General features: G+C 36.1%; 5 protein-coding genes across 5 annotated transcripts; 3 read left to right on the forward strand and 2 right to left on the reverse strand.

Moving 5' to 3' along the window:
- Window positions 1-7250: 7250 nt before the first annotated feature.
- On the forward strand, window positions 7251-13123 carry LOC141391469 (U-scoloptoxin(16)-Ssd1a-like). Its single transcript, XM_073964346.1, has 3 exons — window positions 7251-7409; window positions 7463-7586; window positions 7648-13123. Exons 1-3 carry the CDS (start codon window positions 7325-7327, stop codon window positions 7754-7756), a joined length of 318 nt encoding a protein of 105 aa, XP_073820447.1. The 5' UTR covers window positions 7251-7324; the 3' UTR covers window positions 7757-13123.
- Window positions 13124-15682: 2559 nt separating this feature from the next.
- On the forward strand, window positions 15683-16365 carry LOC141391470 (uncharacterized). The gene is made up of 3 exons (XM_073964347.1): window positions 15683-15861; window positions 15963-16080; window positions 16150-16365. Exons 1-3 carry the CDS (start codon window positions 15777-15779, stop codon window positions 16250-16252), a joined length of 306 nt encoding a protein of 101 aa, XP_073820448.1. The 5' UTR covers window positions 15683-15776; the 3' UTR covers window positions 16253-16365.
- Window positions 16366-33509: 17144 nt separating this feature from the next.
- Window positions 33510-34101, forward strand: LOC141391472 (uncharacterized). Its single transcript, XM_073964348.1, has 3 exons — window positions 33510-33654; window positions 33736-33856; window positions 33917-34101. The coding sequence occupies exons 1-3, from the start codon at window positions 33570-33572 to the stop codon at window positions 34017-34019; spliced, it is 309 nt and encodes a 102-aa protein (XP_073820449.1). The 5' UTR covers window positions 33510-33569; the 3' UTR covers window positions 34020-34101.
- Window positions 34102-41202: 7101 nt separating this feature from the next.
- LOC141391473 (uncharacterized) lies at window positions 41203-41831 on the reverse strand. Its single transcript, XM_073964349.1, has 3 exons — window positions 41698-41831; window positions 41520-41637; window positions 41203-41459 (listed from the first exon to the last, which is right to left on the reverse strand). The coding sequence occupies exons 1-3, from the start codon at window positions 41807-41809 to the stop codon at window positions 41315-41317; spliced, it is 375 nt and encodes a 124-aa protein (XP_073820450.1). The 5' UTR covers window positions 41810-41831; the 3' UTR covers window positions 41203-41314.
- Window positions 41832-62077: 20246 nt separating this feature from the next.
- On the reverse strand, window positions 62078-62623 carry LOC141391475 (uncharacterized). The gene is made up of 3 exons (XM_073964353.1): window positions 62506-62623; window positions 62328-62445; window positions 62078-62268 (listed from the first exon to the last, which is right to left on the reverse strand). Exons 1-3 carry the CDS (start codon window positions 62570-62572, stop codon window positions 62124-62126), a joined length of 330 nt encoding a protein of 109 aa, XP_073820454.1. The 5' UTR covers window positions 62573-62623; the 3' UTR covers window positions 62078-62123.
- Window positions 62624-72089: the final 9466 nt, after the last annotated feature.

Genomic DNA, 72089 nt, shown 5'->3' on the forward strand with positions numbered 1-72089 from the left:
ATCGAAAAATCATGCATTAGAACCATGTTTCCCAAGGGGTATTTATTAATTGATTCTTTGAGCACAGGTCTGCATGTGGCGTGGTTTGGCTAGAAATCAAGAAAGAACACAAAAAAACTTGTTTACTTCAACACATGCTTCCACGTAAATTATTCTTTGGTCTATATTATGAGATCGTGGCTAAAACCCTTCAATCAACAGAAATATATTCATATTTTATTAAATATATTTACAGGTCGCGATTTATTAAATGGTAAAAATCAACTTCAACGATTGTAAAACTTTTTTGAATATTACCATATGTATATAGTCTCAATAATCCGGACACTCGTAAATTCGGACAACGCGACAATAGTCCATCGATCTGTTGCCGAAACTCGCAAAAAAACGAAGGTCGTGAGGAAAAAATTAAGCCGTGCGTGAACGGACAATGCAAGATCATGTTATATACCGTGAGATAGAGGCATCCTTGGGCATTTCTTCCATCAACTAAGATTTGATATTGCATGAACACCTGGCCGCAAAAAGGGGTTTTCTCGCTAAATCCAGCAAAATTGGTTAATCGCTCAAATAAAGGCTCTTTGGATGTGTGCAAAGGAAATATGAAAAAAAGACAATCCCGGTGCTTAAACCGACATATAAAAGATCATTAACGACGATGAGCCCCAAACAAATTAGGAATCCGGGACCGTTTTGGATCTTCGAAAATGAGCAAATCCAACGAAAGTTGTTCATGGAAGAAGAACTTCGAAGCAAATGATCGCCGGTTTTTTCGCCAAAACTGACCGTGTTGCGACTATACTGATTGAAAAATGCAGGACAGTTAATTCTGAGTGTTACACTTCAATTTGTTTGCCTGAATTCTCCTGAAGAATTCGAAACACGAACAAGAGAAGACGAATCGTTCGGCATAATGACAATGCGAGTTCTCACACATCGATTCAAACCAGTGTCTGTTCTACTGGACAAAACGTGGAATTGATGGGTCATGCGCCGTACAGCCCTGACTGGAGATCCAATGACTTCATTTGATTGCAGCACATCAACAAAAAAAGGCGTGGTCAACGATTTTCGTCGGCAGAAGATGCTGCAAAAGCGTTCAAAACCATGTTTTGGAGGTGTCTCAATGAAAGCAAGCCAATACATAGTCAATATGTCAAATTGTCCTGAGTACGCTTAGGCAACAAACTGTCAAACTTTCCAAAAAAATGTCAAATGATGCCTTGTGTCACTGCCTGTTGCCTTGACCAGTAGATTTTCTAGTGCCTCTCGTATTTCGAAAACTAAAGTTTGGGCTATTAGATAGTTATTCTATTTTTATACCCTCAGCATTTATGTATGCTAACGAGGGTATATGAGGAAAAGTCAAAATTTTTTAGTTTCCATGATGCCAAGGTTTGCACTATTATAATACGCGAACTATTGTAGTTTGCCAGTAACTATGACTATTGCTGGATTAATTTAGATGTTTTTGTACAAAGCTCAAAAATTTAGCAAAAAAATTTAATTTACGTGGTAGTTACGACCGCGTAAAAGAAAAACCATAGGTAAAAACACGTTGAATCTAAACAGGTTTTTTACATTGCTATTCGATTTCTGATTAAACCATTCAAATGACGGACATCTGTCCAAAGTAAAAGTTGGAGAATACAAAATGAAGATTACACTTCTAATGTATCACTTTCCAAAAATTCCACTGCATCCACCTTTTATGGATGCTGACATTTTGAAGCCGGATTTCAGGTGTTTTTTGTATTTTTTATGTAACTGGGACGCGCATTCGGATATTTCGAAAAACCAATTATAGGACTAAAGAACTCGCGATTTCGCATAATCTGATATGTATATTAAGTATGTAGCCCACACAGCAGCAGAGTAATCTACTGCCAAATGCCAAAATTTAGTGCGATATTTTTTCTAAAAAACCTATTTTTTGGGTACAGTATTTACAATATCGTTTTGAGTGTGCTGGTACCCCGCGATATTTTACTTTTTCGACGATCCGGATCATATGAATCACAGATCGTAAAAATCCATCTACTAGAACGGCGGAAATGGCTACTGCAAAAATTGAAAAATTTGCGAAAAAGGTTTTTCAAAATATCGCTTACTAATTCGCGTTTTATGTGGATCGTTTCCATTTCAATGAAGAAAGTGAATCATCACTAGCGTTTGTGCGAAAACAGCGGTTTGAAAAATTTAGTGGCATGGGAGCTGTATCCGATTTATCCCAAAAATAGTGTGTGATGCTACATCCATGGTTCTTGATGGATTTTATTGAAATATGTTTAGATCGATGTATTTTTTCACGGTTGATAGTGAAATCGGATGCGCATAAAAAGTGTATGCACTTTGTGCAAAATATAAGCGTAATATAGTTTGTTGCACACTAAACTGCAGACGATGCTACATCTTAGCGGCCAAAGTAAATCCTGGCAAATGTGTACAAATTAAAAGAGAAGAATTCGCTGTATTGGTAAACCGCATGCGCATCAAGTGTTTTTGAGGATTTCGCGATTTCCACGCATTTCAAAATGAACATTACCCGATACAATTTTATTTCAAGATTATACCCCATTTAAAGAAACCCAACATTTATTTGAAAGATATCCATATCTTCTGCTAGATGTTAGCGTGTTATCGAGAAGTGATTAGAATAAAAAATGTGATTTATTGCGTGGAATTTAACTAAAATAGAAGAAAAACTCCGACCTATTTTTCTTACATTTTGTTCAACTAACTCACAAAATAAATTTTAATAAATATTTTCTCTTACAAAAATTTTATAAATTTCCTCAATATATTTTTTGTTTTTTGCTATAATATGCAAACCGCTAAACGGATTTGTATAGTTTTGGTTTCATTTGAATCTTCGCGATGTTTAGATTACGTACATATTTTTTATATATTTTTCAGATGCATAAACAGCTTGAATTTTATTAGAACAAGTTGTAAACTACCAATTGTTTTGAATGCTTTCCTAATCTCCGCGAAAATTTACAACTTTTTCACTAAAGTTATGGGACATCAGTAACCATATAGTATGTAGGGAGCCCCTAATTAAGAGAGTTTCTCAATATAATGATTAGAGTCTTTTAAAGATTTTTTCTTTTTATCAGAATTGAAACCGCCATAACTTTTGCGCGCAACAACCAAAATTAGTATCTCGAACAGATTTAAGAATGGGCTTTTTTTTCCCAATGTATGTACCAAAAATCATTCATGTAGCTTAAAAAAAATTTTTTAATTTTTTTTATGGAAAACTAAAAAATTTTGTCTTTTCTTCATATACACTTTCATACGGGCAAAATGTGCCTCGTCGAAATAATGGATTTAGACCCCAAGTATGTTTGGACGAAATGTGTTTCAGAGAATTTGGAGTCGATTGGGCAATGTCCGTCCGTCCGTCTGTCTGTCTGTCTGGCTGGCTGGAGCGCACGATAACTTTCGAATGGATCAACCGATTCGGTCCAAAATTGGGCTTTCGTAATATTTTGCCTAAACTTAGTTTAAGTTCGAAGGTGGGCTATATCGGTCCACTCCTTCCGGTACCTCTCCCACAAAAGTTCGATTCGAAGTTCGAAATTTGTGCGCACGATAACTCTTGAAGGAAGTACAAAGTACACCCAAATGTGGACCTACATCCATTAAATTTATTTTTCTCCCTTTTGGGCTAGTTATAAAACTATGTTTAAAATTTCGAGGCGTTAACTCGTTTAGAACTATTTTTGGCACTCCTTTCCATACAAGTGGGACCACTGTGTACTGGTACCTTTCACACAAAATTTCGGATAAGTTCATTTGAAGACCTGCTCTCTAATCACTTTAATTTTTGTTGAAGCTATTTGCATTCGCTACCTCCATTACGACGGTAAAAGTTTTTTCAGGCGTCTACATTCAAGTCTACATTTCTTGGGAAATTAGGCCGAAAGGTATAAAAAAACCCTATGTCACCATATGTGGCGGTCGGAGAGCACGATAACTCTGGAACTGTTCAACCGATTTGGTCCAACATTTGGTCTTCGTCATATTATATCCAAACTTAGTTTCATGGGGCACAACCGGTCCACAAATTCTGATACTTCTCCACAATATGTAAAAAATTTCACTATAATACTAGGACGATATCACCTGAATGGGGCAACCAAACTTTGGGTCTCCTAATATGTTGTCAAAATTTAGTTTAACTTCTAAAATGGCCCTTCTAAAATCGGTCCTCTCTAAGGGTACCTCCCCCACAAAAGTTCAACATTTGTGTCTTAGTGCAGTTAATTCCTAATCCACATTTTTGTCGGCAAGTTCAAATGTCCAAATAGGGCCACAAAATTCTGAAGAGACCTTAAATATATTCGATCTGTCCGTAGGTGAAAGTTTCACTTCACATTGGCTGAGGGTATATATCTGTCGGCAAAGCCGACTGACACTTTTTTTACTTGTTATTTTAGTCGTTAATAGGCAGAAGTTCATTAACTACGGCTACAGGAAATCATTTTTTTTTTTAGAAACAAATGTCAAAAATTCATAACCCTAATGTACATAATTTGGTTCGCAAATGATTATTTCGACGAGGTACTCCTCCATATTTCGATTGGAATGATTCTCACGGTAGCAAGTACTGCCAGGGGCACATGTCATTGTGTTGCAGAACTGGAAGAATCATCGACTCCTCATACATATGGCCCACTGATGGCATTGGGAAGCACCCTGTTGCAGTTCTCAGGCGGCATTTTGACGATCTAACTCATTTCATGTGGCCAACAAGGTTTCTTTTCTGCTCTCCATAAGCTGCGGGTAGGGACTTCAGGGCCTTATTTCTACATCTCAGATTGTAGCTGATATGTAACTGTGGCATGCATGGACAACGTGAACATACTGTCGAATATTACCTCAAGAACCTTGGGGTAGTTAGTGGTCGAAATTGTATTGTGGTTTCAAACTTGGCCTGGGGTAGTATGCCTGATGTCTTCAAACAGTGTAGAGTGCATGACAGAATCAGAGGCTTTAGGTAAGTGCCAAGACTGTCCTATCGCATGGCTTATTCCTATTGAGTCCTCGGCTAATATTTGTCGATATGTCGTGTAGCGCTGTTGTAGTGATGTGCTGCGTACGAAACCATGATGATGATCGGCGATTGGATAGCTGGGGAGTTGTATAGACGACAAGCTGGAAGTCAGTCTGTACGATTCACTTTGCGGCATCCTTTCCTGGCATCAGTAGCAGGACCATCTTCCAGCGACGGATTGAGAACTTTAGTAAGGAACTCAACTCCCGCCTCATCAAGTTTTTTTTCAATATTGCATCATCATCCATTGTAAATTCTCTTGGCTCCACATCGACAGGAATATATCTAATGCGACTTAGATAGACAAATTGTCGCGTTTATTTGCTTTGTTCGCTGCCTCTGCTGGGAAATTGGTCTCAGTCCGGTTATTCGATCAGCAGGTATAGAAGGAGCGGTTGCAGCTGTGATGACATCCCGGAACATCCTTTATGCTGTCCGAACATCAGAAGAGTTGGATAGTTTTTTGAAGCGGTGATTGGTGGACTCTCTGAAACTAGATCAATTAGCCTTCCCATGATTGATGAAAGTACGACGTTCACAGGCGATGAAGACGGGCGATCTTCACCCAGAGAAAAATATGATTCAACTAACAATATTTGAAGAGTAAAATATGTCTTGTAAAGATATTGTTAGATTCCGTATGTAGTATTGCGACTCCAACAATAGGTTTTGTTAAATACAACATTTTTTGTCATATCCAACAATAGTTTTTGTCTTCTGGTATTCGATGCCGTGTTGAAAAAACAATTTTGGTGAGTTTTGTTTTTATGAGTTCCTCTTATCTTTGTTTTTATTTTATCTCTGTCCATTTTTTTGTATGTACACCATTATATTCTTGGGTTTGTTTGTTTCTTCTTTCCCATTCTTCTTTGTGTTTTAATAGTTGAGTTATTTGTGTTTTGTTTTCATATTTGTTATGGTTTTATGGTATTCCTTCCCAGCAAAATTTGAAGGAAGGGGTTCCATGCGATGACGTGATTTCATGGCATCTTTTGCATTGGTTCAAACGAAGTCGTGAAAGATCCGATCTTTTCATCAGCATTTGAACCCATGCAAAGGAAGTCGTGAAAGATCCGATCTTTTCATCAGCATTTGAACCCTTTCCATCGATCCAAAAAAAGATGAATTTTGTGTTTTTATTTATACACACTTTTTTAAATATATAAGATTAATTATTTACAATAGGCTTGATGTTGTCGGAGAGTCGAAACCACTACCAACGTTGTTAAAACTCTCGTCGTAATGATAATGTCATTGCAGAGGGTTGTAATGTCATTGATAATGTCATTGCAGAGGGTTGGTGAAAATGACATGCCAACGCATTGGTGGAAATGACATGTCAAAGCATTAGTGAAAATGACATGTCAAAGCATTGGTGTAAATGACATGCCTTGGATCCAAAAATGGATAGCATCTTTTGTGGACCCCAATTCTCATATAAAATTCATCGATGAAGATGCTAAAAAGATGACATGCCAGATCACTTGCACGCATGATTGAATGACATCTTTGGCATCGAAAATTTTGCTGGGTTATGGGGTAGGTGCTTGGAGGATGAGCGCAATGGAGTTATGTTTCGTCATTCATTTTGTTGTCTTTTTTGTTAATCCTGGTCAAACAAAGTCATGTGTTGTGTTGGTCAATACTCATAATATTATACGAGACATTTATACCAAAGTTATGAGAATTATATACCACCAAATCAGTAACAGGTTTTCTGGGCTGACTATAGTTTTTGAAAAAATGCTAGATTATGATAGTTCCTACCATAGGTATTGTCAATGAGTTCTACAATGTTGAGGAATTTCGCAAGATGTTTTTGTTTGCAGCAAAAGATGGTATTTTTGGATTTGCAATTACAATGGTTGAACAAAACAAATGAAATGTTGGATCAAAAATAGATATTGTTGTTCCAACAATAGCGAAAAATATTTTTTCTCTGCGTGCACAGCAACATTGCAGCACAGGGCATAAAAATCAACTAAAATACTTATTGTCGCAAAATCTTTTTTTATTTTGTTCATCCCATTAAATGTCATTCCAGCCTAATTTTGACTAAGTAGATTAATTAAAAATAAATAGCATCTGTACTTCTATTCTCCGTCTGTAAATGTTCTGTAGTAGCAATTCTAGTTTGACCCCAAAAGTCACGTTGACCGATTAATCGTTTATTTTTGTAGATAAGACTACTAAACATAGTTTGAACAGAAGCTGTGGCATAAACATAAATAGTTCGAATTAATCCACTTACTGTGTAACAGCATGAAATATTTGCTTATAATTTTATTATTTGCTCTTGTTGGAGCAACATTGGCTGCTGAAATTTCGGGATATTTTTATGATCCAGGTAATACATGTGGCAATGTAAGTGTTGAATTACAAAGCATCATCTATATCTAGACTATCCCGGAACATGTGTTTATGATGATTTAATGGTATGGCCTGATGATATGGGACATCCAAATAATGGCAAATGTGAACGTATCTATTGTCTGAATGAGGAAGGCTATGGCAGATTATTGAGGTTTGTTGATGCGTTAAGTGTTTATTATAAAATTTTAATTACAATGTTGCATTTATTTCAGTTGTGGTATTCAAAAAATTCCCACTGGTTGCAAATTGGGTGATGTGATTAAACCAGATGCAACATATCCTGACTGTTGTAAGAGAGAAGTTATTTGTCACTCAAATTAAAAATTAAAAAAAAAACAAGTAAGAAAAGGCTATAGTCGGACGGGGCCGACCATGTGATGCCCTACACCTTTACTCTTGGGAATTAGCTTTCCACATATTAAAATTTCTTTATGGAACAAATAAACTAAAATAAAATAAAGAAGTAACTTTGTGGAATCTGGTACCGCATCACACCAAGCTTAAATAATATAATAGTTGTTTCACAAACATCCAAGAAGGAACAAGGAGACTTCTCTCGTATCAATGAGTGAGTGTACCCCGATTCAAAAACGTAAGGACACCATGTAATTTGCAATAGTGCAAAAACTGGGAATGGGCAAATCTTGTTTTCTACACAAAACCCATTATTTATTAAGCAGTAGGCCCGTTACCTAGCAGACATGTTATTGCAATTTGCATCACTATTTCCATATGTAGTCTACTCTGCCGGTATATGTCCTCAAGGAAATAAAACATAGACAATTTTTTTTGGATTTTTCATACAAAAGTAATGGTCCATTTTACCCGCTAAATATTATCAGAGCATCATACAAAATTGTAAGCATCTGCTTCGACCTAAAGTCTTACCTCTTGCAAAATTTCGTGATTATTGAGCTATATTTGCGACCTTTAGCGTGTTTATGATTACACTACAATGAAATAACAGGGTATATTAGGCTGTAACTCTGCTATCTTATCATGTACACCAAAACAATTGACATCAATAGAAAGGTCGTATTTGAAAGGTACAAGGCCGATATTACTGCCATACAGGAAATGGGAAAGGCGTCACAACAACACCTAAAGGTGGCGCACTGTTGCCATGGCGTAAAACATGAGTTTGGTTGCAGATTCGTAGTTAGTCGGAGGCTAAAACATCTGGTATCAAGCTTCACCCCAGTGAATGAAATACTTGCTGCAATTCGAATAAAAGTTAAAGTCTTCAACATCAGCTTTATTTGCGCTCATGCTCCCACTGAAGAAAAGGACGAACAGACCGAAGATATATTTTACGAGCGCTTAGGAGAAACATATGATCGTTGCCCTGCCCATGACATTAAAATTGGAAAGGAGAATATCTTTGTCCCAACAGTCGGGAAATTCAATCTCCACAGTGAAACATCTGACAATGGTATGAGGCTGATAGACTTTGCAGCTGCAAAAACATGGTAGTTAGCAGTACCAGATTTAATCATCTCGATATTCATAAGGGCACCTGGCTGTCTCCAGATCAGATCAAGAAATCAAATTGATCATGTTGTGATAGATGGACGACATTCATCGAGCGTGTTGGATGTACGATCGTTCCGAGGCGCAAACATTGATTCGGACCACTACCTTGTTGCAGCAAAGGTACGCACCCGCTTAAACGTAGCAAACAAAGTACAAATAGACACAACACGAAAGTTAGACATCGGTAAGCTGCAGTCACAACAGGTACCACAGCATATTCCACTCAATTAGCCCAATTGCTTAATCAAAGCACACCTCATCCCGATAACATATCAGCGCAATGGCAAATCATTGCCCACTCCATGCAAACAGCCGCAAAATCCATACTTGGATACCAGAGACCTCCACCAAGGAATCCATGGTATGATCAGGAGTGTCGTGCTGCCTCCGAAGAGAAAAATGCGGCATATAGGGCTACCTTACAATCCGTACCAACGCGTAGCGCACGAGAGAGATACAGGGAGAAAAGGAGAGAAGAGAAACGTCTTTTCCGCAGAAAAAAGAGAGAGATGGAAAAGCGGGTGAAAAAATCGAGATGTACAGGAGTCAGAATGAAGTCCAAAAATTCTACCAAAGAGTCAAGCATCAAACTGATGGCTTTGGTACAGGCACATCCTCCTGTAGAGACCAGCAAGGTAATTTAGTAACTGATACAGATAGTGTACTCAGGATATGGAAAGAACATTTTTCAAAACTGTTGGTATCCAATAGCAGCGAAGACGACGAAGATACCACAGTCCCAATCCCAGAAGATGGTATTGAATGTATACCGCCCAGCCAAGATGAGGTAAAGACAGCAATAAATCGGCTGAAGAATAATAAGGCAGCACGAGCCGATGGCTTACCAGCCGAGTTGTTCAAAACCGAAGGCGACACGTTGATAAGGTGTATTCATCAGCTAGTTAGCACCATCTGGGAGGAAGAACGAGTACCCGACGATTGGAACCTGAGTATCCTGTGCCCCGTCCACAAGAAGGGAGATAAGACTGTATGCTCTAACTCCCTATTGCAGACAAGATCGTGTCAGGGATATTGTGCGAACGACTAAAGCCTATGGTCAACGAGATAATTGGACCATACCAATGCGGCTTTAGACCTGGCAAGTCCACCATTGACCAGATATTACCCTGCGGCAAATCCTGGAGAAGACCCAAGAGATGCAGATCGACACCTACCACCTTTTTGTCGATTATAAAGCAGCCTTCGACAGCCCGCTGCGTTCAAAGGTATTCCAAGCCATGTCTGAATTTGGTATCCCCGCAAAGCTCATCCGGTTTTGTAAAATGACTTTAACTGACACGAGGTCCTCAGTTAAAATAGGAAAGAACCTCTCCGAAGAGTTTGGTACCAAAAGAGGTTTCAGACAAGGAGACAGCCTTTCGTTTGATCTCTTCAACATCCTGCTGGAAAAGGTTATACGAGAGGAAAACGTTAAAATAAGTGGCACAATCTACACAAATAGCCACATGTTACTTGCTTATGCTGATGATATAGACATCATGGGCCGATAAGTAAAAGAAGTAACTGATACCTTTATGAAGGTCGAAGGAGAATCTGCTAAAGTGAGTCTGGCGGTAAACGGTGAGAAGACCAAGTTGATGGTGTCGACGCGTAATGTGTCCATTGAGCTCGGACCGACTGTGGAAGTTGTTTCCTATAATATTGAGGTAGTAAAAGACTTCGTCTACGTCGGCACCTCCTTAAATACAACAAACGACATCAGTTGTGAAATAAAAAGAATAATTGTATTGGCCAACAGATGCTACTTTGGTTTAAGTAAGCAGTTTAAAACAAAGCCACATCTTGTCAAACAAAAATAACGCTTTACAAAACACTGATACTACCCGTACTGATGTATGGCTCCGAAGCCTGGGTACTTGCGCAAGCAGACATGGCAGTGCTTGGTGTGTTTGAGAGAAAAATTCTTCGAAAGATCTACGGACCAATCTGCGTTGACGGTGAATGTCGACGTCGCATGAACCTCGAGCTGTATCTGCTATATAACGACATCAATATTGTTAAACGTATCGAGATGGGTACCACCGTGGTGCAATGGTATGCACACCCGCCTTGCACGTTGGAGGTCGTGGGTTCGATTCCCCGGCCAAGCAACATCAAACAATTTTCAACGGTCGCAAAATGCCCCTCAGTAATGTTGGCGACATTTCCTGAGTATTTCAGCCATGTAAAACTTCTCTACAAGTGGTGTCTTAAGACACGCCGTTCGGACTCGGCGATAAACTGTAGGTCCCATATCATTGAGCTAATATGAATCGGGGTGCACTCATTGATATGAGAGAAGTCTCCCTTGTCCCATCGGGGATGTTTGTGGAACAATTATATCGAGATGCAGCGATTGCGTTGGCTAGGCCATACTATAAGAATGAACGATGATGAACCCGCTAAAAAGACTTATAAACGCGGACCGCTTGGCGGTGCACGCAGAATTGGCAGGCCAAGGAATAGATGGCGCAACCAAGTGGATGATAAGATGAAAAGGCGCGGTATTCCAGAGTGCGAAGCAACAAATAGAGAGAATCTTTTCTTTGTTCGGCCTATGGAACAAATGTTCTGTAATGGGCCAGCTAAGTAAGGAAGTATGTTGTCCTTGCGGCTCCCTTTACGACGGTATAAACTTTTTCTTGCGCGAGTTCATACTTCTTCAGATATTGGCCTAAAAGCTCCAAGAAATCCTGACAGCACCAACCAAAATGGCAAATCTGTAAAATAATTCTCGCAGGGAATTTCTGACTATATTTTTGCACATTCTGGAAAAATTAAGTTTATGAGCTCCACTCGCATCGTTTTGATAATTTTTATTAGTAGGTTGTTCTGGCGGCCTCATTTTCAACGGTACAATTTTTTTCCGGAGTAAGTCAATACTTCCTGAGATAATGGCCCAAAAGCTCCAAAACCCTGCCGGCACGTACTAAAGTGGATATTGTGCAAGATAACTTTAAAACAAACCAAACTTAGTAAATAATTAAATATTTCGAGTCTTTTATGAAAAAGCATGGTTACTAAAAATGTTTCATATATGTCAATGATTTGGTATACGGTACGTACAGGTTTTAAAGCAAACTTGTGATACAAAATTAGTATATTTTATATACGGCATAATTACCTGTGTTAGTCGTTTTTTGTGTCAGTGGCTGAGGGTATTTCTCCGTCAGCACCGCTGACTGATACTTTCTTACTTGTTTCTTTTTAACCTTTTGATACTAAACTGTATGGAGAAGTTCTTTCTTGTTTTATCTGAGGGCCGGGTATCGGTTGAGCCTTATAGGAATACAAAATTGAAACATCGATTTGAATATCTTTGAACGTTTAAGTATAAGTCCGGCTGATACGTATAAAATATCAAAATCTTCCTGGTCACATTACAACAACAAACGCATAAACTTCTAGATTAGCTAAAATCGTTAAAACCTAGCAAGGCTAACCGGTCGCAGGTCCATTGGTACCCAGCAAAATTTTATGGAAGTGGTTTCATGCGATGTCATGAGTTTACTTGATCTTTTGGATTGGTTCAAATGAAGTCGTAAAACATCCCACTTTTCTTCAACATTGGAAACAATTACATGCATGCTAAGTGCAATTTATGAAGCATCGAAAATGTTCTTCCAATTTTTATTCCATATTTTAGTGTAAAAATTAAACGTTTGTTTCCAATTTGGGTTCTTCCTGTTCATTAAGATGACATGCCAAAGGGTTAGTGCAAATAGTATCCTAGGTAGTTAGTTGGGAGTTGGTTGCCAATGGGTTGGTAAATATGTCATTCCACGGGGTTAGTGAAAGTGCAATGCTAAGAATCTGAGAATGAATGGAAAGAATGGGTGAAGAAGCTAAAAAGATGGCATTGCTAATCACTTGCACTCATGCTTGGGATAGGATCTTTGGCATCAAACATTTTACTGCGTGACCATGCACAGCGCCAACATATTCCACACAACGACTAATTCCGCAGTTGCGGAAACAAATAAGGGAGGAAACGGTTGAACACCTTATCTGTTCCTGCCTTGGACGAATACAAAGAAGATTGAAAATTTTGAAACGGCCGTTCCTACACGGTCTTGCTGAGATAACCGAACTAGATCTGGAAGGCCTTTAAAGGTTTCTTAATTCATCAGGCTGGATATAATAACAATAACTAAGGTAAGTGTCGATTTTTATTTCTTGGGTATTTTCTAGATTTTCCGTAGGGTAAATGTCTTGAGAATTGTGGATATCCCACGTCTAAAGCCATTTTGATATGATTCAATTATTTAATTGACCATAGGCTTTAGTCATTGAAGAAATGCCATAAACACGACTTTTTTGCGGACGGGATGTAGGATGTTCACATTACAATTACAAGATACACGATCATCCTACCAGATGGTACTAACTATAGATGCATACACCTTTTACTCCTCCAGTCTGGAATACCTCGACTGGCAAACCATCGGCTCCTGCGGCCTTATAATTTTTCAGTCGGTTTTTTTGCTGCTTTTATCTCATCTTGGCCGGGCTGTACACATTCAATACCATCTTCTTGGATTAGATCTGTGGCATATTCGTCGTCTTCATTATAGGATACCAACAGTTGGGAGAAATACTCTTTAGCCTGAGTACACTATATGAATCTGTTAACAGATTACATTGGCCTGTAAGTTTGATGTTTGACACTTTGTTAGAAATTTCTGACTTCATTCTATCTCCCGTACATCACGATTTTTGCATACTCCCTCCTTTCCATTTCTCTTTTTACCGGGTAAAAACACGTTTCTCCTTTCTCCCGATACCCTCTCGTGTGCTACTCGTAATTACTAATCGGTTCTTGGCGGATGTCTCTGGTTTCCACGATTGGTTTTTGCGGCTGGTTGCATGGAGTTGACAATACCTTCTCAATGTGCTGATATAGTATCGGAATAAGGAGTGCTTTCGTGAAGTAGTTGAGTGAAAAATGTGCCTTACGAATGTCGATATGCTTAAATCTGGTGCTGCTAGCTACAGTATTATTTGCCGCTGTGAAGCTTCAGAATCATTCCATTGTCAGATGTTTCACTGTGGAGATTGAATTTCCCAACAATTGGACCAAGGATAGACGTTTGAGTTTCCCAGTGGTCACAAAACATTTTGGTATAGCCCCCATATGAAGGTATCTGCCGATTTTAGGTGTTTTAAGGAGTTTAGCTGCATTTGTTGACCGAACTATCTGTAATTTGACATTTGAAGTTCTCACTTTGAAAATATTCTATATCGGCCTACGTTTTGGTATAGCCCCCACATACCGATACCTCCCGATTTTTGGTACTTTGAAAATTTTGATCTACATTTGAGATTTCCAGTGGTTACAAAACTTCTCCTCCAAAAATTTTCAACATAGTTTCCCACTATGATATAGCCCCACGGTGTGCCTTAACCAAATTTAAATGGAAGGTGCTTACACCTGGGAAGTTTTTGCAGATTCTGAAACTACAATGCTCATAGATGAGAAATATCAAGAAACAAAAAAATCACCGGAGGGATTTTCAAATAAATCGCGATTTAAGTTCACATGTTTAGGGGTTCTTTAGGCTTTCACGATTTTGCTTGGAAACCGCGATTCCTATATAAATGGGCCTAAAGAAAATGTTGTAGCTGTTAAAATTCTCCACAAGATTGACTTTTATTATGTTTTCTTAGGTTTTACCGTTTTTGAGCTATAGAAGTTCAAATTGAGACAATGCACTGACTGTATCGCCCCCTAAAATGTGAACTTAAATCGCGATTTATTTGAAAATCCCTCGGGCGATTTGATTGTTTCTTGATATTTCTCATCTATGAGCATTGTAGTTTCAAAATCTGCAAAAACTTCCCAGGTGTAAGCACTTTCCATTTAAAATTAGTTAAGGCGCACCGTGGAACCCATATCAAGGTGCCGACCGAATGAAGACATGTTTAGATGTATTTTCTGACCTGTTTTAGGCATTTGGGGAATCCGTGGTCACAAAATAATTATCCCATTTTAGTTCAGGCCGAACTTAAAGCGTTTTTTGGTATCGTTCTTATGGATAAGCGCCCGGGACATGTTAGCTTAATACCTTTAAAGGCAGTTTCACAGGTGACCTCACGAGGACTGTGTTGAAACGGACCATAATAAGTCCACGTCTATGTCGTGCTAAAACCGGTGAGGACCGTTTCGTACCCCCGGTAACTGTGATCAATTGACTATGTATAATAGACTAGTTTTAACTCAAAGGGAATACATCGATGTCGGATTTTTTAATGCGGCACCCCCTAATGTTTTAAGTTTTGTTAGATTTTAAGATTGACAACGTTTGAGTACAATCGGAAAATTTACTAGTTCATTTCTGCGGCTAAGCAAGTAACCCTACAACAAATTTTGATAATCTGATCAGATTTTATCCGATTATACTCAAACGTTGTCAATGTTAAAATCTAACAAAACTAAACACTTTAGGGGGGTGCCGAAAAAAATCCGACATGGATTTTTAAAACCATCCTAATGTATAATTGTATTCATTTCAGCATTGTAAACAAATTATAAGTCCTACAAGATTTAGAATGTCGAAGTGTTTACAACATGACAAAACTTTCACTACAAAAATGCAATGTTGCACTTTGACAGTAGTTTATTTTCAAGATAAGGATCACATTTGTTTAAAATTGAACTATTGAATACTGAAAATTAGCAAACAAAACACAACATTTATAGAAATCTTAAATTGAAATTAAAATCAGTTTTTCACTAGATTGAGCAATATAAACGTGATATACCGGACAATTCTGTTTCAGTACTATTCTGATATTTAGCACATAAAACATGCAATTTTTCACTTTCGTTCTATTTGTAACACTATTGGCTGTTGGGCATTGTTCTCCAGCCCGTGGAGTTTTTTCAGATCCAGGTGAAGTAAAAAAATTAGACTGTTCATTCGTCCACATTTTTTTTTTTTTTGCTTTTTCAATTGATATTGGCATTTAAATTTTTATGAAAACTAAATTTTAGCCCATCCTGACAAGTGTGATTTTAAGGACTTCGTATTGTTTCCTGGTGAAAAGCAACAACCAAAAGGTCGATGTGTTCAGTACTTTTGTAAAGATTCAAGTGGTTTCGGTATGAATGCGTACGTCTAGTGAAGTACATAGATAATATTAGACGTTTGACCAAACCTTGTATTTGTTATTTGTTTTAGTTGCGTCGTAAGAGAAGTCATGGAACCATGTAAATATGGAGATTATATTGATCCTGAAGGCCCCTATCCAAATTGCTGTGAAAGGAAGGTTGTGTGCCCGTAAATTGTTCAATTGTTGAATCTAAATATTTAAAACGGAAAAAACGCAAAATACATTCTGAAATTGTCAAAGTATTTTATAGATCCAACAATAAAATGTAATATATTTGTAATATATTTCATAGTTATGGTTTTAATATTTTGACGTTCCTCGATCACATCCGTCCGTCCGTTTGCTGTAATCACTGTAGCATCCATAAAAATGCAATGATGATGCATCTTTTGTTTGCAGGTTGTTCAAATTCGATGATGGGCTATATCGGTCCACGTTCTGGTATAGCCCCCATATAACAGTACCGCCCGATTTCAAGTATTTTGACGTTTTTAGTCACATTTTCAGACCGAATAAGCTATAGTTTCGCATTTAGAGTGACCAAAAAGCTTATCTTCCACAAAATATAGGCATAGGTCCATGTTTGGTATAACCCACATATAACGGCTCCGCCCGATTTCATGTATTTTGAATTTAACGTCACACTTTCAGAGTGAATTAGCTATACTTTGGTATTTAGGGTTCCTAGTGGTTACACAATGTATATTCTGTAAATTGTACACATAGGTCCAGGTATTGGTATAGCTCCCATATAACGGAATTAGCTATGATGTGACATTTAGGGTTCCCATTACCCAAGAAACTAATCTTCCATAAATTATGGATATGGGTGCCACCGTGGTGCAATGGTATGCACGCCCGCCTTGCACGTAGAAGGTCGTGGATTCGATACCCAGGCCAGGCAACATCAAACATTTTCAACGGTGGAAAAATACCCCTCGAGTATTTCAGCCGTGTAAAATTTCTGTCTTAGAACACGCCGTTCGGACCCGGCGATAATCTGTAGGTCCCATATCATTGAGCTAATATGAATCGGGGTGCACTCATTGATATGAGAGAAGTCTTCCTTGTCGCGCCTGGGATGTTTGCGGAACAATTATAATTATTATTATATCCACATTTATAGACTGAATTTTGAATTTGCTATATCTTGGATTTTGGGTTTCTATTAGTCATGCAACTTATCTACCAACAATTGTTGGTTAAAGTCCATGTTTGGGTGTAGCCCCATATAACGGTACCGTCAGATTTCAAGCAATTTGGCGTTTTTATCCACATTTCCAAACCGAATTATGTATAATTTGCCTTTTTGGGTTACTGGTGGTCACAACATGTACATATCTACCAAATATTGTGGATATATGACCTGTTATTGGATAGCCTCCATATAACGTTACCGTCCAATTTAGGTAATTTGACGTTTTCACCTACATTTTCAGACCGATTTTATCTACATTTTCAGACCGAAGTAGCTATAATTTGGCACTTAAAATAGTCCCGTATGACCACCGACTTCAAGTTGTTTATTAAGTTTTTATCTACAGTTTCGGCAAAGATTGGATGTAATTTGTATTTGTAGTTCCAAGTGGTTAAAATTTGTCCAACAACAATTTTAGACATACAGTGTCGGCCAGTTATTAAGGGACAATAAATTCAGTTTAATAGATAACTCGATTTCATTCAAAAATGTGATGATTTTTATAAAACAAATTTTGTATCCGATCCCCCATATGTGGGGGAAGGACATCCCACTTTTTTAAAAATGGTCCATTTTAGTCTGGCCAGCTAATTAGGGATATTAGTAGTAAAATAAATTTTAATGCTAATTGGAACACACTTTTATACCAGAATAGTTTGTATTTAGTTAGTTAATAGTGTATTGAGATGATTAGGAAATAGTTCAGATTTTGTACCGATTTCGGAACGAATGTCGGAAAGAAATTTCCTTTCCGAATTTCCCAAGGATTTTCTTCAGGTTTCGTTACGAAATCGGACCGAAATCGATCCGATGTCGCTAAGACATTTCGTTCCGAAATTATGTCAACCACTTCATACAACTTTCGTTAAGATATCGTTACGATTTCGGATCAGATATCGGACGTATCGTCCGAATTTTGTTCCGATTTCGTTACGATGTCGGTACGATTGGTTTTCCGAACAATTTCAATTACAGCTCCATACTGGGTGTACATTTATCCTTAAATTACTTATTAACCAGTTTGGATGAGTTACTATGGTGAAAATCATATTTTAAGGATGAGGCTCTTTTAAATCAAAAAAATATGGTAATCTGATCATTAGCATGCTACTTATTTCAACAACTGGAGTTTTTCGACATGGAGGAAAGTTTATGTGTGCCATTTTAAAACTACACAATTAAAACAACTTTTTGTTTATCGGCACCGGATAATTTTTCCAGCAATATAAACATCATTTCCCTCAAAAATGAGTAGCATCGATTGGTTTCGATGTGAAAATGTACTTTGTTCCATACAGAAGCTAACACAAGGATGCCTGGGGCTTCCATCAATGTTGGGTGTTTTTCATCCTTTGTAAAATTTGTGCATGTAAATGATCCCTCATCCAAATTTAGGTAAATTTTATAGGTAGGCATGCTTATGACCAGATAACCATATTTTGTTGCCTTAAAAATGCCTCATAACTCATCCTTAAAATTGGATTTTCAGCCTAATGACTCATCCAAACTGGTTAATAAGTAATTTAAGGAGAAATCTACACCCAGTATGGAGCGGTAATTGCAGTGTATGGCTCGGAATGTAGTCTGGCATTACTAAAAATATAATTTGTTATTAAGAACCAAATAAATATAATTTTTCTGAATTAACCGATAATAAGACCTAAAGCACATTATTGGGGATTATAGTAATACTTCGGCCCCTTAAAGGACTTACGGTGGCAAGCATGAAATCACCCAGCAAACCAATCGTACCGACATCTTAACGAAATCGGAACAAAATTCGGACGATACGTCCGATATCTGATCCGAAATCGTTACGATATCTTAACGAAAGATGTATGAAGTGGTTGACATAAATTCGGAACGAAATGTCGGAGCGACATCGTATCGATTTCGATCCGATTTCGTAACGAAATCTGAAGAAAATCCTTGGGAAATTCGGAAAGGAAATTTCTTTCCGACATTCGTTCCGAAATCGGAACGAAATCGGTACAAAATCTGAACTATTTCCGCTGCGAACAATCGTTTAGAAATCGGAACGAAATCTGAACGACGTTGCTTCCGAAATTGTTCAGACGTGTCGGACATCCGACATTTGGTTTGCTTGGCAGTTAAATACACTATTAACTAACTAATACATGCAATTTTTGTACAAAAATGTGCATCAGTCAACATTAAAATTGATTTTACTTCCCCCACATATGGTGAAATCTCAGTACGTTTTGAAATCACTCGATAGTGCTTCTAGCAATACCTTATATGGAAAATTTATTTAATTGAAATCTTCACATTTTTTAATGAAATCGAGTAATCTATTAAACTGAATTTATTGTCCCTAATTAGGTGGCCGCAACTGTAGGTCTTCCTACCCTCGATTTCACGTATTTTCATGTTTTTAGAATACCGAATTAGCTAAAAGAAGTAAGAGAGGGTTATAGTCGGACAGGACGGCCATGTGATACCCTACTCCACTACACCTGGACACTATTTTCCAAAGAATTTATTTAATTGCAACATATTTTAGCCTTCCGGTCATACATACATACATAATTTGATATACATGGTTACATACCAGGGAACCATACCATACCATTACTGGAATCGTATTTTATAATAACCAATCGAGGCTTTTTCGCTACATATTATTAAAACAAGTTAGAACGTATCAGTCAGCTGTGCCGACGGAGATATACCATCAGCCTCGAACAGAAAGAAAATAAGTAAACCTAATATTTATAACGTCTCTATGTTTTTTTTTTTAATGTTGGCCAATTTCAAAAGAAGAATGGACTTTGACCCACAAAAAATTGTACCGTCGTAACAAGGGCCGCAAAGACAAAAAAATTCAAAAAAATTGAAACAATCCGTGGCGAATCTCTGAACGGCACTGTTTCCAAAATTTGTGTGGGGTGCACACGAAGGCGTGTTCCGTCTTCCAAGTCACTAAGAAATAATACCATGTACAAAATTAAGACCAAACCGGTTTCTCCCTTCTAGGGTTATCTTAGGCACTAGCCAGTTTAGTTGGCGTCGTCTCATAAAGTATGGACTTGCCCCAAAAAAAAAGTTGCACCGTCGTAAAAGGGGCGGCAAGGCGAACAACTTTCACACAAATTCAAAACGGTTCGAGAAGAGCTGTTAAACTATACTTTTCCCAAAGGAGTGGGCCAATATAGTCCATATCCGAATTTGATAAATATGTACATGGAAGTAATATTTCCTAGTTTGGAACCATACGGTTAATTCTTTCTGGAACTATCGTGTGAATAATCTTAGGGAAAATTTTTTGACCGATATGGCCCATCTTCGTACTTAAAGTAAGTTTGGACAAACTTAGAACCAAATAGGTTGATTCTTCGATAGTTATCGTGCGTAACAGTCTGGCTGGCTGACATAATGGACGGACATGGGTCGACTCCAAATTGTCTGAAATGGATTTCGTCCAACCATACTTGGCGTCTAAAAATCATTATTTCGATAATCTCGTTGGCCTAAATGCTGAGGGTATAAACAAATATTAAAATAATTTTAGAAAATATAAATAGTTTTCGGTGAGTACGTACCTCAACATAATTGTCATCTATGGAAAGTTCAAGAGATCGTTTTTCAAAACATAACATACGCGGTGGCAACCGTAAAATTGGAAGCAACCTTATTTAAAATTTCCCTGATCGGACTATGATTGCGACCTACAGAGCAGATACAAATTCGGATAAAAATTCGGTTTTTGGTCCATTTCACCCCCTAAATATTTTACGATCATTACCAATAAAAATAGCAATCTATTCTGATGTGAAGCCGACCTCCATAACAAATTTCGTGACGATCGGTCCATAATTGCAGCCTGGAGTTTGATTATAATTTATAATGGACAGACGGACACACAGACGGACGGACACACATCGCTATATCGCTTTATCTCGTCGAGATATGAAAAATTGTATATAGCATTTCCAAATTAAATGAAACCTTTTCCAAATTGAGTGAAACTTTTTCCAAATTGAATGAAACCTTTTCCAAATCTATTGTGTGATCGCGCAGTACTACTTTGTCACACAATTTTATTTTTGAAAGTTTTCTTTAGGATAATTTTTATGCAATAACTTAATAAGTAAACGAATACACATAATGATAGAATTAAACCGGTGTAATTTGAAATTTTGAATACCATGTTCAGCAATGTTGAACCCAATAGTAAAGGTATTTTCAAAAATAAAATTGTGTACCAGAGTGGTACTACGCGATCACACAATAGATCGTAATATCGTTAACGTGATTGAGCATACTCGTAGTAACCATCAGCTCAATAAACAGGACTGCTCCAAATATGTAATGAGTATGTCCATTGAAAATTCCACAAGCAGCAAATCGTGAACCACTTCATTATGTAATACTATTAGCCCCTGTTATTATTAGCAATTTTTTAACCCTTAATTCTCTCTTTAGCATTATTTCGCTATAACCTTAATTGATGCCCAAAACATATGAAATGTTTAAGTTCAAGGTAGCAAAGCATGCATGAAGGTACACTTTTATGTCATTACTTAAGATTAGAATTTAAGTAAAAAATCGTTAAAAATCTATATAATTTTTTATTTCTTTCTCTTTTCAAAATATTCTGGCTTTTTTCTCTTGATAAAAAATTAAAGGTTTCATTCAATTTGGAAAAGGTTTCATTTGATTTGGAAAAGGTTTTATTTGATTTGGAAAAGGTTTCATTTGATTTGGAAAGGTTTCATTTAATTTGGAAAAGGTTTCATTTAATTTGGAAAAGGTTTCATTTAATTTGGAAAAGGTTTCATTCAATTTGGAAAAAGTTTCATTCAATTTGGAAAAGGTTTCATTCAATTTGGAAGTGCTATATAACATTGGGGGTCTACGACAAATATTTTTGGCAAAACAAACTTATAATACCCTTCCCACTTTGTAGAGTAGAGTATAATTAGGTGTTTGGTGTTTCCAGTGGTGAAAAACCTTTCTCCCTAAAATGATGATTACTTTCGTAACAGAATGAAAACTAACTATACCATATAAGTTCGGAATATTTCATGAGCGCTTAGAAAAAACATATAACCAGTGTCCTGTCCAAATTATTCTAGCCGATTTGTATGCCAAAATTGGAAAGTGGAATATCTTCCCCAGAAGTCCCAGAAGTCGGACAACTCAGTCTCCAGAGTTAAATATCTGACAATGAAATTGGGCTGCTAGACTTCGAAACGGCAAAAACCATGGTAGTTAGCAGTAACAGATCTAATCATCACGATATTCATATGGCCACCTAGCTTTCACCTGATCAGAAAAAAATAGCCAAATTGTACCTGTTGACGAGCAAGGTAATATGGTAACAGATGCAGATAGTGTGCTCAGGTTATGAAAAAACAAGTGAGCAAAGGCTATAGTCGGGACGGGGCCGACCATGTGATACCCTACACCACTACCCCTGTGCATAAGCTTTTCACTGGTAAACATTTCTTTTAGGGAATATAAACCGACTACCACCAAAAATAATATGCCTCTTTGTCTCTGGGACCCCCATAAGCAACCAAAATTTCGTGACCATCCGATCAAAATTACGACCTGTAGCTTGATTGCAAAAAATGGAAGAATTGGATGCATTACCGACTATTGTGGTATCTCCCTTGTTTGACCACCTTCGCCAACCTACTTTACACCAATGTAAAGTTAATATTTTCTTCTTCCATTTGTCGTTGGAATACCCCTACTAGAAGCCAATATATTCACAAAGAATAAAACTTTGAATTTGTCTCCAAATGAGGTTTTCCCCATTCCGACCCCTAAATATTATCCGGTTATCACCAAAATCAATAGGGTTCTTCCTATGTGGGACCCGCATCAAAATTCGTGACGATCCGATTAAAATTGCGACCTGTAGCGTGATTACAAACAAATCGGAAAATGGGATGCAATACCGACTATTGCGATATCTCTGTTGTTTGAGCAGCTACGACAACCTACTTTACGTTGTACGTTGTAAAGGTGATATTTTCTACTTTCCTTGCCAGGTTTTGCTTTTGATATACCTCTTAAAGAAACAGAGATATTGGCTTTGAAATAAAACGTAGACCTTCTCTCCAAATAAGTTTTTGCCCATTCCGACCCTTGAATATTATCCGACCATCATTAAAATCAGTAGGCTTCTTTCTTTTTGGGGCCGCCATTAACCCCTAAAATTTCGTGACCATCCGATCAAAATTGCGACCTGTAGCGTGATTACAAAAAAATCGGAAAGTGGGATGCATTATCGACTATTGCCATATCTTTGCTATTTGACCACCTACGACAACCTAATTTACACCGTTGTAAAGGTAATATTTTCTACGTTCCTTTCCAGGTCTTGCTTTTGATATACCTCTTAAAGAAACAGAGATATTGGCTTTGAAATAAATTGTTGACTTTTCTCCAAATAAGTGTTTGCTCATTCCGACCCCTAAATATTATCCGACCATCACAAAATTCAATATGCTTCTTCATCTGTGAGACCCCTATTAACCCTGAAATTTTCGTGACGATCCGATCATTATTGCGACCTGTAGCGTAATTTTCAAAAAAATAGAAAAATGGGATGTATTACCGATTATTGCGATATCTCCGTTATTTGGTTACCTACGCCGACCTAGTTTGCATCATTGTAAAGACGGAATCTTCAACTTTCATAGTCAGGCTTTGCTTTTGGAAAATTTTCAACCAAAGCTGTGATATTTGTCAATATAATTAAAATCGCAAAAATTAAAATTGGGGTTTTATTTGCTACTATTGCGATATCTTCGTTGTTTGATCACCTACGAGCACCTACTTTACATCATTAGAAAGGTGATATTTTCTGCTTTCATTGTCAGGTTTTGCTTTTGATATACCCCATATAGAAGCTGAGATATTGGCTTTGGCAAAAAACGTTGTCTTTTTATCCACCTAAGTTTTTTGCCCTTTCTGACCCCTAAATATTATCCGACCATCACCAAAATCAATAGGCTTCTTCCCCTCCGGGACCCCCATCAACATCCAAAATTTCGTGACGATCCGATCAAAATTGCGGCCTGTAGCGTGATTACAAGGCTTAGATGGACAGACGGACAGACGGACGGACGGACGGACTGACGGACGGACACACATAGCCAGATCGACTCAGCTCGTCGAGACATTCTTTTTGATATATATAAGTATGGGTCTATGACCATTATTTCGATGCGTTACAAACTTGTTGGCCAAAACCAACTTATAATACCCTCGCCACATAGTGGTGTAGGGTATAAAAAACATTTTTCCAATCTATTGGTATCAATTACAAGGATGACGAAGATAACACAGATAATATCCCAGCAAATGGTGTTGAGTGTATACCGCCCGACCAAGTATAGGTAAATAGAGCAATAAATCGGATGATGAATGATAATGCAGATACGTATTCCAAGCCACATTTAATGTCGCCATGGATCTGTTCTTCACCCGTTCAGTGGCTCCGTTGCTGTTGGTATGATTGTACATATATTCCAGGTCTATAAATTTGGCTGCTTCGATTAGTTGTAACCACAAAGCTACTGGTGTTAGTTTAGTAGGTTTGGCAGCGCAACTGAATAGGTGCAGTGTCGTGCGGGCCGCATGATGGGCAAATGTTTTCCACGGTGTCATCAATACTTCCCCTATATGATTTTAGGGGTTCGTCATGTCAAGAAGAAGAACGTCAGCTTCAACTGCTATAGATGGAGGATGTACTTCGAGGACCTCATTCAAACGATAGTTATTTACGGCATACGTGACTACATCTTTATGAGTGCTGTTGAATGAATGCGGTTTTAAAATTTGTTCCATCGCGTTGCATTTATATTCGCGAACCACACCGGCGCAGCATAGCTTAACATAAACCGACCTATCGAGGTATATGTTGTCAACAAGGTTTTTTATCTGCAATCCAAGTGTCGCTGGCTAGGGACCTGAGACCTTGTGTGTGTGGATATGGTGTGCAGCGCTGTTGCCGTGATGTGCTGTTTACGGAAACTATGCTGATTATCGGAAACTGAACAGCTACATATTTTTTCTAAAATTAAAAAAAAAACTGGGGTTTTCATAAAACTCATATAAATCTTATAAAAACTCATATATTTAAAAAAATGTCCATTTGTTTAAAAAATCTCTAATTTTTAGGGGAAACGGTATGGAAAAATTTAAAAAGTGTTAAACGAACGGAACGGGCGCGTACAAAGGTATATATTAACTGATAGAGGACATTCTCGGGCATCATTCTGTGCAAACGGAACTTTGTGCCAAGTTGTTCCCTAACAGTTCCACTAAATTTTAGAATTTCAATAAAATTTAGTAAATGAGAAAAAACAAAAAAGCTCACTTCGTGTAAACGATACGGTAATTTATTGAAACGGTTAGGTTAAAGACAACAATTCCTCCTACACAATGAATACAATCTCTGTTATAGTTTCCGAGAAATACCTATTTATTTCTCCAGAAATTTGCAAAATTCTCGTCTTTAAGGGGCACGCCGCACAGTGGTGCCGCTTCCTTATAAACGTGGACAAAAATAGAAGGAATTGACCTAGGATGATGAATTTTTGTACAAGTATTTATGAGGGCATAGGAATGAAAAATACCAACTTTAGTCCATATCGGTTCAGATTTGGATATAACCCCCATATATATTTCCCCGATTTTGCATTTAATCGTCCAATTATTATTGAATATCGTTCAAATTTAATATGCGATGTTTTCGTATGTCGTTGACCAGTTTTATGGATTTAAAAAAATCGGTTCAGATTTTGATATAGTCCCTATATATTATTCTCCGATTTTGCTATAACTCAGTCAATTTTAATTTAATAGCCTTCAAATTTAATAAGCGATATTTTCTAAGTTTACCGATTTAAACGAAAATTTGTTCAGATTTGGATGTAGTATATAACGGTACGTTTGATTTTAATAGTCCTCCCTTAATAAACTGTCTGGAGTTGCCAAATAGTTAGTTTGAATTTGAAATAAATTTAATTGAAACTATAGTCATGTTTATAATAAGGGTTTTCTATCTCGATTAATTTGACGTGAAATACCCGAAAACACTGCCAACTAAATCAAGATAGAGCCATTATCATGACAATATAAAAATTTTTAAGGCCAACGGCCAATCTTTAATTCCCAATTCAAAAGTTGTAACATACGCTATGTCTAAAATTAGAACGTTTGTAGATTGAATTTATCGTACATACATAGGGCATTAACTATCGGCAAAATTATTTCAGATTCGAATTTTCTTAGTGTTTTCGACAACGTATTAACAAAAATAACAGGAGGCAGTCAAGTAAAGTGAATCGGTAAATTGAGACAAAATCAAGAAACTTGCATTTTTCGTACACACTGTTTATGAAAATGTGATTGCGTCTCAAAGAATCGGATTTTGTCGGATGTAATTTTTGTATAATTTTATTGGAAAGGGATGTCTGTTTCATGTACCAAATGGCCGAAGCTGCAATTTTTAGTTACACTCCATGAAAGAAACGAAATGCATTAGCTTTGTATAAAATTTTATTGCTTTAATCAACATAACGGTACTTTATGTATGAACATTTTATGTAAACTTTTTTGTTCACAAGAAGGACGTCTATAGGCCGCTCTTTAATTTCCAATTAAAAAGTTTTAATAAATCTGATAACTTGTCTAAATACAGTTTCTTGAACATGTGATCCTTTTTTATATAAATTTCAATATAAGCTACCTACGAACAATTTTGTATGTTTGAGGAGCTATAACTTTTTAGTAAAAACATATATCGACAAAATTCTTTCACAATTGTCCTATTTGAAGTGTTCTTTATAAAATAAAACCATAAAATTATAAAAAGTCGACAACACATTTTTCGATTTTTGTCCACAGAGGCACCATTGTGCGCCGCGCCCACACCTTCCAATATTTTGATCTAAATTTTTAGTTATCTTAGTTTCAATATGTTTACTATCGAATCCCATATGGAAACTCATAATCGGTGACGACAAAAAATTGGGGCTTTGGCCAGGAAAGTAGATTTCGGAACCACCGTGTGCCGTGGAATTGTTGTTGCTGGTTTCCTGTATTTTTATCGGGTGACATCTGGTGCTGCTATCTACCATGTTTTTGTCTCATTGTGGAGACTGAATTTCCGCACTCATGGGCCGATGACATTCCCCTTTCCAAATTTAGCATTATAATTATAATATAAACGTAATTGACGGAACATTGCTTATATGATTCTTCTACAGAGAAAAAAAAATATTTCAAGAATTTTTACATATTTTTACATATGTTTAAATGGCACGGTGGTGTAGTGGTAAGCATGTTCAGTCTTAAGCTCTGTTCCTTTACGTGCAAGAATCTTCAAGTTCTACAACTTTTTACTCGAAAAGCGTTTCTTTACTTCAGACACCATACAATTTATATGGGAGCATTTTACAACTTTTACAACATTTGTCGGTTTTACCATTTTCAAAAGTAGAGGAACAGACCATTAATATCCCGGGTTTGATTCCCAGGGCAGACAACATAACCTCTTTAAATGACAAAATTAATGTAGACGACAATTTCAACTGAGAATAGTTCTTCGAAAACATACACGTACGTTGGAATAATAATAATAATAATAATAATAATAATAATAATAATAATAATAATAATAATAATAATAATAATAATAATAATAATAATAATAATAATAATAATAATAATAATAATAATAATAATAATAATAATAATAATAATAATAATAATAATAATAATAATAATAATAATAATAATAATAATAATAATAAAATTAGAAGAATAATAACAAAAACAAAAAAAAATTTCAACTGAGAATAGTTCTTCGAAAACATACACGTACGTTGGAATAATAATAATAATAATAATAATAATAATAATAATAATAATAATAATAATAATAATAATAATAATAATAATAATAATAATAATAATAATAATAATAATAATAATAATAATAATAATAATAATAATAATAATAATAATAATAACAATAACAATAACAATAACAATAACAATAACAATAACAATAACAATAACAATAATAATAATAATAATAATAATAATAATAATAATAATAATAATAATAATAATAATAATAATAATAAAATTAGAAGAATAATAACAAAAACAAAAAAAGGAAAGTAAAAAAAATATTTTTTCGCCATTACAATTTTATCGATAAAATAACGTTTTGAGAGACACGATATCGACTTTCACAATTAGTATCTTGGCCGCGGTTCATTTCTTCCCGTACGGTTAGCCTTCATCGATAAGAATGCGAGCCCCCAGGCGAGTGTTTCTATCGCATGATGGTGACTACATCTGGTAATGTGCGATAAAAAAATGCTTGCGTTTTGCCTTCAATACTAATGCAAACAACGCAATGTGCGTTGGTATAGGTTGCCTGAAGCTGCACTAGTGCACTTCATTCGCATTCGCCGGCACTAACAACAGCGAAACATAATACAAATTCGCGGAAAGATCGCCGAGAAGCATAGTAGAAGATTCGTTGTAGCGATTGATTATAAACAATAATTTTTGAGAATCGTCTACGAATAGCAATTTACTCGCGTAGATGAATTTTATATAAAAATTCGCTAAAAGAAGAATCATCTGATCAAAAAATCGTCCAACAATCTTCCAAATGTTTGCAGGGTACCACCACAACTAATAAACCAAACAACTACATTGCGTTTGGTGTCGAAAAAACAAAGTAATTGGATGTACGAAATAGTTCGCATCTACAATTTTGTAATTTCTTTAATATAAAGGCAACATCTAATATCTCAACCTAGTGCTGATAGACTCAACATGTACGTACATATGGTTCATATTGTTCTGCTATGCTCATTAGAAGAAACGGTAAGTCACAATAAAACAAAATAAAAGAATTAATAAAAAGTAGCAGAATTTGTCCCTGGTTTGGTTGGTGATGTTGTGTGTGGTGGTTGTTAGTCAATAAAAACAAAACACTTCGCCAAAATTGTTTTTTTTCAATCTCTCGGAAGAAACCAGTATTTTTATTTTCTTTATGAAAGGCGTTCATGAAATGCAGAAATTTGAACCTTGGCAACACTTTATGCACACTATTCCTATAATACAGTAATTTTTTTCTGTCTAAGCTGTTTGTCATTGTCTTATGTGGATACATGGGCTCAAAAAAGACTGGCGTTCAAAAATTTAGCTTTTATCCGAATTATAGCAAGTCTTCCATCCAACGGGGTAGAACTGTAGACCAGATGTTTTAAAGTCCAAATAACTACAAATCCGCAACCAAACTTGTGTTTTATAACACGTCAGCTATAACACAGTACGTCACCTCTAGGTGATGCTCTGGCGCCTTTATCAATCCTCTATATTTTCTGTATGATAGTAATATCGACCTAGAACTTTGCATGTATCTCCATCAGTGACTAAGCTGCAACTTCTCTATAAAGTGTCCAAACATTTCAGAGGCAGATTCGCAGATCACTGTATTTAAACCGTTTGTAATAGTAGGATGTTAAATCGTAGGGTAATAATATCATTAACTGGTGTTTAGGACATTTTCCAGGTGACCCGACAGAAAGTCAGTCTCCACGTAAGATGAAAGAGGGATTGTGATGAGTGCTGGGATTTGCCATATTAATGCCATTTGCCATATTTCCTTTCGTCACCCCGGTAACTGTGATCAATTGACTAGATTTAGTCAATAGCATAGTTAATATTCATTTCTGCATTTTAAACAAAATAATAAAACAAATCTGTAAGTAAAAGTGTCTACCATATGGCAAAACTTTCCCAACAAAAAGTGCAATGTTGCATTTTGAAAGTAGCTCATTTTCATGATAAGGAACCCCTTTGTTTGCAACTGAACTATTATAATTAAAAACAAGTGAGCAAAGGCTATAGTCGGGACGGGGCCGACCATGTGATACCCTACACCACTACCCCTGTGCATAAGCTTTTCACTGGTAAACATTTCTTTTAGGGAATATAATCCGACTACCACCGAAAATAATATGCCTCTTTCTCTCTGGGACCCCCATAAGCAACCAAAATTTCGTGACCATCCGATCAAAATTACGACCTGTAGCTTGATTGCAAAAAATGGAAGAATTGGATGCATTGCCGACTATTGTGGTATCTCCCTTGTTTGACCACATTCGCCAACCTGCTCTACACCAATGTAAAGGTAATATTTTCTTCTTCCATTGGCAGGCTTTGCCGTTAGAATACCCCTACTAGAAGCCGATATATTCACAAAGAATAAAACTTTGAATTTGTCTCCAAATGAGTCTTTCCCCATTCCGACCCCTAAATATTATCCGACTATCACCAAAATCAATAGGCTTCTTCCTCTGTGGGGCCCCCATCTACCCCCAAAATTTCGTCACTATCCGGCCAAAATTCCAACTTGTAGCGTGATTACATAAAATGGAAAAATTGGGTATATTACTGAATTTTGCAATATCTCGGTGTGCTCACTTACGCCAACATACTTTGCATCAATATAAACGAGATCTTTTCTTCTTCCATTGACGGGTATTCCTTTTGGAATACTCCAACCAGAAGCGGAGATATTCCCATAAGAAAAAAACCTTGACTTTTCTCCACATAAGCTTTTCGCTTATTCCGACTCCTGAATATTATCCGACCATCACCAACCTAAAAAGGCTTCTTCCTCTGTGGGACCCGCATCCACTCCCAAAAAATTCGTGACGATCCGATCAAAATTGCGACCTGTAGCGTGATTACAAACAAATCAGAAAATGGGATACATTACCGATTATTGCGATATCTCTGTTGTTTTAGCATCTACGAAAACCTAATTTACATCGCTGTAAAGGTGATATTTTCTTCTTTCCTTACCAGGTTTTGCTTTTGATATACCTCTTAAAGAAACGGAGATATTGGCTTTGAAATAAAACGTAGACCTTTTCTCCAAATAAGTTTTTGCACATTCCGAGCCCTGAATATTATCCGACCATCATCAAAATCAGTAGGCTTCTTCCTCTGTGGGACCCCCATTAACCCCTAAAATTTCGTGACGATCCGATCAAAATTGCGACCTGTGCACAGTGGTTCCACTTGTATGGAGAAAGTGGCCAAAAATATTTAGAGTGTAAAAATCAAGCCAATGCGCCGGTTACAGCTTTGTGCTGCTGCGAAGAGTGTTTTAAGAAACCACGAGCGTAACATTTCCCTCCCTTTCCCCTCTGGAGGGGGTATACGGTAAGAATTGTATAATGCTGTTAATACAAAATGACATGAACGAAGGTCCCTATTATCTTATGATGCAAAAATAGGCTTGGAAAAACAAAACAATCTCCAAAAACAACATAAAATCCAACAAATTTAGCGGATTAAAAAAATCAAAATTTTTGTCTGAAAATTCGTACAGTTTTTTATATAGATCTTATAGCGATCTTCCTGGAAGGCACGTACCGCCAACTTAAGACAAATTTGGAAGAAGATTTCTTCATCTTGCCACTGGTGCCAATTATGTTAATGTACGTGGTCAGAAACAGAATTATACGCTAATATATCCATATAAACCCTTTTCTAGGGCAGCTTTAGTCAGCGACCCACAATTTATAGTCTGGCACTAGATGGCAGCTGATTTTAATACTGAATAATCTTAAACCCATGGCCTACTTTGGAAAACTATGCCCGAGGTGGGCACTGGTGGGCATCATGACTAAAACCTTAGGTCAAATTTAAGTATATGATCGAATTGGCATTACAAAATACACTAAGAAAATATGCAGCTAACTACAATTCCACAACACGCGAAAACACAGTTTTTTAATGAAAATTAAGCAAATACCTCCTCCTTCAAAATCCACTATAATATTTAGCTATACGTATTAGTTTCGCGATATTTTGAATATATTTACTTGCACATAAAATATAGGTTGTACTTACAACAAAAAATATTAGTCAAATGTTCCGACTTTTGAAGCTATTCTTAAGAAGATCGCGTTCGAATAAAACAAAAACTAATATATTTTTAAAAAGATCCATGTCATAGCTGTCATTGTTGCCAGATGTTGTACCAAAATTTTAACATTAATTTTTTTATTTTTGGCCAATGGGTGGATCCACTGTGCTGTGGCGTGATTACAAAAAAATCGGAAAATGGGATGCATTATCGACTATTGCCATATCTTTGCTATTTGACCACCTACGACAACTTACTTTACATCGTTGTAAAGGTGGTATTTTCTACTTTCCTTGCCAGGTTTTAGATATACCTCTTAAAGAAACAGAGATATTGGCTTTGAAATAAAATGTTGACTTTTCCCCAAATAAGTGTTTGCCCATTCCGACCCCTAAATATTATCCGACCATCACCAAAATCAATAGGCTTCTTAATCTGTGAGACCCCCATTAACCCTCAAATTTTCGTGACGATACGATCAAAATTGCGACCTGTAGCGTGTTTTCCAAAAAAATGGAAAAATGGGATGTATTAACGACTATTGCGATATCTCCGTTATTTGGTCACCTACGCCGACCTAGTTTACATTATTGTAAAGATAGGATCTTCTGCTTTCATGGGCAGGCTTTGCTTTTGGAAAGTCCCCAACCGAAGCTGTGATATTCGTCATTATAATTAAAATAGCAAAACTGAAAATTTGGGTTTTATTTGCGACTATTGTGATATCTTCGTTGTTTGATCACCTACGAGAACCTACTTTACATCATTAGAAAGGTGATATTTTCTACTTTCAATGTCAGGTTGTACTTTTGGTATACCCCATACAGAAGTTGAGATATTCGCTTTGGAAGAAAACGTTGTCTTTTTATCCACATAAGTTTTTTGCCCATTCCGACCCCTAAATATTATCCGACCATCACCAAAATCAATAGGCTTCTTCCCCTCCGGTACCCCCATCAACATCCCAAATTTGGTGACGATCCGATCAAAATTGCGACCTGTAGCGTGATTACAAGGTTTAGATGGACAGACGGACAGACGGACTGACGGACGGACACACATAGCCAGATCGACTCAGCTCGTCGAGACATTCATTTTGGTATATATAAGTATGGGTCTACGACCATTATTTCGATGCGTTACAAACTTTTTGCCCAAAACCAACTTATAATACCCTCCCCACATAGTGGTGTAGGGTATAATAATCAAAAAACACGTTATCAGTTCAGGAAATCTTGAATTGATTGTAAAATCAGTTTTCACTAGTTTGGGCAATATAAAACTGAAATAACGGACAATTCTGTGTCAGTACTATTCTAACTTTTAACAAATAAAACATGAACATTTTCACATTCATTATAATTATAACACTATTGGGCGTTGGCCTTTGTTATCAATCCGTTGGCGTTTTTGGAGATCCAGGTAAATTAACAAAAAATCTGACCTTTTTTGTATTATGTAATTGATATTGAAATTTTCAATTTTATGTAAAATACATTTTAGCCCACCCTGATAAATGTGTCTATAAGAACTTAGTATTGTCTCCTGGAGAAAAGGTACAACCAAAAGGTGAATGTCTTCAGTTCACTTGTAATGATTCAACCGGTTTCGGTACAATTATTGGGTACGTCTAACGAAATTTATAGATAGTATTAGAAATTGAGACAAACATTCTATTTTTTAGTTGCAGCGTAAAGGCAGTCACTGAACCATGTAAACTTGGAGATTATGTTGATCACGAAGGCCCCTATCCAGATTGCTGTGAACAAAAAATTGAGTGCCCGTAAAAGTGTTGAAGTTTAAACAGATGTTTGTACTGTATGGACTCAAAACCCGCAAAATAAAATTTCCTAACATTTTCAAAGTTTATTACGGTTGTGTTAGATATGTATTATCAGAAGGCAAGCTTCCTCTAAGAATAATTAATACAACGGAAAGATATACAGTTTTCAAGTTTTGTTCAAGTAAATTGGAAGTAAATATACGCCATCTCTAACAAAATAAGCGACATGGGATTAGTTTCCCTTTAGGCTGTTAATACCAATTATCATTTATTTGAATCACTCTTTAGCTTCAGAGCCTTGATGCTTAACAGAAGTTTTGCAAAACAGTCCAATCTGTCACGTGTAAAAAAGACGGATAAGCAATGGGAGAAAAATAACCCCATATGATCCAACAATAACATATAAAATATATTCTTTGTTATCGGTTTGGGATTCGTCTACACTACATCAGTTGTGAAATAAGAAGAAGCATAGTACATGCTACTTTGGCCTTAGTAAGCCGTTTAAAGACAAAGCCACAACTCGCCTAACAAAAATAACACATTATAAACCACTGCACACTGGTCCCAACCTGCGACAAAAATCGATATCAGCAAATCTCAGCGACAATTCAGCAAATTGTCTCTAAACATATCATATTTTGTTTGCTGTATATTTATACTGGGCTGAATCATATTTTAATATTCCAACACTGTTTTTGTAATTTATAACGGTATTTAACAAAACAAAACAGAAGAAGTTGACATTTACGTATGATCTCTTAAAAACTTTAAAAACATCAGTAAGGCTGCGACTTCTTACAAGGCAAGTAACTCAAAATTGAAAGGATAAAATTATTTTTTCGAAATTGAAGTTTTAGTACAAGATTTTCTAATAACTTTTACATAAAAATTTTTAGACATTATTCGCATAAAATGTGCTGGAAATCACATTTTTTATAATACTTTTTTTGTGGATTTTTTTTCCAAGTCCTAAAAATTTAAGTTGAGTTTTACTAACTTCGCCATCCTTCGCCACTCTCCAAATTGTTTGAAGAATGTTCGAAATAGTGTCAAGTTTACAAAAAATTTGGTTCCAGCTGCATATATTTGCATTTCCGTGTGTAACATTAAAAATACTGAGAGTGGCGTAGGATGGTATAGTTAGTAAAACTCAACATCAATTTTGATGACTTGGAAAAAAATCCACAAAAAAGTATTTTAAAGCAAGTAAGAACGGCGTTAAGTTCGGCCAGGCCGAACTTGTTATACCCTCCACCACAAGTTGTATTGAAGTAAAATGGAATAATTAGTTTCCTTTCGTGTATGAAGAAGACTTAATACTAAATTTCAGCAATTTCGGTAAAACAATGTGAGGCACCATTCTATGGTGGCTATTTCAAAACGTCGATCTATACCGACAAATTTCTGACGGAAAGTTTTTAGGCTCAAAGAAGACTAAATACGAAATTTCATATATTTCGGTAAGAGAATGTGGCTAAAACTTAAAAAATACCGAAAATCAAGAGGTACGCTTCTATGGGGATATAGGAAGACGTGGACCTATACTGATAATACTCTTCTGGAATATTTTATAACTCTTGGAAGACGAAATAATGAATTTCAGCCATTTCGGTTGGATATTGTCGTCACAATCTTTAGTATTACGAAAATCGGAAGGTACCGTTCCATGGGGGCTATATCGAAACGTGGATCTATACCGACGAATCTTAATTAGAAATGGGGCAATATGAAAGCGTGGACCTGTACAGACATATTTTTGGCGAACAGTTTTATATCACATTGAAGACTAAATACCAAATTTCAGCCATTTTGGTGGAATATTGAAGACACAACCTTCAAAATACGAAAAATCGGGAGGTACTTTTCTATGGGGGCTATATGAAGGCGTGGACCTATACCGACAAATTTAAATTTGAGTACCCCCAACGAAGTCTAAATACCAAATTTCAGCCATTTCGGTGGAATATTGAGGCCACAACGTTAAAAATACCGAAAATCGGGAGGAACCGTTGTTTTGGGGCTATATGAAGGCATTTACCGATTCCGACAAAGTTCTGGGGAAAAGTTTTATACCACCAACGTAGACTAAGTACCAAATTTCAGCCATTTCGGTGTGATAATGAAGCAAAAACCTTCCAAATACCGAAAATCGGGAGGTACCGTTCTGTGGGGGTTATATGAAGGTGTGGACCGATACCGACAAAATTCTGGGGGAAATTTTTATACCCCTAAAGAAGACTAAGTACCAAATTTCAGCCATTTTGGTGGGATAATGAAGCTAGAACCTTCAAAATACCGAAAATCGGGAGGTACCGTTATATGGGGGCTCTATGAAGGTGTGGACCGATACCGACAAAATTCTGGGGGAAATTTTTATACCCCTAAAGAAGACTAAGTACCAAATTTCAGCCATTTCGGTGTGATAATAAAGCAAAAACCTTCAAAATACCGAAAATCGGGAGGTACCGTTATATGGGGGCTATATGAAGGTGTGGACCGATACCGACAAAATTCTGGGGGAAATTTTTATACCCCTAAAGAAGACTACGTACCAAATTTCAGCCATTTTGGTAGGATAATGAAGCTAAAACCTTTAAAATACCGAAAATCGGGAGGTACCGTTATATGGAGGCTATATGAAGGTGTGGACCGATACCGACAAAATTCTGGGGGAAAGTTTTGTACCCCTAAAGAAGACTACGTACCAAATTTCAGCCATTTTGGAAGGATAATGAAGCTAAAACCTTAAAAATACCGAAAATCGGCAGATACTGTTCTATGGGGGCTATATAAAGGTGTGGACCGATAGCGACAAAATTCTGGGGGAAAGTTTTATACCCCTAAAGAAGACTACGTACCAAATTTCAGCCATTTTGGTAGGATAATGAAGCTAAAACCTTAAAAATACCGAAAATCGGGAGGTACCGTTCTATGGGGGCTATATCAAAACGTGGACCGATATATCCCATTTTCAATACCAACAATCCTGCAAGTAATAAAAACTTCTGTACCAAATTTTGACTCTCTATCTTTATAATTGCGAGCTGCATCTTGATTTCAACAGACAGACGGACATGGTCAAATCGACATAGAATTTTATGCTGATCAATAATATATATACTTTATAGGGTCTCAGACGATTATTTCGATGTGTTACAAACGGAATGACAAATTTAATTATACCCTCCATATGGTGGAGGGTATAAAAATTTAATTTCCAGCATATTTTATGAGAATTATTTGTACAGATTTTTTTGTAAAAGTATTTAAAATACCTTTAGCTAAAACTTCCATTTCGAAAAAAATATTTTATCTTTTAAGTTCTTAGTTATTTGCCTTGTAAGAAGTCATAGCCTTACTGACGTTTTTAAAGGTCTTAAAGAGATCATACGTAAATGTCAATTTCTTCTGTTTTACTTTCTTACGAACCGTTACATTACAAAAACATTGTTGGAATATTAAAATATGATATGCCCAAAGATAATTTGCTGAATTGTCATTGAAATTTGTTGACATCGATTTTTCGATTTTTGTCGCTGGTTGGACCACAGTGCACCGATACTACACGTACTAATGTTCTAATGCTTCTGATGCCCGGTCACTTGTATAGATTTACAACAATTGCGCTGGCTTGGCCATGTCGCACACGCGTACGAGAAGAAGTAGGAGGCCGAGAACACGATGACAAGCAACAACTACAGAGGAATGGAAATATATTCTTAGTTTGGCAAATATTCTTAGAGATTCACCTAAATAAGTAAGACCATAGTTCCCGATATTTTAAAGAAAGAAAACATACGTGAACTTTGAATTTTGACCAAAAATAGAGTTTTAAAACAATTTTAAAGATTAAAATCGTATTCCTTGTAAATAACTGATGACTAGAAATTTTGTTTAATACTAGGTAAACCCGGTGCAGAAATATTATGATTCGTTCCAGCCAGCCAGTCAGATAGACGGATGGACAGAGCTAAATCGACCCTCAATTGTGTGAAACGTATTTGGCCCAAACACATGGGGCCTAAAACCATTAGATCAGGTTCAGGAAAATGGGCCATTTGGGATCACATTGCGCTTCCTACTCCACAAAAGTTCAATATCAAAAAGCTTTAAATAACCCTGGCGACATGAACTCATCCGATTTGGATCAAGTTCTTAGAAGGGTTCTATTGGAAAACATCTACTTCCATCACAAACGTTCAACATTTTAATAAAGTGCAGTTAAAGAACGGTTCGAAGACACTTTGGAAATTTTTACCGAAAATACTTCTTGTGGTCCGGTTTACAGCAATATAATGTTCTTCGTGGGCAAGTCCATGCCCCTGACATAATGGCCCAGAAGGTCTGAAAAATCCACGGTGACCAACTAAAATGCCTTATAGGCACGATAACTTTCAAAAGGGCTGATTGACATTGGTCCAACATTTGCGAATCATAATATTTCTTTCACTATTACGGTCCACACCTTCGGACACAGCAGGGCAAACACTTACAGCAGGTGTACTACCTGCTGTTCATATTACGAGGGGGTACGTCCATACTTCCTGTAACAACCCTATTACCACCAGTTAAAATGACTCGATTTGATCCAAAATTGCACATCGTAATCGTTCTTCTAAACGTATTTCAAATTTGAAGATAATCCGGTACCTCCCCAGCAAAAGTTCAAATATTAATGCTTGAGAAGAGGTTCAGACGTGTCCGTAGATACACGTTAAACTTAATTTTGATCGTTCTCGCAGTACTCATTCAATGGTGCACAAAACACGCTAATTCTGTAATATTTTGAAGCAATTTGAGAAATGATTGTGCCACATTATATTGTAATGAGTTCGAATTTGGACATAGGTCCCATATATATTTGAGTTATTTGGTGCACCAAACATGCAACTTCTGTCCAATTTTTATGAAATTTCGAAAATGTCACCATATTCGGACTGGAACAAGAAAAAAGTTTGCCAAATTTATTAAAATCGGTTCAGATTCACGGTGCTCTTGAACCAACTTTAAATGAAAGGAGCTTACACCTAGGGAATTTTTGCGGTTTCTGAAACCACAATGTTCATAGATGAGAAAAAATAAAAATAAATAAATCGCGGTTAAAGTTCACATTTGTAGGGTTTTTTAAGGTTTTCACGATTTTGCTGGGAAACCGCAAGTCCTATCAAAATGAGACTAAAGAAAATTTTGTAGCAGCGACAATTCTCTATAAGATTTTCCTTTAGTAAATTTTCGTAGGTTTTTTAATTTTTGCTATATAGAAGTTCAAATGGGACAATTCACTGACTGTATGGTCTCCTTATAAAACAACGTCATGTCTCCAATTTCCAAGCTTAAACATATATATCTCAAAAATGGTACAACCTAGGAAAAAGTTAAGAAAGCCAATATTATAAAGAATTTTCACAGCTATAGGATTTTCTTTGGTCATATTTCGATAAGACTTGCCGTTTTCAAGCAAATCGTGACAACCTAACAAAAAAAAAAACAATAAGAGGTGACCTGAACTTCAATATCTCAAAAATGTTAAAACCTACGAAAATATCCTAAAGGAAAATCTTATAGAGAATTTTCACAGCTACAACATATTCTTTAGTCCAATTTCGATAGGACTTGCGGTTTCCAAGGTAAATCGCGAAAACCTAAAAATATGAACTTCGACCTCGACATATTTTAAAATTCCTTCAGTGATTATACCCTCAGCATTTATGCTAACGTGGGTATATACACTTTCATACGGGTAAATGTGCCTCATCGAAATAATGTTTTTGGACCCCAAGTATGTTTGGACGAAATGTGTTTCAGACAATTTGGAATTGATTTAGCCATGTCCGTCCGTCTTTCTGTCTGTCTGACTGGCTGGAGCTCACGATAACTCTAGAACGGATCAACCGATTCGCTACAAAATCGTAATATTTTGTCCTTCCGGAATCTCCCCCACAAAAGTTCGAAAATGTTCGGAAAATTTGTGCGCACGAATGGAGTAACCGATTCAATCCATACTTTGCACATCGAGAAATTTCTACCAGACTTAGATGAGGTTCCAATATGGACAAAATTGGTCCACTCCTTCGGGTACCTTCCACACAAATTTTTGTAAAAGTTCAGTTTAGGACCTGCTCTCGAATCACTTTGTTTTTGGTTGTAACAACTTGTATTCACTGTCCCCTATACAACGGTACAAGTTTCATCAGGGGCACGTCCATACTTCCTGAGAAAATAGCCTGAAAGTTGCTAAAAACCCTTATGACACCGTGTGTAGAGGTTGGAGTGCAAGATAACTCTCGAACAGGTCTGCTGATTCGGTCCAAAATGTGGCCTTCGTAATATTTTGTGCAAGCTTAGTTTAAGTTCGAAGATAAGCCATATCGGTCCACTTCTTCTCGTACCTCCCCACAAAAGTTCAAAAATGTTCGGAAAAATTGTGCGCACGACAACGTTTGATGGGTGTGGCCGATTTGGTCCATGCTTTACACATCCTAATATATCTACCAGATATAGATCTGGTTAGAATATGGACTATATTTATCCACTCCTTCGGGTACCTCACACACAAAATTTTGGATAAATTCACTTTAAGCCCTGATCTTGAATCACTTTCACTTCTGTTGAAGCAACTTGCATTCGCTGCCTTAATTACGACAGTAAAAGCTTTTTTTGTTGGGGTAGGTTCATACTTCTGGAGAAAACAGTCCGAACGGTGTAAAAAACCCCTATAGTACCATATGTAGTGTGTTGAACCGAATACTGCGTTCGTCCACATTTTGGATATCGTAATATTTCTTCAAATATTAGATGGAATTCAAAGGTGGTGCTTATAGGTCCACTCCTTTCGGTACCTCCCCCTCAAAAGTTCGAAAATATTCGCAATATCGCACAAACGGAGCAACCGATTTGGTCCAAACTTAGTTCATGTTCAAATTTGGGCCTTATCGGTCCAATAAAATGTACAACATTTTTGTTTGGTAATTGTCCGTTCGAGAATCCTTCGCATATTTTTACCGGGTATGTTTTTCGTAGGCTAGTATTGTACAAAAGCTCTATCTATCGATATCCCCGCAAATTTTTGAGTTTTAATCCAATCCATATTTTTGTCGGTTCATACGCCTAAAATTCTGAAAACCCCCCAAAATACATAAGCTTTTTTTGAAAAAAAAAGTATTTCAACCCACACATGCTGAGGATATATCTCTGTCGGCAAAGTCGACTGATACTTTTTTACTTGTTCTTACTACATTCGAAAGATTTCTTAAATACATTTGACAAGAGGTTTTATTGACAAAACAGCATAAGCTTTTAATAACGACCGTAACCATAACGGCGATCACTTCTTTCTGGACAAATGACTTTTCTCATACAACAATCTGGAAATGTTGCATCTGGATTTTCCACATCACCCCACCAGCATGGTGGCTCAAGAATAATTGGATATTGATCACACCTGAAAAAAATAAAAACATAATTAACTCAGGTATTTACTTGGAAAAAAATCGATGTTTACCCATCAATGGAACCATAACCCTTCGCACCACACATGACAAGTTCACATTTCCCCTGTGGCCTGCCCTCTTCTCCTTCCGAGAGAATTAAACCTTCATAAAAACACTTGCCAGGATGTTCTGTAATAAATAAATTATAAATGAAACATTATATTTTAAAATTCAAATTCTCAATATTACCTACATCGCTCATATTAATAAGTCTCGAGGGATCAAAATGATATACATTTTCTGTTCCAAATGAACCAGCAATTAACAAAGAAAATAATAAGGTAAGCGACAATAACTTCATCTTAATGTTTTAACAAACAATTTCAAACTAGACCAAATAATATAAAAATAATTGATTTTTATAGGCAAATTTAGCAAAGCTCATTATTATCATCAAATCAACGGAAAATGACCTTGAGCAAAATGTTTCTACGTTCCATACAAAATGGGATGTTTGTTAGAAATCACAAAGTGTGCTCGACATACCGTCGTTGTCATGCTTAAGTGTTCCATACGCCATTTTCCCGTTTTGAGATAATAGCATTTTAATGTTTGCGTCACAACTGCTTGGCGCTGACTGAAGGAAATATTTATATTTTTGACAAGATTTATTAGTATTAATATATAGAACATCTTTGTCAAAAGTTGGAGCAATATTTTTTGGAATCAAATAGTTATAGAGAATTTTTAAAAAATAATTTTTGTCCAATTTTTTCCTTATCCAAACTTATGACACAAATGGAAAATATTGTAAATCACATGGGACAAAGTGACAAATAAATTTTCCCATCTTAGTCTTAATAAATTCAAACAAAAATGTACGAGCAGAAAAAAGAACTACCAATGGGATCGCCTGCGTCACCGATCATTGCGGACATCGTAATGGAGGAATTATGGACGCAGTAATAGATAAACTGACGAATAAGCCAAAATTAATAACGAAGTACTCAGACGACATTTTCTGCATAGTGAAAAAAAAACTGAAATTGTCAACACATTAAAAAAACAAAAACATTCAGTTTACCCACGTATTGGAAGAAAACCAGAAACTGCCGTACTTGGATGCAGTTATAATTTGACAAGGAAGCAACGGGACGTCTACCGTTACAACTTTATTAATCGAGTTTTAAGCATAAGCGACCAGAGTTTCCATTCAGTAAATGAGCCAATAAGCAACGTTTTTACTGACGTTAAGCCGAAAAAAACATAAAACAAAAATTAATTAACAACAGGTCAACAATAAATACCAAGAAAATTCAAACCTTCTAAATCGAAAATTAAATTTTTTAATTTTTGGAATGTATTTTCAAATTCGTAAGTTAATAACAACACAATGGCAAAATATTGCCCACTCCATGCAAACAGCCGAAAATCCATACTTGGATTCCAGAGACCTCCACAAAGGAATTCATGGTATGACCAGGAGTGTCGTGCTGCTACCGAAGAGAAAAATGCGGCATATACAGCTACTTATCAGTAGCAACGCGTAGCGCACGCGAGAGATATCGGGAGAAAAAAAGAGAAGAGAAACGTCTTTTCCGCAAGAAAAAAAGAGAAATGGAAAAGCGGGAGTGTGAAAAAATCGAGATGTACAGGAGCCAGAATGAAGTCCGAACATTCTACCAAAGAATGCCACATTAAACAGATGGCTTTGGTACAGGCACGTCCTCCTGCAGAGACCAGCAAGGTAATATGGTAACAGATACAGATAGGATGCTCAGGATATGGAAGGAACATTTCTTCAATCTGCTGGTATCCAATAGAAGGGAAGACGATGATACCACAGATCCAATCCCAGAAGATGATATAGAATGTATACCGCCCGGCCAAGATGAGGTAAAAACAGTAATCAACCGGCTGAAGAATAACAAAGCAGCAGGAGCCGATGGCTTACCAGTCGAGCTGTATAGAATGCATACCGCCCGGCCAAGATGAGGTAAAAACAGCAATCAACCGGCTGAAGAATAACAAAGCAGCAGGAGCCGATGGCTTACCAGCCGAGCTGTTTAAAACCGGAGGCGACGCGCTGATAAGGTGTATGCATCAGCTAGTTAGCACCATCTGGCAGGAAGAAAGCGTACTCGACGATTGGAACCTGAGCATCCTATGTCCCGTCCACAAGAAAGGAGATAAGACTGTATGCTCCAACTATAGGGGCATAAGTCTTCTCCCTATTGCCTATAAGATAGTGTCAGGGATATTGTGCGAACGACTAAAGCCAGTGGTCAACGAAATAATTGGACCATACCAATGTGGCTTTAGACCTGGCAAGTCCACCATTGACCAGATATTTACCCTGCGGCAAATCCTGGAGAAGACCCAAGATCGACACATATCACCTTTTTGTCGATTATAAAGCAGCAGTCGACAGTCCCCTCCGATCAAAGGTATTTAATGCAATGTCTGAATTTGGTATCCCCACAAATCGCATCCGGCTTTGTAAGATGACTTTAATTGATACTAGGTCCTCAGTTAAAATTGGAAAGAACCTCTCCGAAGAATTTTGTACCAAAAGAGGTTTCAGACAAGGAGACAGCCTTTCGTGTGACCTATTCAACATTTGGCTGGAAAAGGTAATACGAGATGCAAATGTCAAAAGAAATGGCACAATTTACACCAATGCTACTTGTTTATGCTGATGACATAGACATCATGGGACGATCGGTAAAGGAAGTAACTGATACCTTTAGGAAGGTCGAAGCAGAATCTGCGAAAGTGGGTCTGGAGGTAAACGGCGAAAAGACCAAATTGATGGTGTCGACGCGCAAAGCGTCCATAGAGCTCGGACCAACTGTGGAAGTTGGTACCTCAAATTTTGAGGTATTTAAAGACTTCGTCTACCTCGGCACTACCATAAACACAACAAACAACATCAGTTGTGAAATAAGAAGAAGAATTGTATTGGCCAACAGATGCTACTATGGTTTAAATAAGCAATTTAAAAACAAAGCCACACTCGTCAAACAAAAATAACACTATACAATACGCTGATACTACCCGTGCTAATGTATGGCTCTGAAGCATGGGAACTTGGTGTGTTTGAGAAGAAATTTCTTCGAAAGATCTACGGGCCGAATTGCGTTGACGGTGAATATCGACGTCGTATGAACCACGAGCTATATCAGCTATACAAAGACATGAATATAGTTAAACGTATCTAGATGCCACGATTGCATTTGCTAGGCCATATCATAAGAATGAGCTAAAAGGCGTATGAATACATGCCACATGGCGGTGCACGCAGAATCGGTAGGCCTAAGCTTCGATGGAGCATACAAGTGGATGGAAACATGAAAAGGCGCGGTATTCCAAAAAGCGAAGCGAAAAACATAGAGGAGTGGAGATCGTTTCTTAGTTCGGTCTATGGAACAAATGTTCTGTAATGGGCCAGCTAAGTAAGTAAGTTAATAAAATATTAATTTCATACCTGAAATTAGCATAAGCTTTCGGGCCGAAAGGTGGATATCTCGGAAACTAGACAAATAGGAAAAAACCGACCAAAAATTCAGAAAGAGCATACGCGAAAACCCTTGAAACCACCTATATATAAAAAAGTAAGAAATGGCGTATGGAACACTTAAGCATGCCACCGACGATACGTTTGGTAACATTTAATTATCAAAAACGCATGCAGATGTTGTGGTGAAACTATCCGGAAATGATGTCCTTTGCATCCATCTATGAACAATCTCTTTGAAACACGTATTTATTCGTTAATGCTAATTATAATTGTTCAAATTTGTTAGTGTATCAAACAATCCTGAGTTCTTAGCAAACATCATTTTGTCGAAAATATGTCATAGTAATATAATGATCAACAACAATACACTTAAAAAATAATGTTTGAAAAGTTTGGATTTAAATTTAATGATCATTGGTTTGACAACAAAACTGACATCGAATTCCCATTTGAATGTAAATGGATGTTGTCCTTAGGCAAAAAATTCGCTCTACCAATAGCAAAAACAAACTTCTCACCGTTACATGCAATAGCTGATATTGAAGAGTGTATATTAGAATTGGACGAAAATGAAAAAGAAATATGCAGAACGAAAATTGCAACCAGAATTAACAACTACAAAAGGAACAGAAAACTAAACCAAAAAGAAAGGTTTATAAATGCCGTTTATCAGAAAACTGAGAGATTTTTAAAACAACAAAGAAACATAATTATAACACAAGCAGACAAGGGTAACAAAACGGTTGCAATGTACAAAAATGACTACAATAACAAAATGGAGACATTACTACAAGATAAAAACACATACAAAATCATCAGAAACGATCCAACAAACAAATTACAAAAAACAAACAATAATCTCTTGTCAGATCTTCATAAAAAAGGATATATTAACTTATTTGAAAAAAAGAAACTACAATGCCCTGCAGCAAATGCGCCTCGGATTTATGGACTTCCTAAAGTCCACAAGCCCAATGTACCGTTAAGACCAATAGTTTCGTCGATAAATGTTCCCTGCTATCAATTGTCCAAATTCCTAGGACACATTTTAAAAAATCTAATATCACCCAAATATAATATAAAGAATTCTGCAGAACTTAGGGAAAATATTCAAAACATCAAACTTGCCAACACGGATGTACTAGTTTCATTTGACGTTGTATCCCTTTTTACAAATATTCCTGTCCACACCGCCATTAAACTCATAATGGAAAAATGGGACCAAGTAAAGAAATACACGGAAATTCCTAGAAACCTCTTCCTTCAAATTTTGCAATTCTGCCTAAAAGATAATAATTATTTCACTTTTGACAATAAAATTTACAGTCAAATCTTCGGAATGCCCATGGGGAACCCTCTTTCGCCCACAATCGCTGATATAGTTCTAGATAACCTACTTGACGACACAATATCTGAGCTACAACATAAAGACATAAATATCAAATACATAGCCAAATATGTAGATGACATTTTAGCAATAATAAACAAGGACGATGCAAATGAAATTCTTAACACATTCAACAAATATCACAACAAAATTCAATTTACACTAGAAATAGAGAAGGAAGAAGCAATACCTTATTTAGATGTCAAGTTAAAACGAGCCAACGACACAATAGTTTTTGATTGGTATAGTAAAGAGACCTCATCTGGAAGGATAATTAACTACCACGCAACACAACCGAAATCCCAAATCTTCAATACAGCCAAAAACCTAATCTACAGAATTCTGAGTATCAGCGACAAACAATTTCACAACAATAATAAAAAACATATTAAGCAACAACAGTTTTCCAACAAAAGTCATCAACTCCCTCATGGAAGAAATTACAAGCAAATTAAAAAGAGAACAACATAATAAAACAATATCCGACGAATTAAATACGACTCTAAAACATTATTACGGTGTAACCTACATCCCAGGCCTTTTCGAAAAATAATACCTAATAACAACATAAGCTTTGCCTACAAACCAAACTTAACACTCAATACGATATTCACAAACACCAAAGCGCCCATTGACAAGCAACAACAAAACAACGTGGTGTATCAGATCAAATGCAAAGGAAACAACAACGTTAATTGTAACCTAATTTACATAGGGACAACAAAAAGAGCATTAAATGTCAGAATGGGGCATAGATGGGCTTTCACGCACGCCAGCGTTGCTGTGGTTTGTTTCTCTTTTTCATTCTTACAACATAAATAAACATTTACATGTTGTTTAGTTATTTTATTATTTATAAAATCGTTTTTTGTAATTGTTTAGATGTCGTCTGTGTGTTAAAAATATTAAAAAAGTAAAACAATTCTATCAAAAACGCTGTTATATTTTTCCCTTAAAACATATTTAAGAGTAATTTTGATCATCTATGGAATGGGGGAACACAAGCTAGACATAGAGAAACAAAGAGAAACGACGGCACTAGCACAACATGCATTGAGCAAAGGCCACACACCTGACTTCGACAACGTCGTAATAATAGATAAAGAACGAAAAGAGAAGAAGAGACTGATGATAGAAAGTTTACGAATACAACAGAACATAGGACGGACGATGAACTTAAAAGAAGACACTGATAATATAAGCGCCAGTTACGGAATAGCAATGTTGTAAACAGAAGTGATATTAGTTTTTAAGTCGTCTTTATTGTTTATATGTTTTGTTTAGTATAAATTCAATGTAACGCGTCTTAAAAATAATATTGTAAGTTACAAGTGGTTTACAATATCTTGATGTTTTTGTTTCTATGTAAATTGTATCATTTTATTTATTTAAATAGACGAAGTCCCCTGAAGAAGTCGCCAAAAAAGTGACGAAACGTAGGGATGAAAATCAATAATTCTTCTTGTTTTATTTGCTAAAACCATCGAAAAAGGTCATATAGCTAAAAAATCATCAACATAAAAAAACCTTAAAGTCGACTTAAGTATAACTAATTGATTATTTTATACATGAAACCAAAGGAAATTTCAAGCAATATGCTCTTCTACTTAGTGTGTATTATGGAACTGTCTTGTATTTATAAGTAGACATCGGACTTTGTACATTTGCATATTTTTATACCCTCAGCATTTATGCTAACGAGGGTGTATACACTTTCATACGGGCAAAATGTGCCTCATCGAAATAATGGTTTTAGACCCCAAGTATGTTTGGACGAAATGTGTTTCAGACAGTTTAGAGTCGATTGAGCAATGCCCGTCCGTCTGGCTGGCTGGAGCGCACGATAACTCTCGAACGGATAAACCGATTCGGTTCAAATTTTGGCTTGGCCACTCCTTCCGGTACCTCCCCCACAAAAGTTCGAAAATGTTCAGAAAATTTGTGCGCATGATAACTCTTGAATGGAATAACCGACGTGGTCCGTACTTTGCCCATCGTTAAATGTGTACCAGACTTAGATAATGTTTCAATATAGGCTCAATCGGTCTACTCCTTCTGGTACCTCTCACACAAAATTTCGGAAAAGTTCAGTTTAGGGCCATCTCTCGAATCGCTCTGGTTTTTGTTTTAGCAACTTGTATTCACTGCCCTCCATACGACGGTACAAGTTTCATTAGGGGCAAGTCCATACTTCCTGAGAAAATAGCCTGAAAGTTGCAAAAAACCCCTATGACACCGTGTGAGGTGTGTCCGTCTGTCCATTATAAATTGTAATCAAACTCCAGGCCGCAATTATGGACCGATCGTCACGAAATTTGGTATGGAGGTCGGTTTCACAACAGAATAGATCGCTATTTTAATTGGTGATGATCGTAAAATATTTAGCGTGTGAAATGGACCAAAAACATAATTTTTATCCGATTTTGTAGTAAGGAAAGGGTATATGACAAAGAAGAATCTTGCAATTTAAGATGGCGATCAGATAATATTTAGAGGGTTAAATGGACCAAAACTTTTGTGTGAAAATTGTGAAACATTTTAATATACAGCTTATATTTTTATTCCTGGAAGAGACAGTCCGGGCAAGTAAGCTATACTTGGAAGAGGAACACTTGACCTTTCTATTGATGTCACTTATGTTGGTGTACATGATAAGATAACAGAGTTACAGCCTAATATACCCTGTTATTTGTTTGTAGTGCAATGATAAAATTTTGGATGATGACCTGATATTTTTTATCGTGTGAAATGGATCATTACTTTTGTATGAAAAATACAAAAAAATACCGGCAAAGTATACTACATATGAAAATAGAACTACTGATCTTCCCCCTGATGAAAATTGCAATAAAGTGTCTGCTAGATAACGGGCCTACTGCTTAATATATAATGGGTTTTGTGTAGAGAACCACATTTCCCCATTCCCAGTTGTTGCATTATTTAAAATTACAGGGTTTTAATTGTCCAATTAGATTTTTATATATAAATTGCAGCATGGGTCGCTTTGTCACCTTTTTCAAAACGATTCCCTAGCCAGGCAAAATCTAATTTTCAAAGGTTGCAAACTATCCTTCATTTGCAAAATATCCGACATTTTCGGAGTATTTCAGTCATGTAAAACTACTCTACAAGTGGTGTCTTAGGACACGCCGTTTGGACTCGGAGATAAGCTGCGGGTTCCATATCATTGAGCGTTGTCCCTTTTGGGATGTTTGTGAAACAGTTATTATGTTATTATTTAAGCTTGGTGTGATACGGAACCAGAATCCACAAATTTAATTCTTGCAATAAGTGTATTTGTTGCATAAAGAAATGCTGATATGTGGGGAGCTAATTCCCAGGGGTAAAGGTGTAGGGTATTGCATGGTCGGCCCCGTCCGACTATAGAATTGGCTTACTTGTTTGGGTATAAATATGGAAATAAAAAATTGTGAAATTGGGGAAAGGGAACAAAGTCCGCACGGAATTTTTATTCATGATTGCACTGATAACCATATTTTACTACCCTAAGGGTATTATGTTTTAGTGAATGAGTTGCAACATGCAAAAGAAAACGAAATAGACCTATAGTTTCTTTGGATGATCTGCATAGATTCACACTTGGTCCGTGGCCATGTATTTTGGAAAACAAAGTACAGGTCACATTTTATTGACCAATTCGCATACAAATTTGGGAAGATTTTTTTTGGCCCCAGGTGATCCCTATTTATTTTGTTAAGAATCGATTCAGATTTGGATATTGCTCCCATATATACAGTATAATCTCGATAATCAGTACACCACAGGTTTCGACGGTGTCCGAATTATCAAATTGTACGGATTAACGAATAGTAAAGAAAATAAATTATTTTATATGATTAAATCACTAGTGGTAGTTATATAATAATACTTGTTTAAATTGTAATTGCTAATACCGAACACTTAAATGAAATATAGAAATAAAAATTGCTCTACGTGTAAAAAATAGAGAGATTTTTCTACTCGACAATCCGGACATTTTTATTGGGATTGCCCGTATTTGTTCCTTTTCTTAGTCCCAATTTACATTAGGCGAGTTTACTTGCGGCAATTGTCAGCTTGATGGAAAGAGAGGTGAGGTATATGGTAACCCTTTGCCTCTCAACACCCTCTCTCACTCACAAACTGACAATTGCCGCAAGTAAACTCGCCTAATGTAAATTGGGACTTACTTTTTACCAATTTACTATATTATTCAAAACGTATTGTTCTATTTATAGTTATATTCCAGAATCTGGAATCGTAATTGGTACTCTAGTCCTGTTTCCCATTTTGTGCTAAAAAACGTACTAAAATCCGATTTATATTTATAAGGCATGTTCCAGAACTTGCAAAGTTTTGAATTTTTATTCCCTCCACCATAGAATGGAGGGTGTATTATGCTTGTCATTCCGTTTGTAAATCCTCGACAGGGACGTACGCAGGGGGGGGGGGGGGCACTGGGGGCCCGTGCCCCCCCCCCCCCCCCCGAAATGGTTCGGTCGACTACAATTTTTTGAGCTACTTATCAAATTATTACCATTTTTGCTATAAAATAAATTTTGTTTTTAAAATTGCAAGTGATAACTGATATTTTTCTGAAGGTTTTTTACTGAAAATGTACTTTGTCATCAAGTTGTCTAAGAAATATTTAAAATTTTTTTGTTTGAATACTCTTTTTAGAGAAAGTTCCAGTGAAACTGGAACTGCCATGCCAGTGTTTTGGAGTTCTGTAATAAATATAAAGGTCTTGAGGCTTTAAACTCATTTTGTATTCAAAATATTTACAAATTCAGTATTGTGCGGATTAGAAGTACATAAAATGAAATGTCTATTGGACAATATATACGACATATCAAGGGTTTTCCGTGGAGTATATCTCGAAAAGCAGTTAGAAAATTGTTTTACTGCCTTAATAAAAATGTTGTATTCTTATTTTATATCAACTTGTTGCTAAACAGTGCATAATAAAGTGATAATATTTGCTATAAATAGCGTGCCCATCAGAATTTTTTCCTATCAGTAACAAATTTGTAGCTGAAAACTACCGTAAACGTAATTAATGCTCAAACTTTCGTTATATGGTATTGTATTAAAATCTGCTGTTATTTGTATTGTATATTACGGTGCTCTTGAACCAACTTTAAATGAAAGAAGAAAATCAAAAAACAAAAAAATTCCATTTTTAGGGTTTTTTAGGTTTTGCTGGGAAACCACAAGCCCTATCAAAATGGAACTAAAGAAAATGTTATAGCAGTAAAAATTCTCTACAATATTGTTCTTATATGATATTTTCGTAGGTTTTACCATTTCTGAGATATAGAAGTTCAAATTTAAACAATTCACTGACTGTATCGGCTCCTTATAAAACAATGTCAGGACTACAATTTCCCATCTTAAGCTCAAAAATGGTACAACCGAGTAAAACAGTTACGAATCCCCATCTTGTAAAGAATTTTCACAGCTATACGATTTTCTGTAGTCCCATTTCGACAAGACTTACTGTTTTGAAGCAAATCGTGAAAACCTAACAAAAAACCCTAAAAATGTGACCTGAATTTCTATATCTCGAAAATGGTGAAACCTAGGAACAAATCAAACAAATTTTCAAAGTTACAACATTTTCTTTAGCCCCATTTCGATAGGAGTTGTGGTTTCCCAGCAAAATCGCGAAAACCTAAAATAAACCTAAAAATATGAACTTATTTAAAATTCCATCCATCGATTTTTTCTTGTTTTGGGATTTTTCTCATCTATGAACATTGCTGTTTCAGAATCCACAAAAACTTCCCAGTTAACGTTGGTTCAAGAGCACCGTGATATTGAACCCGCAACCATTAGGCTAACGATAAAAATGTACCTCATCGAAATAATGTTCTTAGACTAATCATATGTTTGGACGAAACACGCGTCAAACAATTTGGAGTCGATTTATCCCAGTTTGTCCGTCTGCCTGGCTCGTGCCCATTATAACTCTCGAACAGATCAACAGATTTGGTCCAAATTTTGGATCTCGCAATATTTTGTCCAACCTTCCTTTGGACATCGGACTTCAAAATGTTTCCCTAAAATCTTGATCAAAGTCCAATCCGATTTTTTCGAGACCTAGAGTAGGTTCGAATGTGGATTATATCGATTCATCCTTCAGATACCTCCAACACAAAATTTCAATTATCCGATTTGACCGAAACATCCTAAAATAACGTACATATTAAATTCTTAAACTTCTTCGCTATACAATTTATAGGAAAAAATTGGCTATCTTGCCCGTATTCGATCTGTCTATATTAGTCCGGTCAAAATAGACATGCGTATAAGGGGGAAATAGCAAAAATTCCCACAAAGCTGAATTTTGGTGGAGAGCTAGGGTTGGCCATTAGAAGCAACGTCCTAAAAGTCCCCATCGATCCCATGTGTGCAAAACAAGTTATTCGGGGTCAAAGGTCATTTTTGGAGGCATTATTCAGTTTTTTTAATTTTTCTCAAAAACGGTAATACTAAGCAAAAGCTCGCTAAAGTAAAAGTTGTAGATTTAATAATTGTCTACAAGATTGGTCTTTATGATTCTTAAAAAATTCTTACCATTTTCGAGATATCTCGATCTAAAGGTCAAATAAAAAATTAGCCGCGTAAGTACATTATGAGGCGAACCAGTTAAAGTAACGACACTATGTGTTAGATACTTCCGTAAGCTTTCAAACGATATCCACTTTGCGGTAATCGGTTCAGTAGAACCGAGTCTAACCCGGTTTTTAAATTTGGCCTTTCGGGTCTAATAACCGGCGAACCGGATCCGCAACCGTTGAAAATTATACATTTCCGTAATCAGCGCAACAAACCCTACCTTCGGACAAAACTTGACAAAAATCGGAGAGTTTTCGTTGGGGTCGTTCCCGTCGGGCTTTCTATTATACATGTGGGTTAAATGGGCTATTTTTGCATAAAATGACTCCAACATTGAATAACTCTACTAAACACACTCCGATTTTGTTGGAATTTTTTTTTAAAGATAGCTATAATTTCGCTCTTCAAGAAAATATATATTTTTTGGGGGGACAGACCCGATTACTTCGCTTATTTTAGCCGGTTCGTCTGAATATGTGCATATTTCCCTTATAAGTGCATAAAAATCATGTGTTTTTTAGAACAGCTATATCTCAAGAATGGTTCCTTCTATGAAAAAAATTATAAGGGTCAAACTTGTAGGTAATTTTTCTGTCTACAATATTTACTTTAGTCACTTTTTGATTAGATCAACCGTTTTCCAAAAATAAATCTGAAAACCAAAAAACTCTTAAATGTTGACCTTTGACCCCGAATAATTTTTTTTGCACACATGGGATCGATGGGGACTTTTAGGACGTTGCTTCTAATGGCAAACCCTAGCTCTCCACCAAAATTCAGCTTTGTAGAAATTTTTGTTATTTCAATGTCTATTTTGACCGGACTATATATAAAAGTCTCAACTCACACAGGCTGAGGGTATATATGTAGGCAAGGCTCCGCGAAAAATGGCCCCAATGCAAAATTGCCCCAAAGCAAAAGTGCAAAATGACCCCAAAAAATTGTGTACATTACAACAACACGCAATTTGGGGCAGTTTTTCACAAATTTTTGGGGTATTTTGCACCAAAAAATTGGGGCATAATTGCATTTCCATAAAAATGAAATATGACCCCAAACATTAAAAATGCAAAAAGGCCCCAAAAATTATTTTTTGTCGATGTTTGGGGCCTTTTGCGTTTCTGAGATATTTTTCAAAAATGAAAATTAAATTTTACAAAAATTTATTTTATATTTATAATCGTACAATAGTAATTTACGTGTTACTCCGTTTTAAAATATATCAACTTTGCAAACCATTTATTCTTAGATGTTCTGTGGAAGTCGTAAGAAGTGTGAATTTGTAATTAAAACAAGGAAAGAAAAAGTATAGAGTGCGTATTGGAGAGCATTTTATGTTAGTATGTTTATAAGATAACTGAAATATTATAATAAAAAACAGACATTATGAACTGTTTGAAATCGATTTTTATCTGTAATACTTGTAAAGGAGTATTGGTGAATTTGTTTTAAAAATCGCGCGATTTTTAAAACAATCTCACCAATACTCCTTTACAAGTATTACAGATAAAAATCGATTTCAAACAGTTCATAATATCTGTTTTTGTTTTAAAAATTGATTTCAAATTTGTGAATGAGCATTGGTGAGATTGTTTTAAAAATCGCGCGATTTTTAAAACAATTTCACCTATGCTCATTCACAAGTATTACAAATAAAAATCGATTTCACACAGTTTATAAAATCTGTTTTTATGTGAAATAACTATGCGGGGGAAAGATTGTATGATTAATAAATCGGAGAAGCCACTAGAGAAACTAAAAAAATCGCGCGATTTTTTAATTTTCTCTAGTGGCTTCTCCGATTTATTAATCATACAATCTTTCCCCCGCTTAATTTTTATATATTAAAATAGATTCTAGTTTGCAATATCATACAAGTTACTTCAACTGTAACTGTTTTAATTGTGTCGATATATTTAGATTTTTATCAGAAAGTTAGAAGAAATGGTGTGAATATGTATTATGGAAGGACAATTTTTAAATTGTTCTGATGCTTCCTTGCAAAGAGTTAAAGTGTTGTTGATACTATGGTTGGTTGTGTTTATATTGCCAATAAAAATTATAAAATTTTTGGGGCGAAATTGCATTTTTTATTTTGGGGTAAAATTTCATTAGGCAAAATAACCCCAAACTTGGGGCAATTTTTCATTTTATTGTTGGGGCAATATTGCATTATTTTGGGGGGAAATTGTTCGAGGTATATTGGGGTCAAAATTCATTATACAGTTTCACCCCAAATTTGGGGCCATTTTTCACAATGCATTTTGGGGCCATATTTCCTGGGGCCATTTTTCGCGGAGCCTGTAGGCAAACCCGATTGTTACTTTTTACTTGTTTTACAGAAAACAAAAGTTATGAATTTTCATAAGTTTGTCTCCGCTGCACCGACAGAAGTGATTGGTCGTTGGAAAGTTTTTAAGGTCATCGAGTCCATAAACATCTAGTCATACAATTAAGATTGAAATGGAGAAATGGACGGAGTTTTTCGTCTTAAGCTATTTTTTCAGGATTTAGCTAAAATGTTGCCGATCTCTTTTGAGAGATATTTTTTCGACCATGTGTTTGCGTAGTCTCAAACAGTACTGCGAGTGGGATTCGGAGTCTATGAGTCGTAGATTGCATAGCCCGGCTCTTGATATTTTTTCTTTTATTAATGTAATTTTCTGAATTATTAGTTGGCTTTCACGGACTCTATCACTTCTGGTAAAATAGTAAAGTTTTGGTGTTTTTATGACCTTAAAGAATATCATTTTCATACAATAATACAAAACTTTTTTAATGGGACTGAATTTAGTGTGTGATAAGGAAGAAACGGCGTTATGTTCAGATCGAACTGTTTATATCCTCCAAAAAATGTATATATCTATTCGACATATTCGCGAATGCAATCCCTGCGTTCGAACGTGGATCTATTTTCACCACTTTTTGCATGGAAATTCTCCCAACAAAATGATTTCCAAAATCCATATTACAGACGATATTTTTAAAAACTATGCCAATAGCCTCGAATATAGAAAATGTTTCGAAAGCTATTCGCTGCGGGATTTAGAACCCAAAATGTCAAATAAGAGCTAATGTGGTTGAAAATTCTGGGATACACCAAAACGTACATCTATATGGGTATTATTAATTTGAAAGATTTTTTAGTTATTTCTTCAGTTCTGTTGGAGAATTTGGTTAAAAACTTTTGTAAGGAAACTATGCCGAACGTGGTCTGATATGGTTCATCCAAGGACTAATATATTATAATCAGTTCCAAATTTCAATCTTGTATCTAAAATATTGTGATCTCTCTCTTTTGAATGTATATATTTTGTGGCAATATTGAATATACATAAAATAAATTAAAACGTAACGACACACAACATTTTTAATTTTTATGATTTTTGGTCAAGTTGGCCCCCCCCGAAATGAAATCCTGCGTACGTCCCTGATCCTCGAAGTAATCATTTTAAATCCCACAACGTATATATGGGAATTTCTGAGTGAAATCGGCCACTTTTTCAAAATTAGATTTATGATTTTCTTTATATTTTGCTGTGTTGATGTTCCTCATCCTTCAAGTACCTCCTCCGCAACATTTTGAACTTTAATCCTAATCCAAATTTTTGTCGGCAAGTTCAAATGTCCAAAAAGAGCCACAATACGCAGTACGTAGATGAAAGTTTCGATTTATATAGGCTAAGGGTATATCAGGAAAAATGTCTAAAATTGTCTTTTCCATTTCAAAAAAATCAAAAAAAAATTTTGATACTACATCAATGATTTTTGGTACATAGATTAAGAAAAAAATCTGCATTCCAAATCTGTTTTCGTTACTAACATTGATAGTTGCGCGCAAAAGATATGACCGTTTTAATTATGACAATTGGAAAAAATTCTAAAAAAATCGCGGCTTAATATAGTTAGCTGTTATATCCTATTATCGTTAACTGAATTCGTAACCTTTGCGATGATGCAAAAAATAATCGCAAAGTCTCAATGGATTCGCGAAAAATCAAATTTGTTAAATAATTTCACGTATTTACAAACATAGTTTTGAAACAATAACGCTCATACTTACGAAAAATATATAAAAAAATTATAACAGCATCCAGACATTTTGACGAATAAAATGAAACCTAAGTTGTGAAGGTTGGAGCTATAGTATTCATTTTATTTGCAAAAATACGAAGAAAATATTAGGAAAACATTAAATTAATTATTATTCTAATTTTATTTTTTTATGGTTTTATAGGAAAAGTTGGAGAAAAAATGTTTGAGTTCTTCGACATTTTCGTGAAAATTTCACGCAATAATTATGATATTCCGTTGTAACAAACTTTTTCGCTTATAGTTTTCCTATTGGATAATATTATTAGAACCTTATATTAAATCACAAGGAATTCTAATTGTGGCATAACGTTAAAATAATGTTATATTGAATATTATAACATTTGAGACTCATATAAACCGCGTAATTATGAAAATGACATGATGCGCATCCGATTTTCCAATACAGCGAATCAATCCCTCTTATTTGATGTACAGTTTGTCAAATTCTATTTGGCGGCCACGATGTAGCATCTGCTGCATATTAGGGTGCAAAATACTGTAAAATGGTCATAATTTCCGCGAAATTCATTTACATTTTATGCGCATCCGATTTCAATAATCACCATTAAAAAATCCATCATTCTATGCCGTTTTAATGCGATCCATCAAGAACCGTGGATGTAGCATCGCACTCAATTTTTAGAAAAAATCTATTATATCTCTGGATTTACGAGAGTTTTTAAATATCTGTTTTCGCACAGTTTAAACACGCGTATCGATCTATTTATTTAAGTAGAACTGACACATCCAAAACGCGTTTTAATATGCGATATTTTCAAAATAATTTTTTGCAAATTTTCGAAATTTGAGGGGTATCATATCCGCCGATCTAGTGGATGGATTTTTACGCGTCGTGGCTTGTTAGATTCAGAACGTAAAAAAACTAAATTTACGCGGGTTTCCACGGAAATCGAATGACGTTTGTAAATTTTAAACCAAAAAAATAGGTTTTTGAGAAAAATTTACGCACAAAAATTTCGTGTTTGGGCGCAGACTACTGTGATCCTGTTAGGGCTACATCCTCATGTTATACATTAAAAAATGCGAAATCGCGAGTACTACAATCAAATAATAAGCTTTTAGCGATATCCAGCTACGCGTCCCGATTAGAGCAAAAATTCAAAAAACCCCATTTTTCAGGTTTCAAAATGTCAGCATCCGTTTGAGGTAGATACAGTGGATATAATAAAAAATCATACATCAGAAACTTCAACTCTGAAGTGTACTCTTTAACTTCTCCTTTGAGCATTAAGCTCTACATTGTGTTGTAACACCACTAATTGGAAAATGACATAATGAAACTCGTTTAATTCAACGATTTTTTCCGATTTTTTTACATTAGTACGACCACAGCTTCCGCTCAAATTATTATTTTAAGAAACCCCTCGGTGAATGGGGCTAAAACAGTTTATTTTACCGAAATGCGGTCAAAAGTTATGGTATAGTAAAATTGATCGCGAGTTACAATACCCCATACCTCAGTTTCAACATAAGTTAATTTTCTACAAAAAGCTTGATATATCTGTCGGCAAAGCCGACTGATACTTTTTTACTTTTTTAGTGTATCAAGCAATCCTAAGTTCTTAGCAAAAATCACTTTGTCGAAAATTTATCATATTAACATAATTATCAACCACAAAAAACCTGTAAGTCGACGTAAATAGAAGTAATTAATTTTTTTATTCATGAAGCCAGCCAAACGAAATTGCATTTGAGAAATGAAACTCATAACTTCCGAAGGCTGCGCTCAAGAAACGTTTGCCGTGGAAAGTCATACAGGTTTAATGAGAAAAAAGCTTACCACTGTAAAAAACAACTTGCATTTAGGAAATGAAAAGTTCAAAGACAGAGAAACCACTCCGCAGCCGATATGTCTGATAAGCTGCTACCAACAGCGAACAATGTCAAATAATGGTTAAGTGCGTTCGAATCTTCGGCTCTCATTTTTCACTTGCAAAAAATCATCGATCATTAAGCTCAACTCTAACGAGAAGTTAATTAAAAAATAATATTAAAACAAGTAAGAAAGTATCAGTCAGCCTCTGACGAAAAAAACAAACCGTATATAAAATATATTGATTTTGTATAATGAGTTCGTTTTAAAATCAGTAGGTACCGTAATGTGGGCCTATTCATTGACATATACCAAACATTTTAGTAACCAAACTTCTTAAAAAAGGACTCGAAATATTAAATTACGCTTAAATAAGTTTGGAAGACATTTTGAAAAAAGTTGTAGAGTTTTCTTGCACAATAGCCATTTTAGTATGTGCAGGCAGGGTTTTAAAGTTTTTGCGCCATTATCTGGTTTACTTCGAAAAAAATGTACCGTTATAAATGAGACCGCTAGAACAACCTACTGAAAAAGAATCGATGCGAGAGGAGCTCTTAAACTTCACTGTTTTCGAATTTTTTGTGGGAGTTACCCGAAGGAGTGTACCGATATAGTCCATATTTTAACCTGATACATGACTGGATGAAATAATACGATGTACAAAGTCTGTACCAATCAGAAACTCCCTGCTAGATTTATCTTGCAGTTTTGGTTGGTGCCGTCAGGGTTTCATAGAGCTTTTAGGCTAATATCTCAAGAAGTATGGACTTGCGCAAGAAAAAAATTGTACCGTCGCAAGGGAGTCGCAAGGGAGCCGCAAGGACATTTTGACAAAATATTACGGTGCCCAAAATTTGGTTCGAATCTATTGATCCGTTCGAGAGTTATCCTGCGCACCAGCCGCCCAGACAGACGGACGGACATGGTTATATCTACATGTGAAAAATCGCATATGTAGATATGCCTGGTGTCCGGGCATAACTCACAAAATGATTTTGGGACTTATGCCCGTTAATGAACTCCGACATAACTCACAATAAAATTGGGCAGATAAAAGCCAAACATTTCAAAGGAAATTTTGAACGCGTTGTCGGTGGTTGCATCAGTCGAAGTCCCAAAGGCCGGTCGTCTATTTCATCTTATAATGTCGAAATATGACTGATGTAGAGGATGAAATATACCAAGCAACGGTCCTGGCCGGTTTTAACATGGCAAAGTCAATAGTTTTATCTGGGGAACTGCCTATAACATCCATTGCCTATAAGAACGTGAACATCTTGGTTTGGGCGTTGGGCTAGTAACCCACACCTCAAAAAAAAGGAACACACGTTGAAAAAAAGCAGATAAAAACAAACACCTCTAAAGGTGACGAGCCTTCAAACGTTTTAAGGACTATGATCTGCGATTCTGCACCAGTTTGAGTTTGGTTTGGGCCAGCTTCACCCCAGTGAATGAAAGACTTGTTACAATACGGATAAAGGCAAAATACTTCAAAATCATCTTTGTTTGCGTTCATGGTCCCACTGAAAACAAGGACGATGCCAGACGATACCGAAATTATCGTGCTACTTTCAAGGAGAAAAATTCTGCATGTAAGGCTACACCACAATCAACACCAAATAAAAACTGAGTAACATTTAGTACGATTCGTAGACTTATGGTACATATTTCCACAACCACGTCCATATTTTAACCCTACCTACAAAAACCGAAATTACCAAATTTAGTACCCTTTAGTACTTTTCGTATCCATTGTTGCGAATTTGCAAGCTACGTCAATTCTACACTTTAACAGTTACCTTAATTTCAAATTTAAGGATTCCAGCTCTATCCGCTTGCCCAAATCCAAATTGTATCAAATTTAGTACCGTTTATACTTTTCGAAAACATAAGTATGAATTTCCAAAACTACCTTAGTCCTATACTCCAACAGTAATCCATTCACCCAAATAAAAATTGTACTAAATTTAGTACCATTTAGTACTTTTGTACCCATAAGTACGAATTTCCAACACTTCCTCAATCATCAATTAGTAATCTCAATACCAATTTCAGGATTCTAGCTCTATCCGTTAAACCAAATCCAAATTGTAAAAAATTTAGTACCATTTAGTACTTTTCATATACATGATTACACATTTGCAAAACCATCCCCCTTCTCAACTTTGATTCTCATTCCAAATTTCAAGCTTTTAGGTCTATCCGTTCACACAATATCAAATTGTACTAAATTTAGTACTTATAGTTCGAATTTTTAAAAACCGTTGGGTACGTATGTCCTATATTCCATCAACGACGCTCATTCCAAATTTGAGAATTCTACCTCTACTGGTTCGCCAAATACAAATGGTACCATATTTAGTACTTTTCGTACCCTTCTAGGACGAATTTGCAAAAACCCAGACTTAACGACCACCTTCACGCCAAGACTAACCCTCGCCCAAAAATTCAAGATTCTAGCTTCAGCCTTTTCGTCTGGGCTTTGATTATTTGTCGGTCAGCCACACAAATTACATCATTTTTAGTACATTTTAGTACGTTTCTCACCCTTCTTGGACGAATTTGCAAAAACCAAGCCTTATCGACTACCTTCGCCAAAGACTAACCACCACCCAACATTTCAGGATTCTAGCTTCAGCCGTTTCGTCTGGGCGGTGCAGATCTGTCAGTCATCATCACTCAACTCTTATATATATATATATATATATATATATATATATATAGATTTTATATTAACAGATTATTTTGTTAGGGATGACGTGTATTTACTTGTATTTTATTTGGACAAAATTTGGAGTCTGTATCTCTGACCGTTTTATATACATAACATATAAAACTTAAATTTTATGGAGGCACCTCTGCTTTTAATAATACATCAAATTTTAAAAAAATATTAATATAGTCTATACTACTTTCAGACGATGCTGTTATATACTTGCGAAATGTGAAGAAAATCTGTTCAGCGGTTTTTGGATGTATCAAAAATACAACCTCATACTCATTATAGTTTGTTCATAAAATGCTAAACAAAATTTTTAGAAAGAAAAATTATGCAAAGGCTTTTAGAAATCGTTGTCGGCACGGGAAGTTCTGTTACCGAATCGCGTTTTCGTTATCAGGACAATATTCCGCCCCAATGTATACATAGAAAATAAATTATAAACACTGGAAATAATGTTGCCACTTTGTATTGGGAACAGTTGTGGATTTTATTGTTTTTAGTACATCATTTGATAAACACCGAAATTACTTTGTTCTGGACAAATAAGTTTCTTTCCACAACAAGCTGGAAATTCTACGCCTGGATTTGCCTCTTCACCCCACCAACATGGTGGCACAGGTTCCATTAATATTTGATCACAGCTAAGAAAAAAGAAAACAAAATTAAATCAAATATTTTCTGGAAAATGTTCCTTGTTTACCTAACAACTTCACCAACAAGATCCTCTCCGCACATGATACGTTCACATTTCCCCTTTGGTTGGCCATCTTCTCCTGGCGAGAGAATTAAATCTTCATAAACACACTTACCAGGATGTTCTGTAAACAATAAAACATAGCATAAATATCCTATTTCGAAATGTTAATTCTCAATATTACCGGGATCGCTAGAATATGAACCAGCAATTAACAATGCAAATAATAAGGCTAGCGATAATAATTTCATCTTAATGCGTCAACAAATAATTTTAAACTATATCAAACCAGGAAAACAATGGATTTTATAGGCAAATTTAGTGCTCATCGTTATCATTAAACCGACGAAAAACGACCTCGAGAAAAAATAGGTTCTACATACACGAGTACCTGTACAATATGACAAACGTGTGCATATTTTTTGCTGAAACTTTTCGCAAATCATGATCTTTGCTCCATCAATGTATGAACAATCTTATCACAAATATGTATGTATGTATTGTTATTGCTAATTATAATTGTTTAAATTGTATCAATGTGTCACGCAATAATTAGTTCTTAGCAAAAGCCACTTCCTGTCAAAAACACAACAGAAAACCTTAAAATCGACTTAAATGTTCTTATTATTAACTGATTAATTTTTATACGCCACGACCTAATTTACACGTGCACAAAAAAACGAATATTTGGGGCAAATGCGTCATTTATATGAGAAATATTCAATGGAATTGACAACAGAAAATTCTACGAAAAAGTGAAACAACAAACGGATTGCTATGGTAGAGACACACGCAGGTACAGATAACGTGCTCGGGATATGTATGTCGTTATGACGGCCACATTATAATATTACCGCCAAAATTAAATCATATTTTTATATGGAATTCCGTCGGCTACCTTCCTCAATATAGGTCAATATTTTCGCTTGAGTGTAGTTTAAGAGATGCGATTCTGATTGCAACGATATATATTTCCTTGTGAAATAAAGACTTAAAGGTCCAAAAAAAAAAAAAAACAATTAAAAAATTAAAAAAACAAACACAAAATTTCGGAAAAGTTCAGTTTAGGACCTGCCCTCGAATCGCTTTGATTTTTGTTGTAGCAACTTGTAGTCACTGCCCCCCATACGACGGTACACGTTTCATCAGGGGCAAGTCCATACTTCCTGAGAAAATAGCCTGAAAGGTATAAAAAACCCCTATGACACCGTGTGTGGTGGTTGGAGCGTATGATAACTCTCGAAAGGATCTGCGGCCTTCGTAATATTTTGTGCAAACTTAGTTTAAGTTCGAAGACAAGCCAAATCGGTCCACTCCTTCAGGTATCTCCCCCACAAAAGCTCAAAAATATTCGGTAAAATGGTATGCGCGATTTCTCATAGACGTAACAACCGATTTGGTCCAAACTTTGGATCTCTAAATATTGTCGAAACTTATGTTCAAATTTGGGCCCTATCTCGCCAATCCTTGTGGTACCACCCACACAAATGTTCAACATTTTTGTGTGGTTAAGGAGGACCCTTTGGACATTTTTACCGAAGGTGGTCCTGTTTACAGCGATATTATGTTTTTCGTAGGCTAGTGTGATAAAAAAAGCCATATCTATCGTTATCCCCGCAAATTATTGAACTTTAATCCTAGCCATACTTTTGTCGTTTCATACGCCCAAAATTTTAAAAACCCCCAAAATACATACATTTTTTTGGGAAAAACGTATTTCAATCCACACAGGCTGAGGGTATATCTCTGTCGGCAAAGCCGACTGATACTTTTTTACTTGTTATACCCAAAGTGTACCTCATCGAAATAATGGTTTTAGACCCCAAGTATGTTTGTACGATGTCTGTTTCAGACAATTTTGAGTAGATCAAGCAATGTCCGTCCGTCTGTCTTTCTGGCTGGCTGGTGTGCACGAACGGATCAATCGATTCGGTTAAAATGTTGGGTATCGAAATATTTTGTCCAGATTTGATTTAAGTTCGAAGATGGGCCATATAGGTCCACTCCTTCAGATACCTCCCACACAAATGTTCAAAAATTGTCGCAAAACTTGTGCGCACGATAACTCTCGAAGAGAGTAACCGAATTAAATCAAACTTTGCATATGGTAATACTACCTCTAGGTATCCATCAGGTTCGAATATGGATTATATCGGTCCACTACTTCAGGTACCTCTCACACAAAATTTGAAATAAGTGCAGTTTAGTGACGCCTCACGAATCGTTATAAAATTTTTTGTAACAGGATGTTCGTGCGGCCCCTGTTACGCGATTGTAATTTTTTTTCGAGGGCAAGTCCATAGTTCCCGAGATAATGGCGCATAACCTCAAAAAAACGCTGCACTATGTCTCGAGTTCAAATAAACGGTGGCCAACTATAAACGGAGTTGGCGTTGACAGATGAATTTTGGTATAAATACTTATAGTTCACTGACAATGTCGAGAGCAAAAAATTGGGAAGGTCGGTCCACGTTATGGGATAGTCCCCATGCAACGGTGCTTATCAACCAAATTGGTTGAATTTTGAGATACGGTGTTTTTACTTTACAAAAAACTTTTCCGATGAAAATTATGGACATAGGTCTACGTTTTGATATAGACCCCATATAACGGTACCTCCAGATTTTCGGAATTTTGAAGATTTTACATAACTCATGAAGGGACGGACCGATTTGGTCCATACTTTACGCATCCTAATAGATCTACCAGATATATGTCAGGTTAGAATATGGACTATATTTGCCCATTTCTTCGGGTACCTCCCACACAAAATTTCGGATAAGTTCACGTTAAGACCTGCTCTTGACTAAAGTTTATTTCTATTAAAGCAACTTGCAATCGCTGTCTCAATTACAACGGTTAAAGTTTTTACAGTGGCAAGTACATACTTCTTGGGAAAACAGTCCGAAAGTTGTAAAAACCCCTATGGCACCATAAGAGATTACAATAACTCTCGAACTGATATACCGATTTGGTCCAAAAATTGGCCTTCGTCATATTTTGTCTAAACTTTGTTTAACTTCTAAAATGGCCCATATCGGTCCTCTGCTTAGGATACCTCCCCCACAAAAGTTCAACATTTTTGTGTCCAAGTCCAGCTTAGGGTCTGTTCGGAGATCCTTTGGAAATTTATACCAATGATGTACAGCCATATTATGGTTTCCGTGGACAAGTCCATACTTCCTGGCATACTGGTCCAACAGGTGTACGATAACCCACTGAAATAACTACTGGGCGCGATATCTATCGAAAAGATATGACTCTCAAAATAAGATCCGCTTCCGTAATGCACTATGTCGATCCATTCCTTCCTCCACATTTTTGTCGGCAAGTTCAGAATTGTGAAAAGACCCTAAATACATTCGATCTGTCTCAGTAGATGAAAGTTCTAATTCACATAGGCTGAGGGTATATCTCTGTTGGCAAAGCCGACTGATACTTTTTTACATGTTTAAACTGAGTTTCGACAAAATTTAGACTACCATTTTAGCGAATATTTTCGAACTTTTGTGGAGATGGTATCGGAAGGTCCACTCCTTCCACCTTCGAATTTCATCTAATATTCGAAGAAATATTACGATATCCAAAGTGTGGACGAACGCAGTATTCGGTTCGAGCTCTCCAGTCACTACATATGGTGCCATAGGTTGTTTTTACTACTTTCGGGCTTTTTTTCTCAAGAAGTATGGACTTGCCTTGAAAAAAACTTTTACTGTCGTAATTGAGGCAGCGAATGCAAGTTGCTTCAACAAAAATCAAAGTGATCCGAGAGCAGGTCTTAAAGTGAATTTATCCAAAAATGTGTGTGGGAGGTACCCGCGTAATGAATAAAATAGATAAAAACACGTTGAAACAAACGAGTTTTTTACCTTGTTATTCGATTGCCGGTCAAACCGTTTAAAGTACCGATACACTGTGCAACATTTTTAAGGTGATCTTGTGCAAACAATTCGAACTGACGATTTTTTGAAAGTACAGACCCAAACGACAAGAAACCCTAGTTGGGTTTTGTTGTTTCAGATCCAGCTCGGATTTTATGGCCCCATCTAAACATGGTTAAATTGAGTTTTTAAAGAAATTAGGGGCTATATCTATGAAACCAATGCGAATTTTCTTCTGACGTCTGAAGCAAATTTGTAGATAAGGACAAGAGTAAAATATTTGGGGAAATAATGAACTCGAAAAACTACATTTATTGCCTCAAATTTCAAAATATATGCAAAAATTCCAAATTTTTTATACATTTCGGACCGTATCTCCAAAACCGTTAATTTTTTCTGAATATTTTCTTTCGGAAAAATATTCCCCGGAATGTAATACACAAATCTTCGGAACATGTCATTGTTGTAAAATGCTTCTATGCCGTTGTTTTCAGTACATTTTTCAACGACGATTTAATAAAAATGTCAATAATGTAGTGAAATCGGAAATGCGAGAATAAACTGTTGGCGTGAACTGTGTTTGAAATACGTGTTGTAAAAGATATGATGCAAAATACCGCTGAAACAACATGAAGTAAGCATTTTAGAGTTTCAGAATGTTCTAAAGAATTGTTGAGAACTTTATTTGGAAGATTTACTTGGTTACTTGGTTCAACTCCCAATAGTTTAGCCGATACTGAACAATTTTATATATTTTATAGATTTTGATGCCCTAGATGGAGTTTTTCTTGGGTGTTTTTTTTTTCAAAAGATAAGTTCTACTAGTTTAGGGCTATAATATTGCTAAAAACAGCAAGGCCAAATTCCTATTCGTTTCTGAGATAAAGTCCTGATAAATACAAAAAAGTGTAGACTTAGCCCGGTTTAGATGAGGCCATAAAATCCGAACTGGGTCTGACAGGACAAAACCCTACTAGCGTTTTTGTAGTCTAAATATGTACTTTCAAAAAATGCATACTAGAAGTTGTTTTCATTTTCATTGTTGCATAGTGATATCTGCCCAAAGTAAAAGTAGAAGAATACAAAATGTAGATTCCACTTCTAATGTATCTCTTTTGAAAATTTCCACTGCATCCATCTTTTATGGATGCTGACATTTTGAAGCCAGAGTTTAGGTGTTTTTTGTATTTTTATTTAACAGGAACGCGCATTTTGCTTTTTCTAAGAACCAATAATAGGATTAAAGTAGTAGCGATTACGCATAATTTGATATGTATATTGACTATGTAGCCCACACAGCATCACAGTAATCCACTGTCATGGGCCAACATTTATTGCGATATTTTTTCGAAAAAAACCCTATTTTTTGGGTACAGTATTTACAATATCATTTTTATTGAGCTGGAACTGCAAGATACTTTAGTTTTTTTAGGCGAAAGCAGCAACTGCAAAAACCGAAAAATGTGCGAAAAATGTTTTTGAAAATATCGCGGATTTAATCGCGTTTTCTGTGGATCGTTTCCTTGTCAATGAAGAAACTGACACATCACTCGCGTTTTTGCGAAAACAGCGGTTTGAAAACTTTAGTGGCATGGGAGCTGTATCCGATTTATCCCAAAAATAGTGTGTGATGCTACATCCACGGTTCTTGATGGATTTTATCGAAATTGGTTTAGATCGATGTATTTTTTCATGGATGATAGTGAAATCGGATGCACGGGGGGCCCGGGGCACGGGCGGCCCGGGCCTCCCCCCGAAATGTTTTGGTCGACTACAATTTTTTGAGATACTTTAAAAAATTATTACGTTTTTTCTCTAAAATAATTTTTATTTTTGGAATTTTGAAAAGAAAAGTTAGATTGTTTTGAAGGTTATGTAAATACATATGTAATGTATGAACAAGTTGTCTAAGAAATATTTAAAATTTTTTTGTTTAAATACTCTTTATGGGAAAAACTTCCAGTTAAATCTGAATAACTTCTTTATCTCTTGTAATTTCATTATCAAATAATAAAGGGTCGAGGAATTCTATAATGAATATAAAGGTCTTGAGGCTTTAAACTCAATATGTATTCAAACAAGTAAAAAAGTATCAGTCGGCTTTGCCGACAGAGATATACCCACAGCGTGGGCAAATTGAAACACTTTTTTCACAAAAAACTTATGTAGTTAGGGGGTTTCAAAATCTTGGTCGTATGAACCGACAAAAATGTTGATTAGGATTAAAGTTCAAAATTTTTGCGGAAAAGGTACTTAAAGGAATGGACCGACATAGACCATGGGGGTGCCATAGGGGGTTTTTACACCCTTCGGGCTGTTTTCTCAAGAAGTATGGACTTGCCCCTGAAATAACTTTTACCATCGTAATTGAGGCAGCGAATGCAAGTTGCTTCAACAAAAATCAAAGTGATTCAATAGCAGGTCTTAAAGTGAACTTATCCAATATTTTGTGTGGGAGGTACGGGATGGAGGGGACAAATATAGTCCATATTCGAACCTGATCTATATCTAGTAGATATTATGAGAATGTGTAAAGTATGGACCAAATCGGTCACTCCCATCAAGAGTTATCGTGCGCACAATTTTTCCGAATATATTTGAACTTTTGTGGGGTAGTACCTGAAGGAGTGGACCGATATGGCTTATCTACGAACTTAAACTAAGTTTGGAAACAATATTACGAAGGCCAAATTTTGGCCGGAATCGGCATTTCTGTTCGAGAATTATCTTACGCTTCCACCCATAAACATGGTGTCATAGGGTTTGTTTTTGAACTTTCAGTCTATTTTTCAGGAAGTCTGGACTTGCCCATAATGAAACTTTCAGCGTCGTATAGGGGACAGTGAATACAAGATGTTACAACAAAAACCAAGGCGATTCGTGAGCCGGTCCTAAACTGAACTTTTCCGAAATTTTGTGTGGGAGGTACTCGAAGGATAGGACCGATTGAGTCCATATTGAAACCTCATCTAAGTTTGGTAGAAATTACACGATGTGCAAAGTATGGACCAAATCGGTTATTCCCTACAAGAGTTATCGTGCGCACAAGTTTTGCGACAATTTTTGAACTTTTGTGGGGGAACCTGAAGGAGTGGACCTATATGGCCCATCTTCGAACTTAAATCGAATCTGGACAAAATAATTCGATACCCAAAATTTGAACCGAATCGATTGATCCGTTCGAGAGTTATCGTGCGCACCAGCCAGCCAGACAGACAGACGGACAGACAGACGGACGGACATTGCTAGATCTACTCAAAATTGTCTGAAACGGATATCGTACTTGGGGTCTAAAACCATTATTTCGATGAGGCACTTTTTTGGTCGTATCAAAGTGTAAATACCCTCTTTAGCCTAAAGGCTGAGGGTATAAAAATGACGAGTTTATTATTGCGCGGATTGGAAGAGCATGAAATGACATGTTTACTGGAAAAATGTATGATATATCAAGTGTTTTCCGTGGAGTATATCTCTGAACCCAGTTAAAAAATTGTTTTACTACCTTAATTTTTTTATTATTTATTTAATGGAGAAAAATTTATTGTTGTGCATCATAAAGTGATAATATCTGCTATAAGTAGCATACCCACCAGCATTTTTTTCCTACCATTAACAAGGTTGTAGCTGAAAACAACCGTAAACGCAATTAATGCTCAAAATTGGTTAAATGGTATTAAAATCTGCTGTAATTTCAGCCTTTAGGCTAACGATAAAAATGTACCTCATCCAAATATCATATCTTTCGACAAAAGCCGCTTCAAATAATTTGGCGTCGATTTAGCCCAGTTTGTTTCTCTGTCTGGCTCGAGCGCATGAAAACTCTCGAACGGATCAATCGAACTTTAAGTCATATTGGTCCATTCCTTTTTCACACAAGACTACAAAATATTTCGCTAAAATGGTGCTCACAATAACTCTCGAAGGTCCAAATCGATTTCTTCGAGACATAGATTAGGTTCGAATATGGATTATATCGGTTCACTCTTTCAGGTACCTCGCACACAAAATTTCAATATCCGATTTCACCGAAACTTTGAACATCCTAAAATTATTTCGGGACGTACATACGTATATCAAGTACCAAGAGGGTCTATATGCGACAACATCTTCGGATACCTCCCTCACAAAATTTCAACATAAGTGTAATTTATGGGCTGTTCGAGAATCCATTGGACATTTTGACCAATGCTACTGCTTGCGGTCTTGGTTACAGCGATATTCTATTTTTCGTGGTAAATCCATGCTTCCTGACATAACGGTTCAAAAGCTCTAAATCTTACCATGACCAACTAAAATAACGGCTTGACACCATAACTATCAAAAGGAATGACTTCCAAAATTAGGTCCACTTTCAAAACGGACCATTCTTTCAGGTATTTTCTCCACAAAAGTGCAAAACTTTTGCGCTCTTATCGAAGTCAAACTTATGAACTCAGCATAAGCATTTAATCACAACGTCCACAATCTTGAAGTTTTATACCCAAATATTTTTGTCGGAAAGTTTATACGTCCAAAAAAAGCCACGAAATTCTGAAACTCCCTGACTACACAATTTATAGGACAAAGATTTTGGTTATGAAACCCGTATTCGATCTGTCTATAGATAAAAGTCTCAACTTACATAGGCTGTCGGCAAACCCGACTGATACTTTTTTACTTGTTTTCGAGAAAACAAAAGTTACGAATTTTCATAAGTTTGCCTCCGCTGTGCCGACAGAAGTCATAGTCCTTGGAAAGTTTTAAATGTCATCGAGTTCATAAACATCTATTCGTACAATTAAGATAGAAATAAGGCGGAACAGCAACCATTGGGATATCAGTAGAGCGATACTCTAACTCAATTTTTGAGTTACCGACAATTGTCGGTAAAATTAAAATACTTATAATTTCGGTAATTACCGATTTTTTCTGTAAGTTAGCGACGAAAAAAAACCAGTCGTAAAGTTATACCGATAATATGACTGTTGTCAATTTTTATTGAAATTTTCATATATAATTTTGCGTTTAAATTTTACCGATTTTTGTCGGTAACTCAAAAAATGTGTTAGACAATCGCAGAACTTAGCTAAAATTTTGCCGAAACAGGTTGTGGATTTCTTAATCTCAAACAGAGCTGCGAGTAGAATTCGGAGTCTATGAGTCGTAGTTGGTATCGCCCGACTCCTGATAAAAATGTTTTCTCTTTTTTCTAAATGCCTGTTTCAGAACCTGCAAGAATCTATACATTTATACTACTAAAAATGAGTAGATTCTTGCAGTACTGGAACATACCATAAATGTTATTTTCTGGATTTTTTAGTTGGCTTGCAGGGACTCTATCACTTCTGGTAAAATAGTAAAGTTTTGGTGTTTTTATGACATAAAAGAATATTATTTTCTAACAATAGTTCGGTACAAGCCCAATCTGTACACGGGGATTCGATTTATTCTTTTTTTGGAGTTATTGATTTCAATTAATTAATGGTATACAAATAAGATTAACAGGTTTTTAGATAGATCTTCTTGTCAGAATCAGTCCTCGTGGTAAAAATGTGTTCAATTGATAACTTAATAAGGCAAAAATAAAACAAAACTTTTTTAATGCGACTGAAGTTAATGTGGGGTGTATGGATATGTACTTTAAAGAAGAAGAAATACTGAAAATCTTTGAAATAGAATCGAAAATGCCAAATAAGAGCTACTGTGGTTAAAAATTCTGGGATACATTAAAACGTTAACCTATATGGGTAATGTTCATTTGAAAAATTTTTTAGTTATTGCGTCAAATGCCTTCGAGAATTTGATTAAAATCTTCAAAATACCAGGCGGAATTTTTGTATGGGGACTATACTGAACGTGTTCTGATATGGTTAATTTGATTCTAAACATCCAAAGACTAATTTATTAT

Source organism: Musca autumnalis, unplaced genomic scaffold (assembly GCF_047663935.1).
Source record: "Musca autumnalis isolate F117 unplaced genomic scaffold, ASM4766393v1 scaffold_1, whole genome shotgun sequence".
NCBI classification, from domain to species: domain Eukaryota; kingdom Metazoa; phylum Arthropoda; class Insecta; order Diptera; family Muscidae; genus Musca; species Musca autumnalis.

What these genes read in the sequence shown, in the direction of transcription:
- LOC141391475 (XM_073964353.1), bottom strand. Translation starts at nt 62,572, where the DNA reads ATGAAATTATTATCGCTAGCCTTATTATTTGCATTGTTAATTGCTGGT. An exon ending in TTCATATTCTAGCGATCCCG is followed by an intron (nt 62,446 to 62,505) that starts GTAATATTGAGA and finishes TATTGTTTACAG; the next exon opens with AACATCCTGGTAAGTGTGTT. An exon ending in CTTGTTGGTGAAGTTGTTAG is followed by an intron (nt 62,269 to 62,327) that starts GTAAACAAGGAA and finishes CTTTTTTCTTAG; the next exon opens with CTGTGATCAAATATTAATGG.
- LOC141391473 (XM_073964349.1), bottom strand. Translation starts at nt 41,809, where the DNA reads ATGAAGTTATTGTCGCTTACCTTATTATTTTCTTTGTTAATTGCTGGT. An exon ending in TATTAATATGAGCGATGTAG is followed by an intron (nt 41,638 to 41,697) that starts GTAATATTGAGA and finishes TATTTATTACAG; the next exon opens with AACATCCTGGCAAGTGTTTT. An exon ending in GGTTATGGTTCCATTGATGG is followed by an intron (nt 41,460 to 41,519) that starts GTAAACATCGAT and finishes TATTTTTTTCAG; the next exon opens with GTGTGATCAATATCCAATTA.
- LOC141391470 (XM_073964347.1), top strand. Translation starts at nt 15,777, where the DNA reads ATGCAATTTTTCACTTTCGTTCTATTTGTAACACTATTGGCTGTTGGG. An exon ending in TGGAGTTTTTTCAGATCCAG is followed by an intron (nt 15,862 to 15,962) that starts GTGAAGTAAAAA and finishes ACTAAATTTTAG; the next exon opens with CCCATCCTGACAAGTGTGAT. An exon ending in AGTGGTTTCGGTATGAATGC is followed by an intron (nt 16,081 to 16,149) that starts GTACGTCTAGTG and finishes TATTTGTTTTAG; the next exon opens with TTGCGTCGTAAGAGAAGTCA.
- LOC141391472 (XM_073964348.1), top strand. Translation starts at nt 33,570, where the DNA reads ATGAACATTTTCACATTCATTATAATTATAACACTATTGGGCGTTGGC. An exon ending in TGGCGTTTTTGGAGATCCAG is followed by an intron (nt 33,655 to 33,735) that starts GTAAATTAACAA and finishes AATACATTTTAG; the next exon opens with CCCACCCTGATAAATGTGTC. An exon ending in GGTTTCGGTACAATTATTGG is followed by an intron (nt 33,857 to 33,916) that starts GTACGTCTAACG and finishes TCTATTTTTTAG; the next exon opens with TTGCAGCGTAAAGGCAGTCA.
- LOC141391469 (XM_073964346.1), top strand. Translation starts at nt 7,325, where the DNA reads ATGAAATATTTGCTTATAATTTTATTATTTGCTCTTGTTGGAGCAACA. An exon ending in GGGATATTTTTATGATCCAG is followed by an intron (nt 7,410 to 7,462) that starts GTAATACATGTG and finishes ATCTATATCTAG; the next exon opens with ACTATCCCGGAACATGTGTT. An exon ending in GGCTATGGCAGATTATTGAG is followed by an intron (nt 7,587 to 7,647) that starts GTTTGTTGATGC and finishes CATTTATTTCAG; the next exon opens with TTGTGGTATTCAAAAAATTC.